The following is a 72,089-nucleotide window of genomic DNA, read 5'->3' as shown; positions in this document are numbered from 1 at the left end:
TACTCTGACTGACTCTCTGTAACCCCAGTTCTCTCAGCCCTTAAATACCCTATTACAATTACATCATTACAGCGTACTAAGTATGTGTGAACTAGAGAAACATTACATCACCATACTAAGTACTAAGTATATGTAAACTAGAGAACCATTATCTCATCAATTCCATTGAGTTAACACCTTGTTGTAAGTATCCTTGTTTTAAGTACACTTCTCCAGAGTTCTGGCCCTCTACATTTCCTGCTTTCTTTTGTTTTAGAACACAGGCTCTAAACCTCCCTTACTTCTCAGGAAAAAAGGTGAAAACACCAAAAAGGACCAAAAAGTCCTCCCTGACTTCATAGGGAGGTGAGAACACCAAACCAGATATTGTTAGCAGGGTTCCTCTGGACTGAAGGGTCTTAGTTGAAACAGGTATACATAAATCCATCAGCATGGGAGGTATTACATAAGCACATAGCAATATAACACAGGTTAGTAGTAATATAACAAACAATATGAATCAACATGAGTAATTATACACGTCCATAAGTCCTAGAAGGAGAGGTATATCAATAACAATCATATTTACACCTCCTTCAGCAGCCCAGAATAGTCCCAAACCAATCTATTGTCCATTATTTCACATGTCAGGGAATCCAATGATTTCTGCAAGTTTTCAAGTCTTGCATCAGTCTCATCATATGTCAGGGAATCCAATGATTCCTGCAGATTTTTAAGTCCTACAACAGTCTCATTGACAATTTTCGATGTTCTTGAGTCAATTTCCATAACTGCCATGCTCTTTCGGTGGTAGGCACAGTCAGCGATGGAACCACTCGATGTTTCTTGGGTCTTTTCTTTTGTTTCAAGGGTCTTCTCTGTCTCTTTCCAATGAATAAGGTGAATACGGTTTGATGGCACCCATCTGATTCCTTCTCCATCTGTAGAGATACAAGAAAACCCTCTCCCTCAAGCAGTTAACCTATCTGGTCTCTTTCATTCATCACTTTCTGGATCTCTCCATATCACCTAGCGATTATCTAAAGATAGTGGAGCTGCTTATGCTGGACACTGTCCATCTGGTGGGTTATAAAACCTGTCTGCTGGAGCCAGTTCATCTTTATCAAAAATCAAAAAATTAATAGTATAAAGAGCTAAATGTAAAAGTTCTCTAGGGTTACCTGTGACTCCCCCTTTCTTTTGTTTTTGGAAGAGCATCTTGATGTCTCTATTTCTCCTCTCTACTGTTGCCTGTCCTTGAGGATTAAAAGGTATGCCAGTGGTGTGTAAAATCGGATACTGTGCACAAAAGTGTGCAAAATGTTTAGCAGTATATGCAGGTCCATTATCTGTTTTTATTGCTTGTGGCACACCCATAGTTACAGAAGCTTGTATAAGGAATTCAGTGACCACTTGGGCTGTCTCTTTTGCTTCTGGTATTGCAAAAGTAAATCCTGGAAAAATGTCACATCCATTTGCCAAATTTCATTGGGTCTCAAACCATGAGGGTTTTTCCCTGGAGGCAGTGTAGGAGCGTGGAAAGGAAGGCAAGCTGTACAGGCTTTTACTATGCTCCTTGCTTCCTCTCTTGTTATTCCAAATTGTAAACGTAAAGCTCGAGCAGCCTGATGATATTTAGAATGAGATTCCTGGGCTCCTCAAAATAAAGGAGTATTGGCCCACATAGTTAGAAGGCTATCTACCTTTTCAATTACCATCAAAAATAGGATCTGGAAGTCCCCTATGAGAATGGACATGCAAAATATAAATCTTACCTGGATGCTTTCTCACCTTGCTCTTGAAGTTCTTTAAAGAGCTGATATATATTAAAGGCTACAAATTTTATGTGGGCTGTGGCAATTCTTTGTACCACACCTACTGAATAGGCCGAATCAGATATTATATTTACATTTCCTTCATAATAAGTAAGAGCTAGCATGACTGCATACATTCATTCTGCTAAGTGGACTGAAAAGGAATTCTGACTACTCTCTTTATAGGTAATTCATGAGAGTATACAGCATAAATGTTAGGTTTGGATGCATCTGTAAAGATAGTTGGTCCTTTAATAGGAACCTTAGGAACTTTTTCTTCAAAAATCCATCACGAATTATGTAATAGCCAGCAATGTAATATAATACAGCTCGATGGCACTCATCTGATTCCTTTTCCATCTGTAGAGATACAAAAATAACCTCTCCACCAAGCAGTTAGGCTATTTGGTTCCTTCCATTCATCACTTTCTGGATCTCTCCACATCACCTGGGGATGTAAAATTTGGAGCTATGGCCAATAAAATTTGCCATTCTGGGATGGTTTCACAGCATACATTAATTTATGCATTGGTATAAAAGGTATATATCTTGTCAGGTCTTATCCTAGATAATTGTACTACTCAATGGCTTTTAGTAAAATTCTAGCCACAAGCACTAGGTAAGGAGTAAGGTTTTAGTCTAGCTATGCTGGGAGGTTCACCCAATCTATCACACTTTGTCCTTGATAAAGGATTGCCTCTTTTGTAGCAAAAACTGATATTTCCAAGGGTTTTTGAGTGAATAAAGCCAATTCAACTTCTCTCAAAGCCTTTTGAGCTTCTTTTGTAAGTTGGTGTGTGAGTTTAAAGCATTGTCTCACCTTAAAGTGTCATATAATGGTTGTAATTAATAGGTAGTTAAGTCTAATACTGGATGCATCCATTGGATATTTCCTATAAGTTTCTGAAAGTCACTTAAGGTGTTCAACTTTTCTGTTCTTAAAGTTTTTGTATTGTAAACACCTTAGGATATACTTCATATCCTAAGTATTGAAAAGGAGCATGCCTTTGAATTTTTTCTGTAGCTATATGCAATTTGTAATTCCTTAGTGTTTCTATGGTCTTTTGTAGACATGCTTCTTACATTTGCCCCTCAGGTACACATCCCAATATATCATACATGTAATGTAAAAACATTACTTTTTGGAAATGCTTTTCTTACTGGCGTAAGAGCAGCAGCGATATACATTTGACACATAGTAGGGCTATTTTTCATTCCCTGTGGCAAAACTGTCCATTCATATCTTTTATAATATGTGTTTTTAAATTAAATTAAATATCTGTTTTCAGCTAAATTAATGCTGGGCACTGAAAAGGCAAATCTTTTCATATCCTTCTATCCAGAGGAATAGAATAAAAACAGTCCTTAATGTCTATAACCTAAAGAGGCCATTCTCTAGGCAACTGAGTAAAAGGTGGAAGTCCAGGCTGAAGAATTCCCATAGTTGCCACCTGTTTATTTACTTTTCTTAAATCAATCAACATCCTCCATTTTCCAGATTTTTTTTTTTTTAACAACAAATACAGGGGAATTCCAAGAACTTAGAGAAGGTTGTAAGTATCCTTGATCAAGTTGCTCTTATACTATATCTAACAAGGCCTGAATTTTATCACTAGCTAAGGGCTACTGTTCTATCCACACTGGTGTATCAGTTTTCCATTGAATAGGAACAGGTAAGAGTGTTGGCAGTCCTTCAACAGCAACCCTGCCTAAAAAACCAAAGTACTCATTTGTAATACTAACTGTTGTAAAATGTCTCTTCCCCACAGATTGATGGGGATTTTTTCAACTACAAAAGGAGCAAAAACTCCTGTTTCACCTCCAAATGTCCATCTCAAAGGGATAGCACTAACTTCAGCTGCTATTGATCCTCCTACACCAGACATGTAAGTTTCTGCCTTAACCTTTGGCCAGTGATTGGGCCAGTTGGCACCTCTAATGACTGTACAATCTGCACCAGTGTCTGCCAACCCTTTTCATGGTATGCCATTTACATAGTGAGCATAGGATTGTCAGATGTAACAGCTGCAGTCCAGAATATTCCTGGATTGTGTTGGTGGGAGTCAAAATCTGGGTTAATATCACCAAATTGCCTATAAGGTGTATGTATCAATAAACCTGATGCTACTACTTCTCCTGGGTGATAACTCACACATTATCTATATATCTAAAATATAGTGACTGGGATATTAGCTACATATTCTCCAGTTTCCCAAATCAGTGTATGGATAAACACTGTTTTGTAAGCACTCTCAGGAGGTGAAATAGTCAAGCCTACTGTGCCTGGAGGCAAAAAATCTATAGGCCAGATAGGGACAGATTTCACCTCTCCAGGGGATATCTCAGTAGTCCCAGCTGCATAAAACTCTATTCTCTCCAATTGTAATCTCTTTCTCCCAACAGGTTGCTTCTTGGCTGATTGATCATGTGGGAGTACTGAACTAAAGACTCTCTGGGTGTCAAAGAAAGAACACTGGGAAATGAATATAAACTGCTTGCATTTCTGTTTTTCTTCCCGGGTTATTTATACCTTTTGAATTCAATTCTCCCTGTGCAACAAGAAAACTGTTCGGTTCTGCACACATATATTGTATCTAGGATATACTGTAACCTATTCAATATGTAAAGGACTGCTTGCCATCTGGGGGAGGGAGCAGAGGGAGGGGAAAAATCAGAATAGAAGTGAATGCAAGGGATAATGCTGTAAAGAATTACCCTGGCATGGGTTCTATCAATAAAAAGTTATTAGAACTAGATTAAAAATAAAAAAGACTCTCTGGGTGTAACATAGGCTGCCATCATGCCCCAAGTATTTTTTGCCTGGGGCCCTGGAGCCGAGCCCTGCTTCCCATTTCTCTGAGTCAGTCCACATTCTGATGTCCAATGGAAGACTTTGTTGCATTTTGGACATGGGGTTCTGGATCTTGTTCTTCCACTCTGTTTTTTTATGCCTACATTGAACTTTCAGATGCCCTACTTTACTACATTGAAAGCATTGATGAGTCTCTCTGGAAATCCCTTGCCAAAAGGGACCCTGTCTTCCCCTGTTCAGATCTTGAAAAGTCTGCATCATAGGCTGGGTATAAAAGGTATTTGTGCTCACTGTGACACAGCATCTTGTGATCTTCTCTAAAGGAGCATCCTTGTGTTGTCCTAGTATAATGCTTCTACAAACCTTATTAGCATTTTCTTTAGAAAGTTGTCTTTCTGTTGTTCATTTTCACCGATAGTTCATATGACAGCTGTCTGCAGATGTCCCATGAAATCTGCAAAGGGTTCATTTGGATCTTGCACTATTTTCATGAAGGCTTCCCCTCTATCTTGTCTCCCTGGGAGAGTGTTCCATGCTTTGATAGCAGCAGAAGCAATTTTCTCATTTGCTGCTATAGTTTAATTAGTCCACTATCTGCATAAGGACCTAAACCTGCTAGTTGTTCAAAGGTGACTGGTATATTAACTCCAGGTTGCTTCAGGTTGCCTATTTCATTGGGCTTGCTCTACAGAGTTCACTATACTCAGAAAGCCAAATTTTGTCCAGATTTTAAATGTTTTTGCTATAGATTTCTAATCACTAGAGATTAAAATTTCATAAGCCAAATTTTCTAAAATCATTTTAACATAAGATGATGTAGACCCATAAAAAGTGCAAGTCTTTTTTCAGATCTTTGATAATTTCTAGATTAAAAGGAATGTATCTTCTTTTTCCTTGACTTGAAGAGTCAAATGCTTCAATCACAGGGTATGCTTCTATTCTCAAATCAGATGTATACTGTTCTTCCTCTTTAGCTTTAACTAATGCCTTTTGTAATCGTGTCATAGGGGATGAATAAAGCTGCTGCATGGGTGGTGCTGATGGTGTCACTGCCCCTCCCACTCCTCCTCCTCCCTCTGCCCAAGAAGGTGAAATTGAGAGGGGAAGGTCAGGAGATAGGGAATGCTCTAAAGGCGCCTGCTGAGAAGCACCACACTCTTTAGCTCATCAGGACTGTACTTAACTCCTTCTTTGCCCAACTCTGCATGCTTTTCAGCTGCTTTGTCAGTATCATCCCCCTCCTGCTCTTTTTCCTCACACTTCTTTGTTTGGGTGTTCTCATTAAAAATTTTCCTTTTTTTTTTTTTAAAGAACTTGTGGACTCCTTCAAAGCCAATTGTATAAAGTTGTATGTATAGAATGTTTCCTCAGGAATTGAATCAGAATCCTTAGCTTCATAATTTTCCATTAGTTGCTCTTCCACTAGTTCCCACATATCTGGTTCTAATTTTTCTTCCTTAGAGAACCAAGGAGATGTGCATTCTAATATATTTAAGAGTCCAATGATCTGCTTCTAAGTTACCAACAAATCTTGCTTCTTTATTAACCTAACAACGCATTCTACATACTTCCCTTGGGGTGGGGAAGGCTCTTTTCTTAGTATCTGCCCCATTTCAGCTGAAAAATGAAAGTGACTAGTTTACCCCTTACCAAAGTTTCCTGCTTGTCTATTTTTGTACTCATCCAATTTCTAGGTAACAGGTTCTTCTCCACCGAGTTTATGATCAGGTCAGTATTGAGTGTAGGTCTTTACATCAAGAGGCTCAAAATGTAGTGTGCTTTCAATGCCCCATATTCAGACATCAAAAAGTAATGTCCGGGCTAGCTTTCTGGAGGTCCTTCGGATAGACTTTGGTCTTGGCAGTACAGTCACCAAGAGGATGGTGAGGAATAGAGTCTAAAGTCTTTATTGTCTCCTTCACAGTCTGTCCATTCTGACTGACTCTCTGTGTCCCCAGTCCTCTCAACCCTTAAATACCCTATTACAATTATATCATTACAGCATACCAAATATGTGTGAATTAGAGAACCATTACATCACCATACTAAGTACTAAGTACATGTAAATTAGAGAACCATTCAATTCCCCTAAGTTAATACCTTGTTGTAAGTATCCTTGTTTCAAGTATACTTCTCCAGAGTTCTGGCCCTCTACACTTGTCCACGTACCATTGGCAAAGGGTGAGGCTGTTGGCTATATCTTGTGGTAATACTTTCCATTGCCACCTGGTGGCAGAAGCTTTTAAATTGATAGATGGAATGGAAAAGGCAAATTTCTCCCTATCAGTGGAGTGTAATAGAATAGAGTAAAAACAATCCTTTATATCAATTACCACCATATGGTATTCCTTAGGAACTATGTTGGGATGTGAAGCCTGCTTAGAAGCACCCATGGGTTGCATGATGGCATTCACAGCTTGCAAATCAATTAATATGTGCTATGCATTGTTCTTTTTTAGAATTACAAAAACGGGTGAGTTATAGGCACTAAAGTTCAATATGGTTCAATATGACCCAGTTTCTCTTGCTCATCAATAATGGATTGTAAAGCTTTTCATTTGGGAGGGGCTATGTAGGACTATCATGTTTCCACTTTAAGGGTGGCACTGCCAAGACCTTTTCAGTGACCCCCATTAGTTTTCCTCAATATGTAATGTAGTGATGACTAGAGATTTAAAAACACCCTTCTGGTTTTCAAATTTCCAATAAAGTTCCTTACTAGACTGGGAAGCATGCTGCATGCCATCCACCCCATTAACTGTTACTGCTTGGGTTTGCAGCAGCCGTTCAGGAGGCCAATCAAGTTTAGTTATAATAGATATATCAGCCCCTGTATCAATTATACCTCGAAATGGTCTGTCTTCTGTATAGATAGTACACATGGGTCTTTCTTGCTCAATCATCTGAGTAAAATTCACCTCTTCAAAAGGGTGTAATGGAAGTGTTTGGGCAATTGGATGCTCCTCTTTCAAAGTAATGGGATATGGGTGAGGACTGGTGACCAAGATAAATGGTTCCATATGTTTCAAATATCATAGTATGTTCAATCACAGGTAATCTGAAAGCCCAATCACTAATCTATTTCCATCTTTTGATTGGATCTCAACATGTGCAGTAGTCCATGGTTTGATATCAAAGCCCTCTACTGCATTCACCAATTGTTGTCCATATTTCTCATCAGGACTTGATAGTTCTCTTTGAACCATATTGTTTCTTTTTGGGTAGGTCCCTGATCTACCAGGTATGTGTTCAGGGCCCCTATTGGTCTCCTGCATCCATTCCCCTGTACCGCAGAATTGGTTCTTATCTTGAACCTGCAAAATTTTGCAACATGCCCTATTTTACCACAAGCAAAACATGGATTTTACGCCCCCTTGTGGCCGTGTGAGGCATTGAGCTTGGAAGTGTCCTTTCTTGCCACAACTGTGTTAACATTTCTTTCCATCATCCTTCCTGTTCATCCCCTGTGTAATTCCCTAGGATATAGCTGAGGCCATTGCATCTACATTGGCAGCCTCATAATCCACTTCAGTGCATTTGTCTATGATTTCATAGATAGGAGCTTCTTTGGGAAGTCCAGTCACTATATGGCTGCATGTTTTATTCATTCCTTCCTTTAAAAGTTGCCTGAAAAGAAGGTCAGAAGCACCACCTTTCCCTATAATTCTGTCAACTGCTGTTCTTAAGCAGAACACAATCTTGGATAGGTTCCCCAGGGGCCCTGTTTTATTGAAGTGAGATGTTGCTATACTAATCCCTCTTTGTTTATTCTTTCCCAAGCCTGTATAGCACACTGTGCAATAGAAGGGAATATAGTCACATCATTCAAAATCTGGGCCTGAGTAGTAGAATAAGCAGCCAGTGACAGTAATTAAAAACACAGACTCTTCTAGGTCCTGATGTTCACTGGTCACACCATATTTCTGAGCTGTTTTAGCAAATTCTAATAGCCATACTACTCATTGACCAGGGGTAAAACAGTTTGAAGGCACTGATTTCCAATCATTCGGAGTAAGGGCATATTTGCTAGATAGCAACTGTAACATCTGTATGGTATAGGGGGCATTTGGGCCATAATTAACACAAGCTTGTTTCACTTATTTTAGCATTTTAAATGGAATCAGGACTTATGTTTGACCTCCAGACCCATCATCCTCCACTGGGTAAGCCTGGAAGCCCCAATCAGAATCCCAGGGAATCACATTCTCCCCTTAATCAGCTGCCTTTATCACAGCTTCCTGCAAGACCAGCTCTTTCTCTGTTCTATGGGAAAAGCAACAGGTCCCTATAAAGTGGCTTTTTGTTTCTTCTCTGACTCAGCCTGTAGTCATTCTTTAAAATTTTGTTCTAACTGCTTAAGTGCCTTGCCCACAAAGACTGCTTTCACTATCCCAAAAAGGAGAAAATCCTGATCAGTCAAGAGCCCCGGAGTGGTGGTCTCACAGGACATCATTTGTCCTTCTACAATATTCCATCTGGTGTTTGCTATATATGTTCCTCAAAGGCACAGCAAACTTTTAAATGAATCTTTAACCCCTGCTTCTTAGCTAACTTATATACTTGAGCTGTGTGCACAACTTTGTCATCTGGCATGATCCAGGGTAAACTCATACCCTGGCCCATTATGCTTTCCTGCCTTCCCGTCTATTGATGAGGCTGTCAAATCGTCCCTTACAGAGCCTGCCAACCCTGAAAGCACTGCCCCATGTTGGGCACCACTTGTGACCACCAAGGTCACTGGTAGCCAGTCTTACCTTATCCCAGGTCTTCAGATGTCTCTAGTCACTGCCTTGTGGAGCAGTAGTTCTTTGTTCAACAGAGCACCCAGATACAGTGGCTTGCGAGCGCAAGTCACATCCTGTACTCTCACTATTTCTCCTGCACTTTCACTGTCTCTCCTACACTCTGCACTATCTCTCAGTCCTGCTGGATATATCAGGTCTATAAGGTCACACACACAGCCAATAAGAGAAAGAGATGCCTCCCTTTGATGATGCGTCCTCAATGCAGCCAGAGTTTCTACACTCCTGGCAGCACCTGCTAGCCACAATCACATCGGGTGCCTCAGGCTTTAAAACCTTTTCACTTCCTTGTTTCATTATGTGAGGAATATTCATATATTCCTCCCCTTACCCTTACCCAGTACAAATACGTATAAGCAAAGAAAAAAATAAGAAAGTAAAATTTTTTAAAAAGATGAACATTTGGCAAAATGTCAGAGTAAGCCTACTACCTCAACGAATAAATAAAACAGCTTCAAATAAAGTAAATAAGTAAAATAATGGGAAGGAAAGAAAAGAAGAGGAACAACTAAAGAACATCAAGAGGGAATATTTGTTTGGTAATGGAAAGAATAGGGCAAAGAAATAAGAAGACAGTAGGGGGAAAAACACTATGAGAAGGAGCAATAAAAATCAAATTAATGTCAACAACAGTTCAGGAAATGAAGATAGAAATAACACAAGGTACATCAAACTAAATGATAAACACTTTAAAGAAAATTAAATAGAATCTAATATTTTTAAAGATATGTTAATAATGAAATGTCAACAAGTTGGAGAAAACAATGAGGGAAAAAAAATCTTCTCAGGCTACAGAGATGATTGACAGAAGTGGCAGAAAATACAATAAAGAACAAAGGTCAGATAAACAGGGGAAAATGGTTGATAACATTACCAGCAAAGATAAAAAGCTAAAAGAGCCCTAGGAGATAAAATAAAAATCACTGGATTACCTGAAAAATGGGAAGAAACAAAGAATCCACCTACCATTTAAAAAAGATATATATTATTCCAGAGGAATCAAGAGACAAAATACAGATTTATGTATTTCATTCTCCCCACCCAGTTGCTCCTCCCCTTAAAGTGTAATATCAGATTCCACTCAACTATACATGCTTTTCATCAGGTTCAAATTTCACTGTTAGACAATCTCAAGTGTCTAAGAAAAAAGAAGTATTTATCAGAGTATTCTAATAAAAAGTATATAGCGTTTTCACCTGTTCTTTATTTCAAAAACACACTATATTTTCATCTATATCACAATAGTCAGTTGTCCTCTAAAATTTCCTCTATTGGCTACTCCCAGGGTTCAATGGCAGACAAAAAGTTAATCATTTATATTAATCCATAATTCATATGTCTCCATTGTAACTGTCAGAACAAACCAAAATAAAGTGCAAAACATTACAGCAAAGCAAATACTAAGGAATTGTCATGCATCTGGAGTCTGTGGTAAGTTCACTTTCTATATACCTTCCACACAAAAGAGAGACAGAAAAGCACTTTCTTTTTTATCAGTTTGCATTATATATATATATATATATATATATATATATATATATATATATATATATATATATATATTAATTTGAGCTTAATAAAACCTAATGAAATGAAACTTCCATATAAAATGGGAAACAGAAGAGGTCTCTACAGAAAACTGAATTTCTATTATGTAAAGTTAACTTATTTTCAGTATATGATAATTTAACATGCATTGTTAAAAATGAATCTTGTCTATGATTCTTTCTAGCCTTCTCTCCATTTACCCCCAATTTTGCCTCTTCCCCCCCCCCCACAAAAAAACGAAGAAATGAAAGACAAATAAGGCCTTGACATAAATGTGCAATTAAGCAAAACATTTCCATATTGGCCATAATTACGAATGCATGCATCATTCTCTGTCAAGGAGTGAGTAATATGGTTCATCATTGACCCTATGGAGTCATTGTTAGTCATCACATTGATTGAATTCTAAGTCTTTCAAAGTTGTTTTTTATTTAAAATATTATTGTATAAATTGTTCCCTGAATTCTATTCATTTCACTTTACATCAGTTCATACAGATCTTCCCAGCTTTCTTTGGACATATCTCTTTTTTTTTTTTTTCCTCATGACACAATAATATTCTATTTTGTTAGTATAACAATTTATTTAGTCATTTCCTAGTTAATAGGCACCCCCTTAATTTCCAGTTCTTTATAACTACAAAAAGAACTGCTATATTTTAAAATATATAGTTATTTTTCTCTTTCTCAGAGCTCTTTGGAGCACAGGCCTAGTAAATGTATATAATATTTGTATATAATATAATGTATATAATATTTGACTTGACTTTTTGGCCAAAATTAAATTGCTTTGCAGAATTATTGAACCAATTCACTACTCTACCAATAGTGTATTAATGCACCTGTTTTCTCACAGTCCCTCCACCATTTGCCATTTTCCTTCATTTTTGTCAATTTTGCCTATCTGTTGAATGAAAGGTAGAATCTTAGAAACCATTTGGGGCATATCTTGATATATGGCATGAGATGCTGATTTATAGCTAATTTTCTGCCATAATGCTTTTCAATTTTCATAGCAATTTTTGTCAAATATTAAGATCTCTACCTAGTATCTTAGATCTTTAGGATTATCAAGTAATAGGCTATCATGTTCATGTATTTCTGTATATTGTATATCTAATCTATTTCAATGTTTGGCCTATTTCTTAAACAGTACTGAATCATTTTGAGGATTACTGCTACTGCTTTTAATAGTTTGAAATCTGATATTGCTAAGTTCCTTTCTTTACCATTTCTCCGCCATTATTTCCTGTGAAATTCTTGACCTTTGATTCATCCAGATCTTTTTTCCTCCCTAGCTCCTTAAATTAATCCTTTAGCAGTGTAATTGAAATGGCACAGAATAAGCAGATTAATTTTGACATTTTTTATGGAAAAGGTACCGCCTACCCATGAGCAACTCAGATGTTTCCAATTATTTAGATCTATATTTGTATAGTGTTTTGTAGATCTGTTAATAAATGTTTTATAGGTCTCAGACACAATCTTAGATAGGTACTCTTAGGGAAATCTCAGCCAGTTTCTCCATCTGAAAATGGGATATTAATAACTGAAATATTTTAAAGGGTTGTTCAAGAGACCAAAGCATTTTGCAGATTCTAACTTGCTTAATAGTTAGGTTATCAAAAACCTTTATTAGAATGTGGGCTATGACAATCTAATTGCTAGAACCAGCTTCCTCTACTGGTTTACAAAAGCTGATTATTAAATTTCAGTGTGAGCCTCTAGGAAATACACTAATCGGGAATTGACTTATTGTTTGATGTTTCTCCAAATTTCAGCGATGGGAAAAATGTTAATGATGAGAACTAAATATAAATGAGTTGTATACTTTTTGTTGTTGTTAAAGAGAGACATTATTGAAGAAAACCATTATATAATGGTCTTGGCTTTGCCACTCATCACACAGTCCCTCAGGTCTCTATCCCTCTATATTTTTACCACGTAAAATAACGTAGCTGACCTAGCACTATATGAGTGTGCGAGATTATTAACGTAAACCTGAGCTACGGACCGGAAGAACTAGATGGACTGCAGTTCTCTGGCGTAACACAGCGCTAGGCGCTGCCACTTTTCACTCTGATCAGAGAGACGGGCAAGCATTAAGGGAACGGAGGAGGCGTGGCATGGGTGTGACTAGAACCTAGCTCCTTCCCCGACCCAGAACTGGGCTACGGAGCTAAGGCGGGATGGCGCTGGCAAGGTCCCCGGCTGAGATCTTATGGAAGAGCAGCAACTTCGTTATGGCCGTATTCTTTGCATTGGCGGCCTACGTGCAGGTCAGTTCAGGCCCAGCCCCAACAGACTAAGTTCCGGATGCAGCCGTAGGTTCCAACTTTAGCCTGCAGAGTGTCTGTTTGTGGTTGGTGGGACGGAGCGGAAGTGAAGGGGAATAGGGAGGGGGTGAGACTAGAAGAAAGATAAAATGGGAGAGAGGTTTGCCACAAAGTGAGAAGGGGATTCTAAAACGAATTATAGGCAGTGCTGATTTTTCTTAATACGCTATGCATGGTTGAGGAGCAGATAGAACAGGGGTGACAAGGTGTGTAAGTGAAGTTTGAATCTCGAGTCCAAAAGCCCCGGACATTGGTTGTGTGATCTTGGCTCAAGAGTCTATGCTTCAGTTCCTCTGTATGCGTCAGTTCTTCTTCTGTAAAATGGAGATGATAATAGCACCTGCCTTTCATGGTTGTTGCGAAGATTAAGATATTTGTACAATGCTTGAAGATTAAATGAGATATTTGCAAAATGCTTTGCAAATTTTAAAGCACTATATAGATGCCGTTTATTATTATTAAGAAGAAATCTATTCTCTAATGAAAGGAATTTCTACTCCAGCTCCATTGTTTTATACGCGGGAAATTGAATCAGAATAAATAGCAAGATTGGGGCTCAGATCCGGGTCTTTATTTCATATTCAGGATTTTACCTCAGCATTTCACTAGTCATGAATATACCTGGCACTTTCATCTTTGGGGGGTAATTTAACCTGTTTGGGGCTCCACAGTTTAAAATGAGATCATTTAGTTCTTGAAAATCCTTTTCATTTCAAAATCAATGATCATGTGATCTGCAGGCTGTTTGGGATCAGTAACTGAGTAACTTTGTTGAGTAAGAGAAACCCAGATAGATTCATCTGGTAGGGATGAGCCTGGCATTTGTTTGCTGATTGCAATTAATTGATTTTTAATTCAAATAACTGTGCCATACTTTCTGTGAACACCAAACAAGCACTTGCTGGAAACACAGTAGGACCTAAATGCGTGTTGAATGTCTACAATCCTTAAATGATGTGATCAGGATGGATGTGACAAATTCAAAATCGCCATTCTCTTTGGCAAAAGATAGATTTATTTAGGAGAAGAGGTTTACAGACAAAATGAATAGATACAATAGACATCAGGAATGGTAAATATGAAATAGAGTTGGAAGAGCATATATAATTAGCCAGAATAAGGAGAAAGATTCCATTAGAGGGAAGGTACTATGAGAAAGGAAATTGTGTAACCTCAGAGTGGGCTTAGTCCTGAAAAGGATTTAGCAAAGATCTTCATCATAAGCAGATTCTTTATAAGGGAAATAAATACAGCCTTGGGATTTCTTAGGCACAACTCAAAGTCATCCTTTGGTTTTAACTGGAATGAGAACTTCCTTTAATAAAATAACTTATTTGGACTAAATTTGGTATAGAAGTTCTTCTCCCTTATCTAATTTTCAGTGATTGTTTTGTTGTTACAGATAAATGACCCAGATGCAGAACTGTGGATGGTAAATATGAATTACATATAGTTTGGCACATTATATAGCCTTGTCTATATGGTTCTGTAAATCCTCTGAATTTACTTGCATATCAGAATCTTTTTAAACCTATCTGCTAAGAGGAAAAAATTAAAAAAAAATTGCAAGCCAGGCATATATCTTCTTGTATATAAATTCAGAATTTTCTGAAAACTTTCATACACTGGGGAAAGATTTAGTACTTAATTTATTGGGAAGGTTACAATATGCAGCATTAGCTGAATACTACATCTTTGAAAGCATAGGTCTTCCAAAATATAAAAATATGGAGACTTGAAGATCTCTTTTACTTTCATTAATTGTCTTTGTTGAACTGGCAGAAGTAGCAGACTTTTTTTTTTTAGGAATGCTAAGAGATTTCTAAATGAGTGTGGACCACAACATGGCATTTCCACTCCTTCTGTTATTGTCTGTTTGCATTTTTGTTTTCCTTCTCAGGTTATTTTCACCTTCTTTCTAAATCTGGTTTTTCTTGTGCAGCAAGATAACTGTATAAATATGTATACACATATTGTATTTAACATATACTTTATAACACATTTAACATGTATTGGACTACCTGCCATCTAGGGGAGGATGTGGGGAGAAGGAGGGGAAAAGTTGGAACAGAAGGTTTTGCAAGGGTCATTGTTGAATCTGAAAGCATTTTCCAAGTTTCAGTAAAGATTAGATTGACAGTTCAAAGGCTAACAAGACTTTTCATGTTTTGATTTTAATAAGCATCTAGATTGACTTTAATAAGTCCAGGTTACCATGAACTGTGTAAATAAAACCTATGGATAATTTCTAAGGTACCCATATCTCTAAAATACTGTGACTAGGGGGAGCAAGGTGGCATGGTGGATAGAGAATTGGCCCTGAAATCAATGAACCTAAGTTCAAATCCGGTCTCAGATACTTATTGTGTAACTCTAAGTCATTTAACCCTGATTGCCTTAAAGAATAAAATAAAATACAATGATTAAGAGAAAGAAATATCTTAAAGTGGAAAGTCAAGATTTCATAAAACAACAGTTTTTAGCAGTAAAACTTTCTAGCATCTACCTGTCTAGCCTAGATGTTTGTATTGCTATAAGTCTTGCTGTTAGAAATTTCTTAAAATATCAACTATGCTGCATGATAACTTTGTAAGCCTAAATCTACTGAGGACAAACTACATTTATGGTGATCCTTTTAACAGCACACAGTAGTTTCAAACTGAAAAGCTAGATCTTTATTATTATTATTATTATTATAGCTTTTTATTTACAAAACATATGCATGGGTAATTTTTCAACTCATTTCCCATAATTCTTTCACTGGGTGTAGCTGGTTCTCTTCATTACTGAACAATTGGAACTGATTTGGATCATCTCATTGTTGAAGAGAGCCACATCCATCAGAATTGATCATCATATAGCATTGTTGTAGAAGTATATAATGATCTGGTCCTGCTCATTTCACTTAGCATCAGTTCATGTAAGTCTCTCCAGGCTTCTCTGAAATCATCCTGCTGGTCATTTCTTACAGAACAATACTATTCCATAACATTCATATACCACAATTTCTTCAACCATTCTCCAATTGATGGATACCCATTCAATTTCCAGTTTCTAGTCACTACAAAAAGGGTTGCCACAAACATTTTTGTCCCTTTCCCTTCTTTAAGATCTTTGGGATATATGCCCAGTAGAAACCCTGCTGGATCAAAGGATATGCACAGTTTGATAACTTTTTAAACATAGTTCCAAATTGCTCCCCAGAATGGTTGGATTTGTTCGCAGTTCCACCAACAATGTATCAAAGTCCCACATCCCCTTCAACATTTGTCATTACCTTTTCCTGTCATCTTAGCCAATCTGAAAGGTATGTAGTGGTATCTCAATTGTCTTAATTTGCATTTCTCTGATCAATAATGATTTGGAGCATCTTTTCATATGACTAGAAATAGTTTCAATTTCTTCATCTGAAAATTGTCTGCTCATATCCTTTGACCATTCATCAATTGGAGAATGACTTGATTTCTTATAAATTAGAATCAATTCTCTATATGTTTTGGAAATGAGGTCTTTATCAGAACCTTTGACTGTAAAAATGTTTTCCCAGTTTATTGCTTCCCTTCTAATCTTGTCTGCATTACTTTTGTTTGTATAAAAACTTTTTAACTTGATATAATCAAAATTTTCTATTTTTTTTTTTTTTTGGACTTCATAAAATCTATCTATTTATTTATTTATTTTAATAGCCTTTTATTTACAGGTTATATGTATGGGTAATTTTACAGTATTGACAATTGCCAAACCTCTTGTTCCAATTTTTCCCCTCTTTTCCCCCAACCCTTTCCCCAGATGGCAGGATGACCAGTAGATGTTAAATATATTAAAATATAAATTAGATACACAATAAGTATACATGACCAAACCATTATTTTGCTATACAAAAAGAATCAGACTCTGAAATATTGTATAATCAGCCTGTGAAGGAAATCAAAAATGCAGGTGGGCAAAAATATAGGGATTGGGAATTCAATGTAATGGTTCTTAGTCATCTCCCAGAGTTCTTTCGCTGGGCGTAGCTGGTTCAGTTCATTACTGCTCCATTAGAACTGATTTGTTTCATCTCATTGCTGAGAATGGCTAGGTCCATCAGAATTGGTCATCATATAGTATTGTTGTTGAAGTATATAATGATCTCCTGGCCCTGCTTGTTTCACTCAGCATCAGTTCGTGTATGTGTCTCCAGGCCTTTCTGAAATCATCCTGTTGGTCATTTCTTACCAAACAATAATATTCCATACCACAATTTATTTAGCCATTTTCCAATTGATGGGCATCTATTCAGTTTCCAGTTTCTGGCCACTACAGAGAGGGCTACCACAAACATTCGTGCACATACAGATCCCTTTCCCTTCTTTATGGTCTCTTTGGGATATAAGCCCAGTACTAACACTGCTGGATCAAAGGGTATGCACAGTTTGATAACTTTTTGAGCATAGTTCCAAATTGCTCTCCAGAATGGTTGGATGTATTCACAATTCCACCAACAATGTATTAGTGCTCCTGTTTTCCCACATCCTCTCCAACATCCCTCATTATCTTTCCCTGTCATTCTAGCCAGTCTGACAGGTGTGTAGTGGTATCTCAGAATTGTCTTAATTTGCATTTCTCTGATTAATAATGACTTGGAGCCTCTTTTCATATGGCTAGAAATAGTTTCAATTTCTTCGTCTGAAAATTGTCTGTTCATATCCTTTGACCATTTATCAATTGGAGAATGGCTTGAAAATTTTCTATTTTATGATCAATAATGAGCTCTAGTTCTTGTTTGGTCACAAATTCCTTCCTTCTCCATAGGTCTGAGAGGTAAACTATCCTATGTCCTTTTAATTTATTTATAATCTCATTCTTTATGCCTAGATCATGAACCCATTTTGATCTTATCTTGGTGTGCAGTGTTAAGTATGGGTCAAGGCCTAGTTTCTACCATACTAATTTCCAATTATCCCAGCAGTTTTTATCAATTGTGAATTCTTATCCCCAAAGCTGGGGTCTTTGAGTTTGTCAAACACTAGATTGTTATAGTTATTGACTGTTTTGTATATGTGAACCTAACCTATTCCACTGATCAACTAGTCTTGAAAAACTGGATCTTAAGGGTTATTTATAAGAGGTAATAAGGTACTAGGGAAAAACACTGGATTTGAAGTCATCAAAGGACCAGGTTCTGCTATACTACCTTGTAATCATGGATAAAAATCCTGAACTTAATCAGACTCTCAAATTTCCTTGACTACATAATGAAGGATTTAGACTAAATGACTTCTAACTTCCCTTTGCACTCTATTATTGACCCCATGATATAGAAGTTCAGAAGAGTAACCCAGACTTAATTATGGACAGTGATGTAATTAGGACAATGAAATTTCTTATTTACTTCCTATGTCCTCTGAATGATTTGTACTTTGAGTCTATTCCCTCTGCTAAATAATTCTGCAATCATGTGATACTTGGGATATTCTGTTTTGCTCACAGGTTGTATATATGATACCTGCTATCCTTACTCTACTTGTGGGATTTAATCCTCTGATCACAGGTATGAAATTAAATTTTGAATTGAGCTAAAGCACTTTTATTATCTTCATTGGAAAAATGAGCATCAAGCTGTGTTTATTGTACTTTGTCTTACAAATTTCTTTCTCTCTGCTTCTTCATTCTTGAGTTCTCCTTATTCTCCTGGAACCATTCTTGTTCTTATTCCCCAGTTCTAGCCTTTTCTTTTTTCCAACTTCTCAAATGCTCTCAAATTTCACCTTCCCAGATTCATTCTCTAGTCCCTACAATTCTAAAGCCTTCAAAATTTCTGATTCTCCATTAACATTTTTCTTTCAATTTCTCCTGCAGGTCCTTTTCCCCAAAAATTACATACCATTAGCTATTATGTTCTTTGTTCGGTTTTTTAGGGGTTCTCTGGGAACAGCCTTCATTTAATCTCCAGAAGAGTAGCCAGGTGTTAAAGTCCAGATCCTTTATTATCTCTTTCAAAGTCTTGTCTCCTTTCCTGGGGCCCAGTTAGCTTTCTTAAAGGCCTTCTGAAGTCTTGGTTTCAGTGGAGAAACTAAGGAGAACGAGCCTGCCACCACAGTGCTGATGAAGATAGAAATGAATCTGGTTCTCCGTCCCTCAGGAGAGCCACCAGGAGCCTGACTGAAGATCGAATTGAATTTCTCTCCTTGGTTCTGAGAGATTGAACTCCTGCCCCCAGTCCTTTGTCTCTGACTCTGAATGGATCCAGCTGAGGCTCCTAGCTTATATGCTCTACACTGAGTATAAATCAATCATTACATCACTAGGAAACCATTATTTTTGATAGATTTGTATATTGTTGTAGAAATTTCTTCCAGTAATCCATGTCCTTGAGAGTGTTCGTCAAATGCTTCTCTCAAGCAAATTAGACATTTATTTAATGGGGCTCAGCCTGCCAAGAATTTTATTGAAAGGATGACAAACTAAATGATTATTTGGAGATATTCTAGTATCTTTAAAAAGTGTTTCATTAGTAGTTGGTTGTTCTGGTTTGTTTCCATATTGATCCCGAAAATTCATATCTTTTATTTCATTAGTCTAAGAAGAGGATATTAAGAGAGCATATTATCAAAGCCAATGAAATCATAAAGGGCATGAATAGCTAATGCTTATAAATAATAGACTAGAGTCAGAAGTTATTCTGTAAAATTTAATGAAAGAAGTTGTTTTAAGATATGAAAAAAGGATTTTATAGTCTATATAGCAAACTTGTTTATTGTAATTTTGAGAGATGCCAATTTAATTTAATTTTAAATTGATGCCAAAAGGGTTTAGGTTAAATACATGAAAAATTATATCCTTTATTTTTTGAGATGGTAACTGGATATTTCCCACATATTCATTGATGGCATTATCAGAGTCAGTGTATATGGTTTATCAACCTAATCCTGAATTGCGTAATCTCTCTAGGATTATCGAGCCAAATGCACCCTATTTCTTTAATTGAGTTTCCTTTTCATATTTTTCAATATGCAAAGTAGAATAGAAAAACAAGATGTTTATCTCAAACCTGTAAATACCTGTTAGGTAAACAAATAAGCTGAATATCTTTTAAACACAATAAATTGGACATGTAAATTTTAAAGTTGTTTTGCTAATTTAGTGCTTGGCACACTGCCTAGAATATAGTAAATGTGTGTGAATGCTTGGGAACTTATCTGCATTTCCTTCTGGCTTTCATTATGTTCCTTTCTGTGTAATATTTATTTATTTGAGGTTTTTAATTTTTAAAAATTTCTTAATTTTTTTTTTGCCTTAAAAAACTTTTTACTAATATCTTTTATTTCTTATACCCCCATAGTTTTCTCCAGTATCCCATATCCTCCCCCTTCCAGACAGCACTACTATATAACAAATACACTATTTTCTTTTTTAAAAAATAGCTTATTAATTTTGTTATTGTTATTTTTCCTTTTTAAAACTTATTTTTATTGAAAAAAGGAAAACAAAAGAAAATGAAATGAAACAAAATAGAATATTGCATGTGTCCAACAGAACATCAGAAAAGATTCAAAATATATTAACAGTAAATTACCAGTTCAAACAAGGATATATAATAATAAAAAAATTATATTCACGAGTCCCATTCTTTCTTTACTTTCTTGCAGGTGGTTCTTTTGTTTTCTGCTGCAGACATTTTTTACTTTATTCTTTTTTTCCCTTTCATCCTCCTCACCTACCCTAACTAAGCAGGCTATGTTAAGCAAAGATATATTTTATAGATAGATATAGATATGTACATACACACATATATACCCCTCTCCCTATACTTTCAGACACATATATTTCCTATCCCTGCTAACTTTTTGCTTTAATTCTGCTCCTTAACTTGCCTTGCTATTATTTAATCTCCCCTCCCCATTCATTTATTCCTCCTTTGTCTTCTTCCCCTACCCTTTGCTTCCCCCCCCATCCATTCCTCCCCCCTTATTTCTTTTTAAATTTTGGAGGGTGCCATGCCCTTTGTGGTATATATGTAGTGTTACCTATTTAACCCATTCCTGATGTGAATAGGATTTTAGAACTACCAGCCCTCCCCTCCCTTCTAACATTTCTGTGTCTATTCTTCTTCTGTACCTCATCACTATTTTTACCTTAAACTCTGCTTCAATCTTTCTTTTGAGCTCCCTATTGTTGATGTTAATCTTAAACGTATGTTATATCTTTTCATATTAAAAACATATATAATTTGCCCCTATGAAGTTACTTGAAATTGAACTTTGATTTTGGACTCTTATATGTTAAATTTTCTATTAAGTTTCAGTTTGGTTGAAAGTTCTGAAAATCTACAAGTTCATTGAATGTTCATTTTTTTCTCATTTACTGTTATGGATAATGTTGCTGTATATGATATTTTGGCTTTAGGTTTGGTTCTTTTGAATCTCGGTATGTGATTCTAGTACTGTTAAAGTCCTGTACAATTCTAATTTTAGCTCCAGGATATTTGATTTTTTTTTTTTTTTTTTTTTTTGCAGATTTTTTTCTTTGATCTGGGGGTTTTCAAATTTGGCAATAATATTCCTATATATTTTCCACAAAGGATTTCTTTGAGGTAGTGATCAGTGATGTAGTGATCAGTGGATTTTTTCTATTTCTATTTCCCTTCATGTTCTATCATTCCAAGACAATTATCTTGGATTATTTCTTGCATGATTGTGTCAGGGTTCTTTTTTTGGTCATAACTTTCAGGTAGTCCAGTTCTTATATTTTCTCTTCTTGATCTGTTCTCCAGATCTGTTATTTTTCTTGTAAGATGTTTCGCATTCTGTCTTATTTAAGTCTTCAACTTCTTTATTACCTTTTTGTTAGCTTTGTTTTAAGTCTCAGAGAGGGCTACACATTGACATTTACAAATGTTTTAGTTTTGCTAATTCTTTCAGTAAATCAATTAATTTTTCCTTTAAGTAACTAGATAGCATACTATTCAGTATACATCATTATATATCATGTTATATAATATTATATATACTATAATTATATATATATTATCATATAATTACATATAATATTAAAGTACTACATTATGATAAATTATAAAGTACAATATATTAACATAAATTATACAAATAATTAAATATTGATATTGTATATTGTGCCTTAAGAATAATGTGGTTAGCTTACATTTTTAAATTAAATTTTTATATTTATTTTAAACAAATATAGAATAAAGGGGGAAATGTCATGTATACAGAAAAACATAAAAGAGGACTGAATATAAAACAATAGATTTCTATTTCAAGAAAATATATAATAAATACATATTTTCAAAGCTACCCAGCTTTTCTTTGCTTTCTTGTTGTTTTTCTTTTGTTCTCTGCTGTGTAGTTATTACTTTATTTTTTTCTCTTCTCCCCATCCTGATCCATCCCTAAAGGAGGCTACAGTTAAGCACATATATATATACATACACACACACACACACACACACACACACACACATATACATATAAATATACAAGGATATCTATAAAATACATGTATATATGCATATACATTCATACACACATATATAAGACTGTACCATGCTTATTTCTACTTGTCACCTGTTTTTCTGAAGGTAGAGAACATCTTTCTTCATAAGTTCACATCTTTCTATGTTTTTTTCTAAATCAACCAGCTCATCAATTTCCTGTATTACAGGTATATTCCAACCCAATCACATTTCATTTGAGAGATTGTGAAAAATTTCCCCCAATTTTCTACATTCCTTCTATTCTTTGTTGCACAGGTTTTATTTATGCAAAAAAAAATTAATTTAATCAGAATTATCCATTTTATACTCAAAAATGTTCTCACCTTATAATTCAAAGTTTGAAACTACTGAATCTATTTCCTTTACAACTTTTTTCCGTGGTTTCATTGAAGTTCCTAACTTTTTGTTCTTTCAAATGAATTTTGTTATTAACTCAGTAAGGTCTTTTTTTGTAATTTAATTGGGATGGGATTAAATAAATAGATTAGTTAGGTAAAATTGCCTTTTTAAAAAAATCACATTAACTTTACCTTCCTATAAACAATAAATATTAATTACTTTGATTATTTAGATCTGATTTTATTTGTATAAAAAGTATTTTCTATTTATGTTCAAATAGTTTTTGTGTCTTTTTAGGCAGGTATACACTTAGGTATTTTATCCTATCTAGTTAGTATTGCTGTCACAATATAGTTTCTCTATTTTTCTCTTTTGATTAAACTTAAAATAACTTTAACTTTGAGAGCATGATTACCCTCTATGCTTTTTTTTACATAATAGATTCTGCTCAAGTTGCAGGATACAAAATAAATCCCCATAAATCCTCAGCATTTTTATACATCACCAACAAAATCCAACAGCAAGAGATACAAAGAGAAATTCCATTCAAAATAACTGTCAACAGCATAAAATATTTGGGAATCTATCTACCAAAGGAAAGTCAGGAATTATATGAGCAAAATTACAAAAAACTTTCCACACAAATAAAGTCAGATTTAAATAATTGGAAAAATATTAAGTGCTCTTGGATAGGCCGAGCGAATATAATAAAGATGACAATACTTCCTAAATTAATCTGTTTATTTAATGCTATGCCAATCAGACTTCCAAGAAAACATTTTATTGAACTAAAAAAAAAAAAAAACAACAAAATTCATATAGAAGAACAAAAGATAATCTCAAGGGAATTAATGAAAAATCAAATGAAGGCCTATCTGTACTTGATCTAAAACTATACTATAAGGCAGCAGTCACCAAAACCATTTGATATTGGCTAAGAAATAGATTAGTTGATCAGTGGACTAGGTTAAGTTCACAAGACAAAATAGTCTATAGCAATTTACTGTTTGACAAACCCAGAGATCCTAACTTTTGGGATAAAAATTCATTATTTGACAAAAACTGCTGGGATAACTGGAAATTAGTATGGCAGAAATTAGGCATGGATCCATACTTAACACCATATACCAAGATAAGATAAAATCAAAATGGGTCCATGATTTAGGCATAAAGAATGAGATTATAAATAAATTAGAGAAACATAGGATAGTTTATCTCTCAGATTTGTGGAGGAGGAAGAAATTTGTGACCAAAGATGAACTAGAGACCATTATTGATCACAAAATAGAAAATTTTGATTACATCAAATTAAAAAGCCTTTGTACAAACAAAACTAATGCAAACAAGTTTAGAAGGGAAACAACAAACTGGGAAAACATCTTCACAGTTAAAGGTTCTGATAAAGGCCTCATTTCCAAATTATATAGAGAATTGATTTTAATTTATAAGAAATCAAGCCATTCTCCAATTGATAAATGGTCAAAGGATATGAACAGACAATTTTCAGATGATGAAATTGACACTATTTCCACTCATATGAAAGTGTTCCAAATCACTATTGATCAGAGAAATGCAAATTAAGACAACTCTGAGATACCACTACACACCTGTCAGATTGGCTATGATGACAGGAAAAAATAATGATGAATGTTGGAGGGGATGCAGGCAAACTGGGACACTGATGCATTGTTTGTGGAGTTGTGAATGAATCCAACCATTCTGGAGAGCAATCTGGAATTATGCCCAAAAAGTTATCAAACTGTGCATACCCTGTCATCCAGCAGTGCTACTACTGGGCTTATACCCCAAAGAGATACTAAAGAAGGGAAACAGACCTGTGTGTGCCAAAATGTTTGTGGCAGCCCTATTTGTAGTGGCTAGAAACTGGAAAATGAATGGATGCCCATCAATTGGAGAATGGTTGGGTAAATTGTGGTATATGAATGTTATGAAATATTATTGTTCTGTAAGAAATGACCAGCAGGATGAATACAGAGAGGCTTGGAGAGACCTACATGGACTGATGCTAAGTGAGATGAGCAGAACCAGGAGATCATTATACACTTCAACAAAGATACTGTATGAGGATGTATTCTGATGGAAGTGGATTTCTTTGACAAAGAGAAGATCTAACTCAGTTTCAAATGATAAATTTTTCCCCTCCTCCCCACCCCCTCCCCCAGATGCCAGGTTGATCAATACATGTTAAATATGTTAAAATATAAATTAAATACAATGCAATATACATGTCCAAACAGTTATTTTGCTGTACAAAAAGAATCACTTTGAAATAGTGTACAATTAGCCTGTGAAGGAAATCAAAAATGCAGGCGGACAAAAATAGAGGGATTGGGAATAATTCTATGTAGTTGTTCATAGTCATCTCCCAGAGCTCTTTCGCTGGGTGTAGCTGGTTCAATTCATTACTGCTCTATTGGAACTGATTTGGTTCATCTCATTGCTGAAGATGGCCACATCCATCAGAACTGATCATCATATAGTATTGTTGTTGAAGTATATAATGATCTCCTGGTCCTGCTCATTTCACTCAGCATCAGTTCATGTAAGTCTCTCCAGGCCTTTCTGAAATCATCCTGTTGGTCATTTCTTACAGAACAATAATATTCCATAACATTCATATATCACAATTTATTCAGCCATTCTCCAATTGAATGGGCATCCACTCAGTTTCCAGTTTCTGTGTGAATCGTTTTAAAAGCTAAAAAGAGGCATTAAGAAACTGTTGTAGTTAGTTGAGTAAAGAAGTCACACATGTAGTTTGTAGAATGAACTGCAGTGGTAAAAGATTTGAGGCAGGGAATAAACCATTAGATTTATTCATCCTTCTAAAACTAGCTTCAGATCCCATCCTTCATAAATTCTTTCCAAGTTTTACTTCAACTTTAATAAGTATATCCTTATTGTGATACTTTCTAAAGCTTTTATAAATCTTTATCACACATTTTATTACTGCTTTTATTGTTTAGCTGTTTCATATGTATGTGTATTTTATTTCCCCAAGTATATTGTACGTAGGGATTATCTTTATTTATTTTTCATAATAAATACTTATGGAAATGATATATTCCCTTCTGGTAGAGAACAGTAATATCTTGCCATTTCTTCTCCATGCTGGCAGTCTCTTTTCATTGACTAACATGCTTCTTCTATAACACAAGGATTGCCAGAATGCAGTATACCCAACCAAGGATTTGCTTTCAATACTTGGAATTAGACTAATATTGTTAATAAGTTCTTAAATATATAAGGCAACTGACACAAAATCCATACCCTTTTATTCTTATGGAAAACCTTCCACTAAAACATGTGATAATGCCTTAGTATTGTTTGTTCTAGGTAATTTTATCTGGAAGAATCTTACCAAGCTGTACTTATGCCTTTGTACTTTGGGAGCTGTTAACTTGGGCTTCTACCTCTTCCATCATTCAGAAAAGAATATCTTACATGAGGAGGAAGGCAGGTGAGCAATGACTTTTGTTAGGTTTGTTTTACATAGGTAGAGAATTTAAATTTTTTTCATAGCTTAATAAAATACCTTATTTTTGTTTTTAAATCAGCTTTTTTTCAATGAACAAAAATACATTTTCTCTTCTACCTACCCTTTCATATGTATTAAACAAACAAACCTACTCCCCATGCACTAAACAAACAAATACATTGCAATCAGGCAAAGAAATTTCCATATTGATATATTCAGTATATCAACTCTCTGTTAAGAGTTAGGGAACATGTTTCATGTCTAGTCCTCAGAAATTATGGATGGTTATTATACTAATAAAAGTTCTTTGGTCTTTCAAGGGTTGTCTTTACGATTTGTTGTTACTGTTTACATTGTTCTAATTCTACTCACTTCATATAGCATCAGTTCATATAAGTCTTTGCAAGTTTATCTCTATTCTTTTATCATATCTTGCTTTTATTTTTTATTTTATATTATATATATAAAATACAATAGTATTCCAATGTATTCATATATCATAATTTATTTAGCCATTCTTCAATTATTAAATATCTTAATTCTTTATCCATAAAAAAGTTACTTTAAATATTTCTGTATATTATGTACATTCTTTTATCTCTTTGGGATGTAGGGTTTAAATATTGCTAAGTCAATAGGTACAATTAATTTAGTAATTTTTGGGGGACAGTTCTGAATTTCTTTCCAGAATGATGACCAAGTCACAGCTCTACCAACAATGCAATTATATAATGTCTTACCTTTGTATAGATTTTAATTTTGAAAGTATTTTCACATTATCACATGGGAACATGGATTAAGCATGACAAGTTGTATCCCTGTAATGAAACTGAACAGCTGATAAAGCTGGTAATTCAAATCCAGGTGTTCTAGTTCTAAGTCCAGAGGTCTTTTAACTGTATCATAATGCTTTTCCAGAGTAAACACTGAACATCATGGAACTGTAATCAAATCTCTTCAGTGACAAAGAAGAAAACTTACTACTCTACTAATATGCAATCCCATGAGTTCAGCAAACCCTTAAAATGACTCTGATGCAAAGTCCTAAATTACAGTATTTTGGTTCGTGTGTATATTATTTCAGTGTTTCTTTTTTTAAAGCATTATTTTATTTCTAGTTCAAGCTAGTCTCAAATGTTGTCTAAGTTTAATTGTCAAATGAGTAAAAACACTTAAGGCCTAATGCTAGTGAAATTTCCTTGATCTTATACCTATTCCCTATGCCCTTGGTAGTCTCCTCCCATCAGCTATTCCTGTTGTCTAATGTCCTTACTATACTAACTCACTGAACTCACCTTCCCTCAACTAATAAATAGTTGAGTTCCATCTTAAAGGAAAAGAGATTCTGAGGTCTAGTTAAGAACAAAGGGCATTCCAGGCATGAGTGAGGAACTCTAAGAAGATGAATTTGGCTATATCAAAGAATGTAGGAAAGGGAATAATGTGACTATGAGGGAGAAGATTGTGAATGGTTTTAAAATACTAAGTGGTTTTAAAAGCTAAACAGAGTGCAACAGGTCGCTGTTAGAGTTGGTTGAAGTAAGGAGTCATATGGTCAGATCTGCACTAAAGGAAAATTACTTTGGCAGCAGAATGTAGAATGGACTGGAGATATATATATATATTAAAATTCAGAGAATTTACAATTAAATTTGATCCTCTAGTTTCTATTTTTGCCTCCACATCAGTCCAGTACAGCCTAGGCCAGCCAAAAAGTTATTGCTTCACTGAAAGTAAGCTCTTTATGTAGTATACAAAATTTCTGAATGATACTAGGGAACAGAGTATTAAATCTGGGGTCATGAAAGGAAACTCAACAGGATGAGATGACCTCTAGCTTTGTCAAGCCTTGTTCCTATACTTGCTAAATTTGGCTTTGAATAGTCTACTTTCTACTTATGTTAAAGTTAAGAGACACATCGATGATAACTCACACTATATAACTCCATCTAAAAGAGTATATGCTCTTTAGCAAACACAAATTCTCTTCTCTAGGGGACACACCCTCTTTACTGACAAATAACTCAATCTCTAACATTAAATGTGCAATAAGCAATTCTTGAGATTTGATCTGACCTTATTACAATACTTTCTTTTTCTAGACCTATAAATTCACCTGTGTAGGGGACTTCCAGTGAAAAATGTCCTTTATCAATAATAATAATAATGATAGCTAACAAAAAACTGTAATGTTTGCAAAATACTTTACATAGATTATCTCATTTCATTCTTACAAAAATTCCATGAAATGTCCCATATATGTCTGTTGTCATCCCCACTACACAGGTGAGAAAACTAAGGCTGAGAAATTAATTTAATGACTTGCCCCAGTTCATACAGGTACTGAATGTTTAAGGTGGGATTTGAATTTAGTATTCCTGACTCCAATTCAACATCAAATTATCTCAGTACCAATGCAGTCTTAGAGAATTGTCTGGAGGTCGAGAAGTTAAGTGAATTGTCCAAGTTCATGTTGCTACTATGCAACAGAAGCATTTTTAAAAATCTATAATCTTGCATATCAAGAATGTAATCAGTTCATTAGCACTGGGTGCTAATAGTACCTCAGATATACTAGGTTCATAATACTGAATGATTGACAATCTTTTTTGCCTATGTTTATTATTTTTGTTTCTTTTTTCACAAATAATCTTTTGTTTCATATTGGATTTTGTAAGTTTTGAATGAAATGAAACGACTGATCATCATTAAAAGGAGAATCATCCTTAGGAATTTATACAGACAGAAATTAGTATTAGAGGAAAATTGGATTGAGTGACGAATTTGATATGCTTTTCATTTTTTGCCACCTAAAAGATAAAAATTTTGCCTTTTTTCTCTTAGAGAACTGTTTGGACTTGGAATCATTATAGTATGGCTGAGTCTTTGTCACATTTCAACAAAGTAAGTTTTCATCTCATTCATTTAAAACTAAGGAGTTTCTGGACTAGCAAACCAAGTACTATATAGATCAAGGCTTCTTAAACTTTTTCCACTAGTTACCTCTTTTCACTAAGAAATTTTTATGTGACCTCAGGTATTTAGGTATATAAAAGAGGTATACAAATCAAACATTTGCTGATAATAAATCATAATTCTGGAACTCCCATATTCAGTTATGAGACTTGATACAGAGTCATGAATCACAATTTAAGAAATCTTGCTATAGATGAAAATGCTGTGAGAGGACTTTTAAAAGTACCTACTTTCCCAGAGAAAGCTAATGCTCGTTGGTCTGTGATTTAAGACCACTAATACAGGCTGTCTTCTGTCCCAGTTGTATTATACAATAGTCGTTATTAGCACTTTTGATAGGATAATTTTTAATTAAAATAATAGTGATCTTTTATTTCTTTTTAGAAATCCAGTTGGTGGAAGAACTCAATTGATTGTTACTATTGCTATTTCTCTTTGCCCATTTATCACATGGTTCTACATATATGTAAACAAAGAGATGCATTCCACTTGGCCAATACATTGCAAGACAGCTATTTAAATGAATGTTATCATTCTTTTCATAAAAGTAATATTTTCACAATTCATATTTGTCACATTATATTTGATTACAAGCTAGTCAATTAAATACTTATTTCATGATTTAGGATATACTAGTAAAGGGTTTTGATCCAAGAGCTTTTTAAGAATGAATGACTATAATGTAGTCTAAGATTATATAGGAATAAGTCATTAGAAATCTTTTTTTTTAAAGAGAAAGTGCTATGGCATAGTGGAAAGAATACTAATCTGAGTCATGGGATTTGACTTTTACTCTGTCTGCACTATTATTCTTTACCTGTGAAACAAGTAATTTATCTTCTCTAGGACTATTTCTTCATTTTTAATACGGCAAAAATATTACTGCACTATTCACAAAGTTACAAAGTTGTGAAGAAAGCTGTGTTACTTGGCAGCTAGTCAACTTCTTGTTTATTTCCTCATCTAAAAATGGAAGTACTTCCCCTATCTACCTCATAAAATTATTTTGATGATTAAATAAGGTAATATGTGGGAATTCAAAAGTATAAAAGTATTACAAACCTGGGGTATTATTATTACTACTTGGGGGGGGGGGGTTGAAATTTAAAGAGCATGTTTAGTGCTTTAGTGAGAAGGCTAAAAGGAAGGGAAAATGGCTCAGATATATTTCCAAGACAAGAAACAGAAAGTCAAATTTATGAATAGTTCACCTTTGAACTAGTATAAAATAGAAGGAGCTCAGGTATTCATTATAATCTTTACAGGCAACAAAGAAATGTATATTCTGGAAAGGTAAGAAGAAAGGAAGTTTGATATGATGGGGAAATGTGGGGGCAGATCAGGAAATAGGAAAAGGATTATCCAGCACGTTAAAGGAGAAACAGACTGAAGTCTGGTCTTGAGTTTTTGTTTAGAAAAAAATTTAAATGAGATAAAGATGCAGTTTTTTAAGATTTTCCTAGGATACAGAGATTTAAAAAATTATATAGAATATAGTCCCTATATTCTCAAGGTATTTATAACATGATAAACAATATGATGTAGTGAAAAGAGCACTTAAATTGGAATCACGTCTTGGGTTCAAATCACTTAAGAAAACAGGTTATCTGCAGGATAGAAAAAGAGAATAGATTAAGAGCTGAAAAACATTAAGAGATCATCTAGTCTGATTTTATTTAGGAGCCTGAGCCCAGTGAAGTTAAGTGACTTGCTTAAACCCACAGAGGAAGTAGCAGAGACAAATTCCCCATATCCTCAGTTACCAATCCAGCATCTGTTCCACTATCCCAAGCCTTAGGTTTTATGGAAAGTGCTTTGTAAAATTTAAAGCTGAGTTTGGGAGCAGTAGTCAAAAAACAATCATTCATATATATATATATATGTATATATACACACACAAGATGAACCTTAAAATCTTATGCTTTGGTTAGTAAAGCGTTCTCTGCTTTTTTCAAAGTGGAAAATATTTTACTATTGTTTGTAACATCTTATAAAGACAAAATTTCAATCTTAATAGTTTTCCTTTCACCCTTGCAGTTACCTTCAATCTTTCCTGCTCTACTGGCTATTTCCCTACTGCCTATAAATATACCTCTATTTTCTTCATCCTTACTTGATTCATTTATTCCCATTAGCAATTTTTCCATATCCCTCCTGCCTTTTATAGTTAAACTGCTTGAGAAAGCCATCTAGAAAAGATGCCACTTCCTTTCTCTCACTTGCTTACCTTTATAGTCTGATTTCAACCTCTCACTCACTTTATTTTTTACTCTGCAATCTGGTTCCAACTTAATTGTTCAATCAAAATGTTCTCATCAAAGTTATTAATATCTTAATTGTCAAATCTAATGACCTTTATCAGTCCTCATATTGGAATATAGTAGATGTTTAAGAAATGTTTGACTGACTGGTTGGCAGATAAAGAATTATGTTTGACAATATCATAAATGATGTGTCATATTTTGAGAAACTTTGCACCAAAAAAAAACAAGCTTACTCTTCACAACAATGGTACCTTAATAAAATGTAATCTTGATAATGAGACTTTTATTTTGTCATTATTTTCTCAGTGTCTTGTACAGTGCTTAGACTATAGGCTCTTAATAGTTGCTGATTTATTATAGTAATAAGTATAAACATTGTCTTATCATCAAAAATCTGTATGTTAACACTATTTAAATACAAACTGAATATTATCTGTGTAACTTTGGACATCATAATTTTCTGGGGGCTCATTTTCCTTATTTGTAAAATGAAGGGGTTGGTTGGATTAATTGGCCATTTAGGCAGGTCTCTTGTGAAAGAGTGTTACAAAAGCTTTAAGAAATTCTTAATTTTATCTGAATGACATATGAGCTAAGAATTATTCTCATATCATTTTACAAACAATGAGACGCATGACACTGTTTTATAAGGGCAAGCATTACTACATGAAGTTTGGAAACTACTGCCTTAAAATAGAATATGAGTTATTAGTATCATTAATATTAAAGAGGACTATAAATACAAAAAGGTATGATAGAGGATTTTCTTGGTCTCAACTCTATGAATTCCTCGTTCTGGGGAATTTAAGAGTATGAAGATTCCTTCCACCAACAGAAACCAGCAACTCCTTTCTTTGCTTGAGATAATGAAAAGTTCAGTAACTTGCCCATGGTCACAGTGCAAATATGGGCCAGAGGCAGTATTCAAACACAGTTCTTGACTCTAAGTTCAACTCCTTGACACTAAACTGACTCTCACTTCCTAGGCCCCTGATAAAAAAAGTATCATTTGAGTTCAGTGCACCAGGTTGTTGCATTTTGTACTTGAGTCACAGTTATGGCTACAATGATATTTAAAATCTTGCAATACATTCACTATGAAATAAGTCCCCACTTTATTTAGCAGTGACCAAATTAAGCCGCTTTCAAAGCAAAGAACAATACAAGGATCTACTTCCAAGGATTGTTGTGAGGATAAAATAAGACAGAACATTTATAAAGCACTTTGAAAACCTTTAAGTCCCACCCATGTAAATGCTTTTATATTGTGGCTGTTGTTATTAGTTCCACAAGGGGTAATTAATTGGAAAATAATGGTTATTGTTCTAATCACAAAACTTTTTTTATCCAAAACAGAACTAAATATATATAATGAACATAAAAATGTGAAAAAATATAGTTTATTACATATATTAAACATTCCAAATAGGAACTAAGTAATTTATTAACTCCCTCCAAAATAATTTGTTTCTTAAAATAAAAAAGAAAAGCCATACAAGGAACAGAATTTCTCTTTTCAGTCTTTCTTGTAATACATAATCCTATCTGGAACTCTACCTCTCCCTTTCAACACCATTTTATCAGGATAAACATGCATTGTACCAAAAGCCTGGCTCTCTGGTGCTGTTTCAATAACTCCTTCTAGTGTGACATGGTGCACACCATGAGTATCTATACAGTACCCACCATCATGAGTGTGACCAGCAAGAAAACACACCACACATTTATGAGACCAAATGATTGAAAGAGCATCTCTGTAATTCCAGGCAAGGCAAACACTGTCAGATGAGTCTGGGTGAATAGGAACATGACCTGTAATTAAAAGAGAAAAAACAATATGAATTAGTTCAGAAATATTGGCACATTGTTCCATCAAAATTACTGGTTGCAGTAATGCCAACATCACCTTGATATTTAGACTGCTTAATTAGGACTTAAATTCAAATAGCAGAATGTTTCAAGATTATCCCCTTTTTAGCAAAATGGAGCAAGAACATTTATATAATGGTAGAAACATCTCCCTTTAGACTTTTAGCATGTGCATAATCTCAAGATAATAAGCACACTACATTGGTCTGAGAAAACAGAAAGGTGCTTCTTATGCAAGTTAGGATGAAAGGCAAATTTTTTTTAAAAGGCCTTTACATGTGTAGTTAGGTGAAATATGCTTGCATTTTCCCTTTAAATCTAAATAGTTTATTTACAAACATCAAAAAGATGGAATCCAAAGGGTGTGGGGTCATGAATGCAACATCTATCCTCTTAAAATCCTGTTTCTATTTTTTACCTGTTTTTTTCTCACAACATCTCTATGAGGTACTGTGTGCTTGTTTTACAGGTGAGAAAACCATTGGAAAATAGAAAATGTTTCCTCTATATCCCATCAGTACCAGAATCTAAATAGATCCAGGAAGATAATGAGCTCCTGAATCCCAGACAGCATCACATCACCTTGCTAATATCTAATTTATTGTTCAGCTAGAAGCTCTTCTACATGCTCTTCCACTGTTATCACATCATTATTTTCCTTTTACCTAATCCAATTATCATATTCCAAACTTAAGTTCTTCAATTCAAAAATCTTTTGCTTAGTAAGCAATCAGCACAGTAACAAATTTATAAAGCAATATTACAAGTTAGGTGTCCACTGTTTGTTAAAAAAAATTTAAAGAGAAAGAAAGATGAAACTTGAGAATAATTTATTTAGCTGAAATAGAAAAAGGCCTGAAAGTAGATTCAGGTTTTATAGGATAATCCAGTGAGTGTTTGGTGGTTCCTAAAACCTAATGAATGTGCTCATCTCTGTGTAGTTATTTCACCTCTCTAGAACTCAATTTCTTCATCTGCCAAACGATGAGGAAGAAAAATTTCTTATGGTTCCTTTCAGCCATAAAATCCTATTAATGTATGCATTCCAGATATCCTTTTTGCTCTTCCCAAAGAAGTCTGACAAGGAAGAAGGTAAAAGAACCAAGAAAGAGATGTGTTAGATCTTTGAAACAACAATAAAAACAACCCAAGGACAGAGTTTTACATAAAGACTTTCAGCTGCCTAAAAACTACGCTAGGTAAAAGGTAACTGATCAGTACTGAAGCAATACATCATTAGGTCCTGGCGAGAACTCCAGCATCCTGAGGGGTATATGCCCACAAAGCATAAGCTCTAACAAGTTCTACTCTGTAATGTTCTGGCTAGCTCTCTGGAGGTCCTCTGAATGGCTCTTGGTTTTAACACAATAATCACCACAAGAATAGTCAGGAATAAAGTCCAAAGTCTTTTTTATCTCCTTCACAGTCTGTCTTTTTCAACTGGGGCCAGACTAGCTTTCTGGGGGCCCTTCAGATGGGCCTTGGTGTTACAGAAGTGAAGGAGGACAGACCAGGAGCACCATGAAAGTCTTTGTCTTTGAGTCTGTTCGAGTCTTCTGACTAACCTCTTAAAACTGACTTATTACAATTAAATCCATTCATCATACTGAGTATAAGCCAATCATTATATCACTAGGGAACCATTATTTGTTGTAATCAATCATACTGAACTATACAACTATTAATCACCATGCTAAACTAGATAACAATTGTCTTATCAATTCCATTGAGTTAATACCTTGTTGTAAGAATCCTTGTTTCAAATACACTTCTCCAGAGTTCTGGCCCATTACACTACTCTATAAAGCTACACAGACTTTCAGCTAGAGACATCTGATTTATGATGTTCTTTCTACTTTGTCATCTGTTTTTCTATTTCAATTTATATAATTCATTAATGAATTATATTTAATATAAAATAAATGTATTAATGGTTCTTGATATTCTTTGTCATGATAGAGTAAACAAATAATGCAAAAGAGGATATACATAAAGTAAAAGGTTACCAGGAGGAGGAGGAAGAAGAGAAAAAAGAAAAAAAATTTACTTCTACATGACTAAAGCCAATAGTCACTAAAACACATTGTTCCTGGTAACTGTAAGACTATAAACTGGAGGATGCTATCAGCATATGCTAATTTTATAATATTGGGATGTCAAAATAGAGTAACTTTCTTTTATTCTTTGAAAAGCAAAAATTCTCCCATTTCCTAAAGCCTTCAAGTAATAAGTAATTCAGAAAGACACAAAGCTAAAACCTACCCACAACCACTACCTTTTCTTGGTTTGTATCGGAGAAAGTAAGAACTGCATTGAACCAGTCTAATTGGTCCTGACTGAATCCTCCATTATACTGGACAAACTGAGGTTCAGAAAGTCCTGTAACAAATAAAGCAGGTCAGATATATATGTTTTTGAGCATTTGAATATTGTTTTATATTAGAACTGGGAAAGGTATATTTATTTTGCTTAAATGGATGCAACATGAGAAATTCACTAGATTTTTTTTTCAGTTAAGTAACATAATAAATCATACTACATTATTATCTGTAGCAAACAAGCTATTTGGCATTTGTATTTTGTCACTGAATCCTGACCCTGAACAGTAACATTATAGTTTTACCTTAATTGTTCATCTTTCTACTGAATAAAATGTATCGGAAGAATTTTAAGAAAATGTATTAGAGATTCTCAGCTCAAAGGAATAATTCACCTTGAGGGCTATTCAGTTCCTTATTTGGATTCTTCTCCTTCAGCATCTTCATACAATCTTGATATTTTGGAGAAGATTGATCCATTCCAAGAACACTTAGATCATAAGCATCAAGTAAAATGAACCGAAATTTAGGGAAAGGTACAAAGTGGTAAGCATAATAGTTTTCTGAAGGTATGGTCTCAGGATAGTGTGCAATCTGGTCTCCTAAAAACTTTGTGTTGAGCTTAGAGTTTCTTAAATAGTGCCTGCTGAAGTTGTAGAATTCATGATTTCCCCATGTGTGATGAACAGGGGCTCTGAGTTTTTTAAATTCCTTCAGGACATTTTTTAGTGACTCTTCTGATGCTTTATACTGTGCATTAAACCCATCAATGATATCACCAAGTTGTAACACAAAAAAGAGGTGATTGCTTTCTTCATTCCACTCTTCGATAGCCCCTTGGAGATGACGAAGACTGTATCGGTAGTATCTCGTTTTGGTTCTTAGGAAATTATAGCCATCTTCTAAATCAGCATATTGAATATCTGATATAACTCCAAAACTGAAGCATGGTTCTGAGATTCCATCTACGGTTCCTGGGATGGATTTTGAGATCTCATCTATGGCTTCTGAATTGGGGTTTTTATCCATACCTTATAAACTGGTTTCCTGGAAACTAAATTGTATGAAAAAGACAATTTTAAAACAAAAATTCTCTAAGAACTGATAATTTATTAAGACTAGAAAAATTAATGAAATGACAACTTTGAAATGAATTCTAAATGATGCTGAATTGCAAATATTAAAAATTACTAATAAATTTAAAATCAATAAGTTAACCATGTTCAAAAATATATGCAAAAATGACTAGTCTCAGCATCAGAATCACCTAGAATAAAGTCCTGCATATGCACTTAAAAGTTGAGTGATCATGGTATATTCACTTAATCTTTCAGTGTCTAATTCTCTCAAATGCTAAGTTAAAAGTGAGTTGTTGATCTATAATGCAAGGAGTCTCCATAATGGGAATTCCCACAAATGAAATTATATATTTAGACTGAGATGTTAATTTTATAAGATAAATTTTTTGTTTCAATTTCTTATTAGGAAATGCAGGAATGTCATTATTATTTCTGCACAAGTCAAGAAATAACCTCTATAAAAATAACCTCTAAAAATGTTTTATAAACCTTAAAACTATATGTATAAGACACATTTATGTTTCTGAAAATTCACGATGTCATCAATGTAAGGATTTTCTTGTGAGGAAACTCCCTTCTACCAATGCCGGCTAGCAACTGTTCTACAATTTAAAGATTTATACAATTGCCAAAGGCAATATGTCCTGGTGACTTATCCAATGTTCTAGACATTGCTAGCTATAATAATTTTACAATTATATGTTGTGTCAACTGAAGTTTTTTGCCATTTTCTTTTCTAGCTATTTTAGAGATGAGGGAACTGAGGCACATAGAGTTGAATGATTTGCTTAAGATCAACCAACCTATCATCACTACCTTATAATTATGAACCTTCTCCCAATGCTATTTCATATTTACTCCAGTACTTGAAAGATAATTAGGAACTTACTGACCAAGGGAAGTGACATAGTTAGGCAGCTTTGTGTAGAATGGTGGTGGTGGCTATTTGTCCTTTGTTCTCAAAGACAAATATGCCACCAGGGAAGAGATGCTATGACATGCAAGTGAATTAGATCTGAATGAAGGAGGTCATCAACTTCACTTTCTCCTCCAGAACTACCTGGAATACAGTGGCCAGGAAACGTTAGCCTTTTTAAGTTTTTGTCTTTTATTGGTCTCTGTAGAATGGACTAAAGCTGGAAAGACCTGAGGTAGAGACCAAAATAGTAAACTAATCCAGTCATTCACATTAAGAGGTATTATGGGAATAAATTAGATCCCAAGAAGAGAATTAATATGAGATATGGTGAAGAAATAGGTTTTGACAAAGGATTAGTTGTTGCTATGGAAGATGGAAGGTATAAAGAAAAAGCTGTAGGTCAGAACATAGATTATTAGGACCATCAACAGAAATGATTAAGTATGGAAGGGAAGTGGATTTATGGAGAAGGATAAATTCAATTTTGGACATGCTGAGTGTAAAAGTGAACTTAAGTGTCCAAAAACACTTTGGGATTGTTAAAAAGTATTGTTTAAAGTCTATCTGACCAAAAACTGACAAACTGAACAATAAAATAATGCAAGGAAAAAGCAGCAATATAGATGATAATGTGTTGGAATCTTTACAAACTGCTAACTCATTAGAGTTGATAGATTATTGATCTGATCTTACAAGATGATGTTTTGGGGCAGAACCTGAAACAAGGTACTAAGCAGAATTAATTGATACAATGCTTGTGTTTGCACCTTTACTCATTGGAGTTCACACGTTTGGGAAATTTCAGGGTTTAGTATGAGATATCTGAATTCACATCTCCCTGGAAGCTCTTAGGGCCAGAGAACACTATGGGAGAAAACCCATAATCCCATTTTCTCAGAAGAGTCATATATAAGCCAGTGAAGAGTGATTCATTAGAATATTTTCCACTTGGCTGGCTGGTGGCAGAAGAAGAGTTTTGAGAGGAAGAAGCTACAAGTCGAGAGTTGAAGCGGGAGATTGAGAAGGCTCTCTGTGGTGGCTGGGCTCCTGCACTTCCCCCACTGAGACCAAGCTGGTCTGAAAGACTCGCCAGAAAGCTAGCTGAGCCCCAAGTGAAGGAGACAAGAGATTCATTCCATCTTTGTGCTGGCTGGAGGCTGAAGAAAGCAGAGGCAGAAGCTGAAAGACAAAAACTGCAAGAGCTCTTGGAACCAAGCAGAAAGATAGGCCTCTAAGAATCTAGCTATCCGGGCCCAAGGAAAGAGACAAGACTTGGAAGGAGAAATAAACATTTGTATTTTTACCTGCATTGGGGTAATTATTGATCTGAACTGATACTAAGACTGTCTCCAGAAAACTTCCCTGAGAAACCTACCCTCTCCCCCAGAGAGAACCATCTCATTCTATATTATTATAATATAGAAGAACAAGAACTCCACATTTTGGTGCAAAAAGAGGGACTGATAAAATCCTGATTCCAGTGGAAACTCTGATCCTGATTCAGTGGAAAAGTCTTCTTGACCCAGAAATTAGGGTGAGTGCAACAAAGACATTTTGTTAAAAGAGTTAAAGTAGAATTTCAGCTAAGATGGGACAGATGTTTAGAAAACAGCCTTCTGTTTATGTTCAAGGAAAATGTTTTAAAGAGCATTCAAGGAAATGTTCAGAGACCATTGCTAGACTTATAAAAAATCAAGGTTTAATTATAACCTTGGAGCATGTCGTTGATCTTTTAAAAACTGTACAGCACACATCTCCTTGGTTCTCTACAGAAAAAGATTTGAATCCAAATGAGTGGAAATTAGTGGGAGAACAGCTAGGTGAATTCTACAATTCTCATCCAAATTCAATTTCTAAAAATATACATACAATTTAATACAATCGCCTATAAGAAATTATTTAAGTGTTAGAATGAAGAAAAAGAAAGTGCAGGAGGGAGAGGTGCCAAATATACTAGGTGTAAAGGAGCAAGAATCATTTAAGAATGGAGTTAAGTACAATTCTGAGTGTGATACTTTACAGCAGGAGGAATTAGATCATTCCACATCTCATGACTCTTCCCCCCTCAATTAACCCTTCATGGGTAGAGGAAGAAGGGGGAGGAAGAGAGGCAGAAACTCAGTCAGCTTCTCCTGTAAAGCAGAATTTGACAAGATTAGAAAAAGCATTAATCAAGGCAAAAAATGAAGGAGAAGATATATCTGATTTTATAAATGCATATCCTGTTATTGAAAAGTTTGACTCTTTAGGTCAAAAAGAGAGAAAATACACTCCTTTTAATTTGGAAAAAATTAAAGATTTGAAAAAGGATTGCACTCTTTATGGGGCTACATCATCTTATGTGAAGATGTTACTAGATAATTTGTCTTATGAAATCCTAACCCCAAATGATTGGAAATCCATAGAGAGAACATGTCTATAAAAGGGAAAAAAAAAAAAAAAAGAAAGAGAACATGTCTAGAACCGGGACAAAATTTATTGTGGCTTTTGGAGTTTCATGAATTATATAGGATTCAAGCCCAATGCAATAGACAAAAAGGAATTATTGGACAAATCACTTTTGACCAACTAGCTGGTGAAGGTCAGTATAGAGAGAATACAGAACATATTTATTATCCCATAACAGTGTATGAGCAAATTTCTAAGGCTGCAATAAAAGCTTGGAATTCTCTCCCTGGACAGAAAGATGGAAATAATGCTTTCACAAAAATAGAGTAAAGTCCCACTGAACCTTTTGCAGACTTTGTGGGATGTTTGCAAACAGCTGTATTAAGAACCTCTGGAGATAATGCTGCCACAGAAATAATGACTAGACATTTGGCTAAGGAAAATGCCAATGAGATTTGCAAAAGAATTATATGGAGACTAGACAAAAATGCTCCTTTAGAGGAGATCATAAGACGCTGTGCCACAGTGGGCACAAATGCTTATTATGCCCAGACTATGATGAATATGGGAAGACAGGGTCCCTCTTGGCAAGGGACTTCTAGAGAAATTCGTCGATGTTTTCAGTGTGGAAAAGTTGGACATCTAAGAGCCCAATGTAGAAATGGAGATAGAGTGAGAAGACAGGGTGAGAGAATAAAACCCAAAACCCCATGTCCAAAATGTAATCAAGGCTTTCATGTAGAAATGGAGATAGAGTGAGAAGACAGGGTGAGAGAATAAAACCCAAAACCTCATGTCCAAAATGTAATCGAGGCTTTCATTGGCTTATATATGACTCTTCTGAGAGAATGGGATTATGGGTTTTCTCCCATAGTGCTCTCTGGCCCTAAGAGCTTCAAGGAGGTGTGAATTCAGATATCTTATACTAAACCCTGAAATTTCCCAAACGTGTGAACTCCAATGAGTAAAGGTGCAAACACAAGCATTGTATCAATTAATTCTACTTAGTACCTTGTTTCAGGTTCTGCCCCAAAACATCATCTTGTAAGATCAGATCAATAATCCATGAACTCTAATGAGTTAGCAGTTTGTAAAGATTCCAACAATAATGTATGTCAAGGACTAATGTCACAGAGGTAGGAATTATATGGAAGCATTTTAAACTACTTTTTTGGTTTCTGTAGAAACACTAAAAATATTTCTGTAGTTTAAAACTTTTTGTATTTAATTTAAAAACTAATGCAGACAAGATTAGAAGGGAAGCAACAAACTGGGAAAATATTTTTACAGTCAAAGGTTCTGATAAAGGCCTCATTTCCAAAATATACAGAGAATTGAGCCATTCTCCAATTGATAAATGGTCAAAGGATATGACAGACAATTTTCAGATGATGAAATTGAAACTATTTCCACTCATATGAAAGTGTTCCAAAACACTATTGATCAGAGAAATGCAAATTAAGACAACTCTGAGATACCACTACATACCTGTCAGATTGGCTAAGATGATAGGAAAAGATAATGCTGAATGTTGGAGGGGATGAGAGAAAACTGGGACACTGATGCATTTTTGGTGGACTTGTGAATGGAATCAACCATTCTGGAGAGCAATTTGGAACTATACTCAAAAAGTTATCAAACTGCACATACTTTTTGATCCAGTAGTGTTACTACTGGGCTCATATCCCAAAGAGATATTAAAGAAGGGAAAGGGACCTGTATGTGCAAAAATGTTTGTGGCAGCCCTTTTTGTAGTAGCTAGAAACTGGAAACTGAATGGATGTCCATCAATTGGAGAATGGTTGAGTAAATTGTGGTATATGAATGTTATGGAATATTACTGTTCTGTAAAAAATGACCAGCAGGATGAATAAAAGGAGGCTTGGAGAGACTTACATGATGCTAAGTGAAATGAGCAGAACCAGGAGATCATTATACACCTCAACAACAAATACTATATGAGGATCAATTCTGATGGAAGTGGCTATCTTCAGCAATGAGAGGATCCAAATCAGTTCCAACTGATCAGTGATGAACAAAACCAGCTACATCAAAGAAAGAACACTGGGAAATGAGTGTGGACCACAACATAGCATTTCCACTCTTTCTGTTGTTTGCTTACATTTTTGTTTTTCTTCCTAGGTTATTTTTACCTTTTTTATAAATCCGATTTTTCTTGTGCAACAAGATAACTGTATAAACATGTATATATATATATATATATATATATAGAGAGAGAGAGAGAGAGAGAGAGAAAATTTAATGTATACTTTAACATGTTTAACATGTATGGGAATGCCTGCCCTCTAGGGGAGAGGCTGGAAGGAAGGAGGAGAAAAGTTGGAACAGAAGTTTTTGCAAGGGTCAATGTTGAAAAATTACCCATACATATGATTTGTCAATAAAAAGTTATTAAAAAAAAAAAAAAAGACTGTCTGGTTTGCTGTGTAAAAATCTGGGCCACTATATCCAGATATGATATCTGGACTCAAAAACAAACAATGCTTCTTAGTCTCATAAGAAAAGTATCAAACTTCCAACCAATCAATACATTATTCCCTGTAGCTCGGCTCTATAATAAGTTATTTTGCCTTTAATTTCGTGATGTCATCTATCCTACTCTGTTCTTTGTTCCAAATTTCTTAAAACCTCATATAAGGGTAAGTGTCCTGCTGCTCAGGGTCTGGCATTAATGAAGGCAGGCCATGAACCCATTTGTTAATAATGGAGATCTATCTCAGTTTGCTTTTTGTTAAAATCTCAGTCACAACACCTTCCCCTATCTGAACTCTCTCTCAATGAACATAATAGTGGCACCTGAAAGAAGCTTTCCTTTCTATAAGGACATTGATATATACCACTAAAATGACAAAATAATATTGAACTGGTTAGATGAAGCCATGGTGCCTTGAGTGCCTTGGTTCCATATTTCTTAAAACCTCATATAAGGGTAAGTGTCCTGCTGCTCAGGGTCTGGCATTAATGAAGGCAAGCCATGAACCCATTTGTTAATAATGGAGATCTATCTCAGTTTGCTTTTTGTTAAAATCTCAGTCACAACACCTTCCCCTATCTGAACTCTCTCTCAATGAACATAATAGTGGCACCTGAAAGAAGCTTTCCTTTCTATAAAGACATTGATATATACCACTAAAATGACAAAATTATGTGATAGGAACAATGTTTATCAGGGCTCCCTATTCTTCTCACAACATGGATAAGGCTAGTTTTTCCTCTAAAAAGCAATAAAACTTGAAGCTGTAGCCCCTGCGTGCACTGGCATGGCTCTCTATTCTCTTAAGGGCCACCTATGTTGGGTCCTTTGGACTTGGAGGACATCACAAAATGATACAACTTACTATATTCTATCTGGTTAATAAACAGATGTATTTATTTATGGAGATATAAGTGTGGGGATGGTTGTCTATCTAAATTAAGTGTCCATATCTTTTCTGTTAATAAAGGTTTTAAATTGTTGAATCAACTAAGTACTTCATTTGACCTTTTGTAGCAAACTTGAAGATGTTATCCCATAAGCAGAGAGTACCAAACCCTATCTGAACTAATACCAAGCTTTTCTAAATATATTTCCCAACTTCCTTTTGTCTAAGAGTATCTCATTTAGTTCTAATTCTGAGACAGAACCAGCTTGAATCAGCTATCCCAGAAATGCATGTGGCAAATTCCCGCTACTGTGATCTAATCTTAGTGTTCTAATGGATGGTATGAAATATGTTCTAGAGGATCTGGGCACAGTTAAGGAAAAAAAAAAAAAGACCGACACTTGGAATTCTGCTAGCAAAGATTTCATTCTCTATCTTGGATCATTCTGTATAGTAAATATCTATGGCTTTTTAGTTATCCATCACTAAAAAGGCAAAAATAAATCCCATACTATGATGGTAGATCAAAAGTATTATTTTTGTATGCTATAGTCTAACAATCAATCAAGCTTTTATTAAGTTCCTATTGTACCAGGTGTTGAAGATGCAAAGAAAAAAAATTATTCCATTTACTTGGTCTTACATTATACAATGGGCGCAAAGCATGCCCTTATGTAGAAATATACAAACGACACAAATAATTTTTGGTGGGGAGAGGCCTTAATAGTTGAGAGGAATCAACAAAGACTTCATGTAAAAAGGGAAGCTTGAACTAAGTTTTTTGGGTCTTTTTGCTGAGGCAATTGGGGTTAAGTGACTTGCCCACGGTCACATAACCAGAAAGTGTTAAATGTCTTAAGTCAGATTTGAACTCAGGTCCTCCTGACTTCAGGGCTGGTGCTCTATCCACCGAACTACTCGGCTGCCCTCTGAGTTAAGTTGGGTTTTTTTGCCTTAAAAAAAAAAAAAAAAAAAAAAAAAAGTTATATTCAAAATTTTTTTTTTTTTTTGCCTTCTGGATTCTCTCTCTTATCCCCACTCACAATTAAGAAAGCACATGTGAAATTGTGCAAAACATTTCCATAAAAGTCTTGTGAAAGAAAACAGAGATCTCCCTCCCTAATAAAAAATAAAAACCTTCAAGAAAAATTTAAAAAAAAAACAAAAAGACAGACAGAGAGAGAGAGAGAGAGAATATACTTCAATCAGTACTCAGATATAATCAGTTCCTTCTCTGGGTATGGATAGGATTTTTCATCATAAGTCCTTCAGAGAAGTCAGCCCTATATCTACACAGTTCATTAAGGAAAGCAATCAAACTTATCAAACTTTTAAGTTATATAGCGCTTCCCAGTTCATAACACAGAATAATGTTATGTGTCTGCGCACAGTGGGAGTTTTAAATAAATAAATGAATCATCTTAGTCTAATTCCCTAACTTTACAGAGTTAAATGACGCCCAGAGAAGGTCAGAATAATCCTAACTGGAGACAACCTTAAAAATCTTCCAATCCCTTCATTTTACAAATAAGAAAAACAGAAGCCCCCAAAGGTTTAGAGACTTGAAATCACCTTTTCTGACTTCAAATTCGGTGTTCTTTCTACTACAGTCATCTACGATAACAGCTGAACGGCCTACTGGATTCAGTCCCTGAGGTTCCCAAGGAGCCGCCTCAACCTCCTCTTTCTCGCCCTTTCAAGCACCTATTCTTCCACTTTTCAGCGACTTTCTTGATTCATAGGCAGATCTGATAAAGGGAAAAGGAAGCAGCAAACAAACAACAAACATAAACCTACCTCCAGCTCAAGAATGACTAAACTCGCTAACTTATCGCTTATCACCGAGACCCGAGCTTCCCCTGACGACCCGGAAGACGAGCCTCACTTTTGCCGGAACCATAGAGTGTAACTCCAATCAGGCGAGAGTAACTCTTCAATGTCTTTCCTTTTCAGCCGGAAGTTGAAGTGGCCTAAAGTGCTTTCCTCCGGTGTCTGCCTTTCACCTAATGGCGAGCTCCCTGTTTGCACTGCGGTCCTCCAGGGATCTTGTGTCCCTTAGCGTACTTCCTGGGGGGCCTTCATTGCGAAAATTGTGGTGCCGAAGCCCGGCTCTGAAGATTAAGAGAGATCTTCTGAAACCGGTTAGTGCAAGAGAGCTCCCAACATTTGCCTGGGCGAAGGAGAAGCTGGCCTTACAGCCTTTGACTCTTCGGCTGTTCGCGCGTGTCACAAATGGAGTCTGCGGGAGCCGGTCCTTTTCCACTGCAGGACAGCTACCGCGAGGAACCAAGGGCCAAAATGGCCCCCGCGCAGCAGGGGTGAGTAAGTAGCACCTAGTCAGAGGTGCTATGAGAATTCTATCAAGCTCCTACGCTCTCCTTCCCTCTCCCATTCTCTTCCTTCTCCCTCCTATCATTTAACCAAGCCTAATCTGTCCAGAACCTTGACAATGCTTTGACATTCCCTTCCGTTCATATTGAAGGTGAAACAAAGTTAAGTGACTTGCCCAGGGTCACATAGCTAGTAAGTGTCTGAGATCAAATCTAAAGGGAAGATGTCTTCCTGACCCTGAATTTGGTTACCTGGCCACCCTGCAACTGCTTTTATTCCTTCCTAAATCATGAATTCCAAAGAGGAGGCTCTTCAGTTTATCAGTGGTTATTATTATCATTCTAATAATCCCTTCCAGGAGCAAAAAATAAAAATTCTCAAAGGCATTCAAAGCCTTTCCTAACCTCCTCCAATCTTCCTACAATTCCTTGCCCTTCCCTTAGTCCATTACACTGGACTTATGGCTGTCCCTTGACTAAGACACTTCCATCTCCTGATTGGGCATTTCCACTGACTGCCTTCCATGCCCGGAATTCTTTTGCTCCTCATCTTTGCCCCCTTGGCTTTCCTTGCTTTTTTCAAGCCCAAGCTAAAACCTCACTTTCAGCAAGCCTTAGTGCATTCTATCTATTGATTATTTCCAGTTTATCTTGTATGTGGCTTGTCTATGCATAGTTGTCTCCCCAGTTTGACTGTGAGTTTGAGAAGAGGGACTGTCTTGCTTTGATTCCAGTTCCAAGCTCTTAGAAAGGAATGTATCTGGGTTAATAAGTTTTTTTGGACTTGAGAACTTATTTTTTTTTATAATAACTTAAAGTTTACAGAGTTTATTCCATATAATTCTATGGTATAATACGCATAAATACTTCATACTTTTTTTTTCCTGTTATGTGGGGCCTGAGATTTCAGTGGTGTAGGAAACTCCCTCTGCAGATCAGTAGCTGTTCTGGGAAGTTGAGTGACTTGCTTAGTATTTCACAGTCTATATGTGTCAGTTAGCACTAGAATAAACCCTCTTCCTAACTTCAAGGCTGACCTACTCACTATTACATGCTACATCCAGTCTTAGACTAATAATTGGGTTTTGTTTTGTTTGAGGTATTTTATTCACAAAGTATATTATATGTTACTTATGACAACCTTTTGAGGTGGATAGTGCTGTCTCTATTTTATAGATAAGGAAAAGACTCAGAAGTTAAGAAACATTCTATAAAGACTGAAGATCTGTTTATCTGTATGACCCTGGGCAGGCCATTTAACCTCTCTGGGCCTTCATTTATTGTTCCTTAAAAATGAGGGTCTTAAGACTCGATCTTAAGGTCCTTTCCAATTCTAACATCCTGTGAACTGCAAGATAATACTTTGGGATTTGATTTGTCTGTTCCTGTTTCAACATATAGCATTTTCATACAGCAGTGTCTTCTGGGAAAGAATTATCTTCCAGGCCAAAACAGTGTTTTTTGTACCTAGGAGGAAATCATAACCTTTTTTTTTGGAAGAGACACTTGAAGACTGGTGATTTTTTTCCTACAATTTCTACTACTTTTAATCTTAAAGATTTTATTTTTTAATTAATTTAATATCTCAGATAACTTTAGGAGTGCTCAAGAGCAAGAACTATTTTTTTTGAATGAGTAATCAACATAATCACAATATTAAAAATTGCCATCACTCAAAATGAGAACAAGATTATAGCCCTTAGAGGTAGAGCTGCCTATCATTTTTACTACTTCAGTTTATTTTTGCTTGTGTGTCAATATACAGTATGTAATTCTGTATGAGTATTCCTTTGCATTTCAACATCAAAGAATAAATGGAAATTTGTATAAGTTCAAATATATTGTACCAAATAGGTTGGTTGGCTATTAGGGCTTATATATATTTTGATCAGCATAGGTTTTATTACATTTTTATGTAAATCAATAGGATTACATAATTGCATCCTATTATTATTTTTACTGTTGAAATTTCTGTCCTAGTAGCCTGTTTCCTGGAAGTCCCTGGCATTCACATTTGCTATTGGTGGAGCTTTATTGGCTGGCATGAAGTACTTCAAGAAAGAAAAGGAAGAAAGTATGTACATATGCCCTATCCCCGATGGCCTTTGACCAAAGCATTTTATAATTATATACTAGCATTAGAACTTGTTCTTAGGAGGTTTATAGTTCAGTACTTTAGATTCCTTTTTGTACCTATCTTATAGCATTTTAAGATGTTGCATAAATCTGTTTGGAAACTCATTCTAAGCTATTACAACTTAACAAAGTTTTTTAATTTGGAAATGAGAATATGTTCAAGCTCTTGGTTACATATACTCCTTACAGACTGTGCCAGACTTCTTTTCCATTCATGCCATCTATACCAATCTCTTCCCTCTCTTGCTCAGAAGAGTATGCTTCATCATGACCCTAGTTCAACTCTTGAAATCATCTTTCATTTTCTCATCTTTTGCTTCACCCTTTGAGAAAGAATCGTTCCTTCTTCAGGGTCAATCCCTTTATTTGTGCTTTTGTTCCAACTCCCCCTTTTCACTCTTGAGAGTTGATTCTTTCTAGTGTCCTCAGTTTCTTTATAATTTTTTTTTTTTTTGGTTCACTGGCTCCTGCTCTGTTCATTGAAAAAACTTGCCACATCCCTCACAAATTTTCACTTGCCCCTGCCATCCTATAAAGCTTTCATCTTACATTTCTTTTTCTCTTCACACAGTAATTTCATTCTTCTATCTAGCTTATTACTAAACCATTCAACTGAAATTGAAATTTTAAGGATACCAACAATATTTTAATTGCTAAATTCAACTTCCTTTTCCAATCATTGATTTCTGCAGTATTTTCTACTATTTACTGTCCTCTTCTGGATTCTTTCTTCTCTGTGGGTTTTTTGTGATATTGCTTTTTCCTGAATCTCCCATCCCCAATGTCATATTGTTTCATCTTAAACTGAACTCTGGGGCTCTGTCAGAAGTAGCCTCTTCTTCTTTGCTGATAACGTTTAAATCTATATGCCTCGCCCTTAATTCTCTTCATCTAGATGTCCCATAGCTACCTCAAATTTATCATGTCCGTAATGGAACTAATTTTCTTCTTTCTAAACTGACCCTTATTCCTGACATTCCTATTTCTGCTAAGGATACCAGCATCTTTGTAGATTCAGGTTTACTACCTTGAAATCATCTGCATCTTTTCATTCTCTCATATTCCACTGGCTGACAAGTTTTGTCAATTCTTTAATTCAGATTCTTATTACCTCTTGCCTGGAACATTGCAGTAGTCTCCTAATTGTTCTCCCTTTAATCCTTTCCTTTTTGAATCCATCTTCCAAAAGCAGTCAAATTGTTATTTTTACAGTAGAGGTTTTATTTGCCTGCTCAGGGATTTTCATTTTGGTTCCCTTTTTCTTCTAAATGTAAACTTCCATTTGGCATTTAATCTAGCTCGAACCTATATTTCTAGAATGATTTCACCTTCCTTTAGTCACAAAGTCTAAAGAAAGTTTGGCTAAAGAAAGCCAAACTGGCCTCCTTGCTTTTACCCATAATAGTCTATAAACTGCACTCATGCTTTTGAAAGACAGACTGTCCCTCTTGTCTAGAATGTTCTCCTTCTCCTCTCTACCTTCTGAAATTCCTAACTCCCTTTCAATTCTGAACTTGTGTTAACCTTCTTTATGTGAACTTTTTTTATTAATATGATACTTCATTATTTTTTTGATATATGTTTGGTACTTTATATGTGAGATATTTCTCCTCAACTGTCCTCTTAAGGACAGTATCTATTTCATTTTGTCTTTTAGTTAACAGTGTCATAAATGCTTGTTGAATTGAATGCAGTTTTTCAATTTTTAAATCAATTAAGTTATGAGTACATTAAATGATTTAGCATTCAATTTTTTTTCCTGTCACTTTGTTTCATGCGAATTATAGGTAGAAATTATGTCATATTATTTCTGTTTCCCTTACTAACTGTAAGCTGACAAAGTGATGAGCCAGTGAGTATCCTAGCTACTTATTGATTTTTAATATTTTATTTTAGAGTTAGAGAAGGAACGGAGGCGAACCATAGGAAAACCTTTACTTGGAGGACCTTTCTCACTCATGGATCACAATGGAGAACCCAAAACTGATAAGGACTACCTAGGACAATGGATACTAATTTATTTTGGTTTCACACATTGTCCTGATATTTGTCCAGAGGAACTGGAAAAAATGATAGCCGTAGTGGATGAAATTGGTAAGAGATACTGTTTTCTAATCAATATGTTCCCATATTGTATTTTTTACTGCTTCTTATAATATCTTATTGGAAATTTATGAGAGAGCGTTGTCAGTATCAAATTAGTTTTGGTGAATTTTCTAAGTTCATTTTCAACCTTGTAAAAGATTGATTTGTTGTTGTTATTCATTCACTTCAGTTATATCTGACTCTTTCTGACTTTTTTGGGGTTTTCTTGGCAAAAATACTTCAATGGTTTGCCATTTCCTTCTTCAGTTCATTTTTACAGGTAAGGAAACTGAGGCAAAGAGGATTAAGTGAATTTGGAACTACATTTGAATTCAGGTCTTCCTGACTCCAAGCCTGGTACTCTCTCCACTGAGCTATCCAGCTAACCCTAAACTAAAACCTGAAACTTTGACTTAACATTAGCAAAACCTATTTTTCAAACATCTCCTATACATAGTACTAATAGTAGTAGTAGATGAAGCTACTTGATTGTTTATCTATTTTTCTCATCAGCTTCTTTACATAGTTCAGTTTGGTGTTAACTTTTTTTTTTTTTTTAATTTTTATTTAATAATTACTTTATATTGACACTCGTTTCTGTTCCGATTTTTTTTTTCCCTCCCTCCCTCCACCCCCTCCCCTAGATGGCAAGCAGTCCTTTATATGTTGGATATGTTGCAGTATATCCTAGATACAATATATGTTTGCAGAACCGAACAGTTCTCTTGTTGCATAGGGAGAATTGGATTCAGAAGGTATAAATAACCCAGGAAGAAAAACAAAAATGCAGAGAGTTCACATTCGTTTCCCAGTGTTCTTTCTTTGGGTGTAGCTGCTTTTGTCCGTCATTTATCAATTGAAACTCAGGTCTCTTTGTCAAAGAAATCCACTTCCATCAAAATATGTCCTCATACAATATCGTTGTTGAAGTGTATAATGATCTCCTGGTTCTGAGATCATTTCACTTAGCATCAGTTCATGTAAGTCTCGCCAGTCCTCTCTGTATTCATCCTGCTGGTCATTTCTTACAGAACAATAATATTCCATAACATTCATATACCACAATTTACCCAGCCATTCTCCAATTGATGGGCATCCATTCATTTTCCAGTTTCTAGCCACTACAAACAGGGCTGCTACAAACATTTTGGCACATACAGGTCCCTTTCCCTTCTTTAGTATTTCTTTGGGATATAAGCCCAATAGAAACACTGCTGGATCAAAGGGTATGCACAATTTGATAATTTTTTGGGCATAATTCCAGATTGCTCTCCAGAATGGTTGGATTGGTGTTAACTTTCCTTGAATGTCATGATTTCTTACAATGGTCTAAGAACACTATTTTAGGAAATAACTTTCACATCAGTAAAAAGAAATTTTCTTTTAAAAATAAAACCAGTTTCTTTCTTTTTTTTTTTTTTTTAAGTATGATTTCACCATTTCTAGTGCCTATCAATTTCTCAAAGAAGGTAATCATGAAGTATAGACATGAAACTTCCATACTTTTTACAAGCCTTACAATCTTCTTTCTTGCTCCAGGACCATATTTTCCTAGTTTTTATCACTATTGTCCCAGTGCAGTGCAAAATAAAATTCTCATAAAATGATGATTGCTTTTATGGTTTCTTTTATAGCAAGAATGTCAAGATTTATATAATTTTCTTTCCTTAATGATGTATTACCAGATATTGTTTACTAGCCAAGAATCTTATATTTAAAATTACATGCATCTTAGCTCATTTTTATAGAAAATCTACACAGTCTGCTGTTAAGACCTTTTGTCTCTCTTTTTTTTTTTTGCTTCTTTTTTTTTTTTTTTTTTTTGCTTCTTTGCCACTGTCACTGTTGTAGCAGAAAGGGGATAAAACTAAACTATTTTGTATTTTCTTTGATTTATGGGTTGTTTTGGCTAAAATTATTATCAAATTGTTAGGCTTTCTTATTTCAGTCCTGTGATTTGACTGTGGTTTCATATAAGTAGATATTTTCTCCTTAGGTTCCTGTTCTTAACCCCAAAATGCTGTTGTTATTTCATTAGTTTTCTTGACATTTAAGCCTTTAGAAGTTATGATATTCCATAATTTACAGTTAGGCAGTATCACTACTTGATCAGTATTACAATTGGAATTACAATAGTTTTTAAAAACTTAAATAAGGTATTAAAAATGTATCTTAAATCTGGACTGCTCATAATAAATACTGGATATAAAAATGTGCCCGCATTAATTTTATCCTATTCTGGGGGTGGTTCTTTTAGGCTAAAGTGTTTTCTTCAACTGAGTTTGTTTTTAGGCCAGCTGAACAAAGTTAAAATTTAAAGTTTGTCTTCTTAAAGACCCAAATGAAAATCCTTGATATATATGGTATGTGTAACAAAAAATTATAAATTATTGAAAATCCTTTAAGTACAGTAGATTCACACTGTTAAATATTGAATAGACTGATTTATGAATTATTCCATCACTTTCAATAGCTTGTGAAAGTTTGTGAAGCAAATATTTTCAGACAATAAAAACTTTTCTTTGAAAATACCAAGGGAGTAAATTTCAAAAGTTTGAAGTTCTTAATGATGCACAAAAGATATATATATTCAGTCTGCATTTGTAGAGAATAGGACCAGAGGAAAATAATATAAAGAGGCATTCATGGATAAAGGATCAACTTTACACTAAGTAATAGTAATTTTGCTGTCTATTGGTTTGAAGGCATTTCCTTACTATGCTCTTTAGTAAAATCACAAGTAATGAAAGTAATTAAGGGATGAATGAAATAATAGAATCCCCAAAACTTACAGTATAATAAGCATTTGAAAAGGAAAAATGGTCGAGCACATAAACTATTTTTGGAAGAAATTATAATTATTGTTGGCAAAGAAAGTTATAGAAAGGGGTATGGCAGAATAAGTTCTGTTTTCTTGGCTCTTTGATCTTTTTCTGTTATTTACCTTAATTCCTTCCAATTCTTTTCTCTGATCTTTTTCTCTAGTTGGCTATAATGAGCCACAAAGGTTGGGTGCTTGGCTTTGGCTCAACTCTCCAATCCACTAAAAAGTACATGTACATGAACAGGTGTCATGTATTCATCACTATTTTCAGACACCAAGGCAGAGCTTAGGGAAATGCCTTTTTTTTTTCACTAGAGCATTGTCTATTATTAATTGCTACTTAACATAAATGAATATACCCCAGTTGTTATCTAAGGATAAGAAACAGTTTGTTTACAAAAGTTTGTATATACTAAATACATCCATTGTAGTGAATGTTTAATAAATGTTTTATAAAGCAGCATGATGAAATGTAAAATTTTTGTAGTAGAAATCAGAATATCCAAGTTGATATGCTTCTAAAACTGTAAGTCCTTCTGGGATGTGACCAGAAATAATATTTCATTATAGTGTTAAGTGCTTTCTTTTTGTAAAAAGAAGTTGAAGGATAAAAAGCCAAGTTAGAATGATCTTAAATCCTCAGTCTGTTATTTAAACTACTGAACTAATCTGTCCATTAAAATTAGGATGATGATAAATGGTATTAATCTTTACTAATAAAAACTGTCTTTCAGATAGTATTCCAACTCTGCCAAATTTAATACCACTTTTCATCACTATTGACCCTGAGAGAGATAACAGAGAAGCTATCGCAAGGTATGTGAAAGGTAAGATATGATAATTTTTATTTTTTATATTAAAAATATATGCATATATGCTATTTATTCTTGGCTTATTTGATGCTTTTCAAAATGCTTTCATATATATTATTTCATTTGAAATAGGTAGGAGGGAACTGTGTTATGAAGGATTTTGAATGCAAGAGCATTATTTATATCTATTTTTTAAAAAATATTTTTATATTATATATGTATATATATTGCATATATAAAATTATTTACTTATTTATTTATGGTGGAGCATTTGGGATTAAGTGATTTGCCACAGCTAGCAAGTGTTCAAGTGTCTGAGATCAAATTTGAACTCGGGTCCTCCTGACTTCAGAGCTGGTGCTCTATCCACTGCATCACTTAATCGTCCCCAGAGCATTTTATATTTGTTCCTGGTGGTAAACAAAAATCACTAGAGTTTATTAAGTAAGGGTAATGTGATCAGACCTGAGCTTAAGGGAAATCACTTTAATGACTTATTGGAGGAAGATTGGATTGCAGAGAGAAATGGAAGGGAGTGATAACTCCTAGATTGTTACTGTGACATTGGGAGGATGGTGCTGCTCTCTACAATAATAAGGAATTTAGGAGGTGGGAAATATTTAGGAGAAAAAGATATTAAGTTCCTTTTTGGACACATTGAGTATAAGATGTCTGCTAAATATCCAGTTTGAGATATCAGTAAGACAGTTGGAGATGAGAGCTTGGAAATAACAGTTTGGGATACGATAAGTAAATTTGGGAATCATTAGCATAGAGGTTGTAATTAAATCTATGGGAGCTGATGACATTACCAAGTAAAGTAATATAGAACGGAGGTGAGGACCAAAAATTATCAACTTAATAGAACTCAAGCAATGGGATGTTGTTATACTTAACTTTCAGCTCATCATCACCTGCAGTTGCTTTAAGCAAATGATTTTTTTGAACATGGGAAGGATGTTCTCCACCCTTAGTATAGAGATAGAAGAGAAGAGGATCCAAGACAAAAACATTAAGGACACGTGTGGTTAGAGGGATCCAGTAAAGGATATATAGAAAGAGTGATCAGAAAAAAAGGAAGAGAATCAGAAGACAGTGGTGTACTGAAAATATAAAGAGAAGAGAGCAACACCGTCACAGAATAAAGATTGAGAAAGGGGCCATTAGTAACTTTGGAAAGGAGAAGCTGTAGTGGAATGATAGGGTTAGAAACCAGATAATAATGGAATTAAGAAAAGAGTAAGAGGAGAAAAAGTAGAAGCTTTTAGTTGGCCTTTTCGAGGACTTTAAATTACAAAGGGCAGAAGAAATAGGATAATAATTAGCAGGGTTGGAAAGATTAAGTGAAGCATTTTTCAGAATAAGGGAGGCATGGGCATGTTTGTAATCAGTAGGAAATGAATGGATAGAGAGAAAGGTTGAAAATAAGTGAGAGTAAGTCGAACAAGTAGAAGGATTGGATTAGTAAAGAGTAAGGCCCTTGCATCATATGAGACAAGGGTAGAGGAGAAAATGGCAGAAGGCACCTGAGTGATACGAGATAAGAAATATGAAAGAAGAGGAAATTCATGGCCAATGGCCTCAATTTTTTCTGTCCTTATGAAGCAAGGTTCTCAGCTGAGAGGTTGGGGAAGGAGTAACCATGAAAGGTTTGAGGATAGATGGAAAGTAAGATGTTGATTTGATAAGGGAGGTATAGAGTAAGATTACTTAGCAACAGTGAGAAACCAGTTGAGGTTGTATAATATAATAGCTTGCAGTATTACTTTATAATAATGTATTTACTTTGTAATTTGAAAAGCCTTTATGTTGCACATCTATCTTATTTGATCTGGATTGAATAATGTAAAATTGGATTACAATGTGTTCTACTTCCAGTATTGGGTTAAGGCTCCCAATGTCTTGACCCTCAGTTTTCTTTAGCGGAAGTCCTCAATTACCATTGAGTTCCCTTGCAGTATTATGTCAGTTATCTGAAATCAGAACAGTTTTTCCCTTAAACAGTGTGCTGTGTGTATAGTGTCTAGTTCCAAAGCTAACTTAACAAAAGACTTTTTAGCCAATAGAATGAATTTAGAGTTGAAAGAAGTCTTAGAAATAAAAAATCAAGACATGATTCATCCCCAAACTATATTTTCCTTTTCCTAATCAATTGGTCCAAGTACTTGTCTCAACAACCTAATTGCCATCTTGAAATTAGTAATTCATTTTATTCCTTTACATTTTCACAAAATGGATGGTTCTTAAGAGTTCTTTCAACCCTGACTCCATTGAGACTATTCACTTCTTATTGATAGAGGTTATCATTTAAGGTAAAGCATTTTGATGTATATGTATGCTTGTTTCATTGCACTGATTGTTTTTGTTGTTACTAGACCAGTTCTGTCTTAATTAGACTAGAGCTAGGCCCTTGGATAAATCAAATAAATCACTTAAATATCTTGATAATGATGATCAAGCCACTTAACTATTTTGATCTTCAATTTCTTTATAAAATGAGGAGGTTTAGATAATCCCTAAGGTCACTGCTAGATTCTATCACTTCTAGATTCTAAATATTGTCACAATAACTTTCTTACTTAAAAGTAGAATTGGGTTTTGTTTTTATAACAAATACACTACACATTTTAGATTAGTTACTTATTTAGGAAAAGATGGTGGCTTGGGAAAGAGAGAAGGAATCTTGAAAACATATTACCTCTTTCTTCCCAACTCCTTCCTCTTTCAGGTAAACTCCAGTGTCTTCCTCCAAGATTAAATATAAAATCCTTTGATATTTAAAGCTTTTTACAACCTGTCTCTCTTTAGTCTTTTCAGTTTTCTTAGACTCTTGCATCCTTCTGCATACTCTAATCTTGCTATATTGTTGCTTTTGCTTTATCTTACAACATTTTTGCACTTTCTACTCCCCTTGTCTGTAATACTCTCCAATTCAGTCTCTGACTCTTAAAATCCTTGCATTGAACTCAACTTAGTCACCACCTGCAGAAGGGTTTTTCTAGTCCCCCCCAACTTGGTGAAACCATTCTCTCTATTTATATTGTATGTATCTTATAGATACTTTTTTTTTGGCATTTTGTCTGCCTCTGTACTTAGCTTGTATGTTCTAATTTATATGTATTGTTTCCCTCATAGGGTTGTAAGCTCTTTGAGGATATGGTTTGATTTAGTAGTTTTTTTGTATTATTTGTAGTTATTTGTATGTTGATGCTTAGCAGTGTGAGGAACATAGTAAATATTTAATAAATATTGATTGATTAATTGAATTATTTTTCCTAATAATTTCCTAATAAATTTTACAGTTACATTAGAAAACAAAATCATGATATGGCCATTTTATTTATGAAATCAAATGAAGCAATTGCTTCATGAAGGCTTTTGTAGCCGAATCATCCTCAGTTTAATCCAAATCATGGCTTCTGGGTTTTATCATGCTATTTAGGACAGCTACAACCATCATCAGAAGTAAGATATTTAATTTAACTGAAACATTTATCTTAAATATTACAACAATTTTTATTCAGTAGATAAATATTGTTTTAATAATAGATAAAATATAATTTACTTGTTTTTGAATATTAAATTTATCAATTATTTGAAATGAAGGGTTTTTATAATAGTAAAATTAATCTTGTTTCCACAGGTTAATAAGAAACTAAAATAATATGGATATATAGTTAATAGTCTTCACTTTCCTCTTTCTAAGTAGAATTTAAAAGAAAAATTAAATTGCCTTACTTTTTTGACTCCTGAACAGTTTTTTTCAATTTAAAATTAATTTAGTCCAAAAGAAGAAAATATGTTTTCTACACCTGTTGAAAGGCATTTTTGATAACATTTTGATAGCCAAAAAAAAGTAGCAAAATGAATTTAGGTGAAATGTTTTTCACCTTTTCACTAATTTGACTTTTTAAAACTTCACCAACATAGATTCTTAATTGGTTTATTCTTAGTCAAGAAATGTATTATAGATGATTTTATGGAAAGGTAGCCCAGCTATAGACAACTCTTCTTTATTAGTAGTTGAGCAGTGACATGTGTACTAAGCATTAAATGTCTTAACAAGAAAATTATCTCAAAATAGTGTATAACTTGCTATAAACTACTTAATTATGATATTTTCTTTATAAGGTTACACAATAAAATATCCCAATTTTTTTATCATTTTTTGAGCTTTACTAAATGAAAGCTTTACTTAGTTATTTACAAATTTTTGTTAACCCCCAAAAGTAATTTAAATAAAAGAAATGATTTAAAGAGATCTGAATTTGACTCCTGCCTCTACCCCTGACTCTATTTTTTCCCCTTATCTTTTTTGTTGTTACTCTTAGTAATTTTTTGGTAAAACATTTGGGGTTAAGTGACTTGACCAGGGTCACACAACTAGGTAGTGTTAAGTATCTGAGGTCAGATTTGAACCTAGGTCCTCCTGGCTTCATGGAGGGTACTCTGTCAATTGTGCCATCTAACTACCTTCTCTCCCCCTAACTTTTGAGCAAGTTAAATAATCTGTCTGGACTCAGTTTCACTGGTAAACTGAAGAGGTTGGATTAGATAATTTGTGGTGTCTTTTCCAATCTGTAAATCTTTTTAAAAATGTAGACTGGCTTTGAAGTGGTGGTTAACATTAAAGAGTTTGAACTGTTTTAAATTGTCTTTAGTCTCATGATCTTAACAGATGAAATTTCTAGCACCATAGCAGCTTAGAAATAGTTGGGATCAAGCAAAATCATGGAGTACATCCAAACAAACATTTCATTTAACGCTGGCAATTAATGTTGAGAGATCAAATAGAGAAGTATGTTTTACATATATTACGTCAACACCATGCTCATTTGTTGGTTTCCTTTTTAGAATTTTCTCCCAAGCTAGTTGGCTTGACAGGTGGTCCAAAAGAGATTGATCAAATTGCCAGAGCATACAGAGTTTATTATAGTCCAGGACCCAAGGATGAAGATGAAGACTATATAGTAAGTAAATGCTCAGTTCCAACCCAAGTTACTTATATTTCCATGTTAACTTCTGGAGAATATCATTGTATTTGAGGATGAAAAATAAAGAAATAAAAGAAAGAGAATTGCACCGATCACATGCAGTTCCTTAAGGACATGTTTTTGTTTTGAGATCAGAATGAATTAGGATCAAATTACCAAACTTCAAGATTATAATTTACTGCCAAGGTAGGTCTTTTGGTGTTTTTTCATAAAGAAAAGAAAGTTATCATTTGTTAATAAGATTTTCATTGTTTAAATTATTTGGTTTCCCCATTTGTAGTTTTATTTCTGTGGGAAAATATGCTTTGAATTGACATTGCTAACATTATTTTGGAATAAAACTCATTTGTAAGTTGGGTTCTGCTCATAAAAAGACCTTGAATCCATGTGAAGGTCTCTAGCCTTCACAATGCTAATAGGACACAGAATAATCTACTCCCAACCTTGCACATCCACTTCCCATAGGCTTCCAAGTTTGCAGCAACCAGACTTGCTACAAGTCTCTCCAAATATCTAACCCATCATTTCCAGAAGCCCCTAGGGTAATACTGCCTTTGGAAATCAATGAGGTAGAAGACAAGGGAAAGGCAAAATGGTATGGGAAAAAGCATTGTATCTGAAGCAGAAGACCTTGGTTCAGATTTTATACCTCTGCTAATTACCTGTGTGATTTCTCCCCCTTTTTGTGAGCCTTAATGTTCTCATTCGTGAAATGAGTTGAACTAACTGATCTCTAAGTGTCCTCTTAACTCTGATCTCTAGGAAATGTTTATTTTAGAGTTATTGTGTAAATTGACCAGTAGAGGGAGCCATGATTCTGGTCTTTAGATTTTTGTTGCTAGGGCACATAATTATTTTCCTTGAGTAGACATAAGACTTTACCAATGATCTAAAAGGCTACCAATGGTAGATTTTTTAGATCCATAGAGGGAAAGATTATAGGATAGTCATTTTAGAGTTAGGCCAGCCCTCAGGAGGCTTCTTAATCTGTCCTTCGTTTTGCAGATGAGTAAAATGAGGCCTATGAAGATTAAGTGACTTTAGGTTCCTCCACTAGTAAGATACAGAGGTAGTCTTTAATACCAGTAATTCCAAACTTATTGATCTTTCCTTTGTACCACAATGATTATGAAGGAAAGAGGGCCATGTAGGTCACCAAAAGAGAGGGGCAAATTGGCCAGAGTGGAAATAGAGCAGATTGAAAGTTCTATGCTAATCAGTAGAGGTATTGAACCCACAAGTAGCCATTGTACTTACAGCTTGGGTGAAATAAGATGATCAGTCTTTTTTTTTTTTTTTTTTTTTTTTTTTAATAAAAATAGTTATGGAATCAAGCCTTTTTAATCCCTGAAGAGAGAAAAGTAAATCAGGCATACAGCATTAAATGTTAAAGAACTTTATTGTCTAGAAAATTAATCAAGTACATTTAAGCCTTAAAAATCTCTATACCTAAAATCTTCGTGCTTCATAATTAGAGCAGAAAACATTTTCTGCAAATATTCCTTAGTGTTTAATTAGAAAAGTAAATAGTCTTAATTTCCCTTCTAGAAAAGACAATATGAGTTTCAGAGGATGTTACATATTCTAAAATCTGTTGTTCAGGTAAACAGCACATGTAACAAAGAGAACTTAATACTGAACCAACTTACTAAATTCTTTTTTTCCTTTATCATTATAAAAGTCTTTATCACTCTTTCTCTTTTTCCCTTCCTTTCTGCTTTTCTTTTACCTGTTCTGTTCCAATCTACTATGTCTTTCTTTGAATTAAGTTGGTAGAAATCCCTGACTGAGTTTAAAGATACCTGTCCACTTCATGCAGGTCTTCTAAAACCAGGAATGCTTCAGTCAAATTAGGATGGTTGACAGAATAGATAAGATCTGAATCTACAACTAGCTCTATACCTGAACATTTATGAGCTTGCTTCTTTGAGGCAGTATCAGTTTGCATTGTGATAATGTATATCAGCCTTATAATCATCCAGTCATAGAGGGTAAGTCAGTTTTTTTTACTAGAACATATATTAATCCTTTGTGGGCACTTAGTTATGTCCGCATGTTGTAGACTTCCAGTTCTCCCCACCCTATCCCTTTCTCCTCCCCATACAGCTGAAAGGGCTCACTAGATCCCAAGGAACGATGGTATGATCCATAAAACTCTTAGTGTGAAAGCGAATGTCTTCTATTTTATACTTTAAATGTAGCTTCTATTTGAATGACCCTTTTACATTTACAAAGAACATCAAGACAATTCAGGTAAATAGTACAAGTGTTATTATTCCCATGTTAAAGACTTGGAAACTGAGCCTCAGAGATAAGTGACTTGCTCTGTGAATGAATGTTAAAGCTATCCCTCAAACCCAAGTCTTCTGACTCCCAAGTCTAGGATATTTTTTTTAATATGATGTATATAATTTTGATTGTGACCAAGTTAATTCACAATGTCTTAAAATAAATTAAATTGTGATAGGAGTGGTAACTGCAGAGGGAGATGTTGAATGGATAGAACTTGTGGCCACTGATGATAAATGGTACATTTGCCAGGGCTGCTTTATTTAGATCCCATATACTTCAGACTGTTATCTGTTTTTGACTTGTAATCCAGAATTGTTTTGATTTTTGCATTTAACCCATGATCAGGCTAAAAGAAATCATTGAAAACTCTTAGTTATAAACTGCTATCAAAAATTTTCAGTTTTTATCAAAATAGAATATTTACAATTGTATTTTGTACAGTTGTACTTTGAAGGGGAAAGGAAAGGAATAAAATCTAATATAAATTTGAACTCAGTTCTTCCTAAATCCAGGTCTAGGGCTTTATCTCTTGCATCACTTCCTAGATACTTATTTTGATACTGATTTTGAGACATTAAATTCATATAGATATGAAGCCTAAGGGTAATACTGCCTTTGGAAATCAATGAGGTAGAAGACAAGGGAAAGGCAAAATGGTATGATATGGTAAGATATCTTTCTATATCTACATATATCTTTCTATATTTATCTACATACATACATATATATGCTGATTAGTACATATGTGCCAAGGGGTAGCCAGGTATTTCTTATGATATTTGCGCTCCTCCACTGAATTATTAGAGACAGAAGAAAACATTAGCTATTTTAATTCCCTCAGCATAAATTTCTTGCTTTAAATGAATAGACCTGTGTCACTTGACTCTCGTTTTACATGTGTGTAATTATAAGAAATAACTTTATACCATGTATGTTTGTATGTGTGGATGTGTGTCTCTACTTTAGTACTAAGTATGCAGTCTAATCCTTCTTGCCAAATAATAGCCAAACATACTATTAATTCTGAGGACTCTGTTACTAAGTATTATTATCATGCTCTTGATTGATTAATACAATATTTGAGCTATCCTTTTTTAAAATAGGACTTCCTGGAAACATTTAGTTAAGAAAACTTAATTAAACCTTACATTAGACAAAAGGAATTTTTTAATAGGACTTTCTGGAGACATTTAGCTAAGATTAGTTATAGCTAATCCAACCTTAAATTAGAGAAAAGTAAACCAGAGACAGTTTTAGGAACTCTACCAGAAAAGAAAAAAGGATAATGGATTTAAGATGACTTCAGAGGAATATCATTTATATGCCTTTTTAGGAATATGCACAGAGGAGTTTTGCTTCAGATAGGATCACATGATGCTGAAACTTATAAAAGAGAAAATAAAATAATCCCCTTTTGGCTTAAATCTCCACATTTGAAATTCTTGATATCCATACACAATTCATTGTAAATTTGTAAACCAGATTGCTGATTTGGTTCCTTTGGCTTCCTGGCTTCTGCAGGTTTGTGCAAGTATTAATAGCATGGATAATAAACAGTCTTCATCAAACAGACTTATTTCAATCAAAATAAAAGTTCCCATACTTGATTTAAACTTAACACAAAGAAGTGCCATTCTTATTGCAACCATTTATATTTTTATTTACTAGACTCTGTAAAGAAGATAGAATAAAGTTCAGGAACTGGATGGAATTTTTATTCATAAATTTGTATGTGTGTAAAACAGACGCATGTGTGTAACTTTTTAAAAATTTATTTTATTTATCTGAACAAAAAAGAAAGCATTTCCATGCATATAACAGAGCACAAAAAGAGGATCCTGTATGAAACTGAATTTCTGTTTCACACTGCTTGCTTTCTTTAAAAGTAGGTAATAAATTATACAAATTACTTTTAAAATTATCCTAGTTTTCTATATTTCTTTCTGGACTTCCTACTGCTCTCACTGTGCATTAAAAAAAAATTATAACGTCCCTCCTTTTTGCATCAGTATTATTATCCTCACCCTCTTCTCTCATATTATGTACATGTTCTTAGAAGCAGCTATCTAGTGCAGTAAATAGAGCACTGGCCCTGAAGTCAGGAAAACCTGAGTTAAATTCAGCCTCAGACACAATACTTCCTAGCTGTGTGACACTGGGCAAGTCACTTAACCCCAACTGCCTCCCCACCCCACCAAAAAAAAAAATCAACAACACAATCATGTACATAGTTTTAAATAGTATTTCCAAATAGTTGTATTGAATAGGTAAAACCTCTTTCACACTCACCACAAGGCAAGAAAACTTACTTAATGGAATAGTTGGTCATTTACATAATTTTTTTTTAGTGTGACTGATGATCTCTGAAGTAGGCTTTGGAGAATCTCACTGTACAATCACTCAAGTTGGGAAGAAAGAATCAAGAAACATACCCAACCTATCCTGGAACATGTATGAGTAGAAAGGGTGAAACTTGAAGTCAGTGATTTCTTTTTTTTTTTTTTTTTTTTTTTTTTTTGTCCACAGCTGTTGCTTATCTTATCAATTTATATTTTCCTCTTTTTATACAGGTGGATCATACAATAATAATGTACTTGATTGGCCCAGATGGTGAATTTCTGGATTATTTTGGCCAAAACAAGAAGAATTCAGAAATAGCTGGTTCAATTGCTGCACACATGAGAGATCACAAGAAGAAACACTAAAATAATGTTATTTATATTTCAGCGATATTTTCTTACTAGTAAGAGTGCTTTATCTCCCTTAGGAGATAGTATATATGATTTTCAGTTCCTCTGAATCCCTGTACCCTGAATACATTGGATGTTTGTCCTATCCAGAGCAGTAGAAGAAAAACGACGTTTGCTCAGTTCTTTGAATTGTAATGATTAAAGCAGGAAATCTCTCAAGAAGTACTTTTCATTATGCTGCTGAAGTATGGGGAGAGATTGAAGCAATAGTTAGTGATAGCATAAAAATCATAGATGTAATTTCTCGCCCTGTATTTCATCTTGCTGACCTGATCTCTTGGCTTCACAGACACTTCTGAATTGTGGCAGATTATTTCCAGAGAAAAGGAAGATTTTTGGTGGTTGCTGTTAAAAAGAAAAAAAAAAGTCTTACTGGGACCATGATTGAACAAAGATAATTTTTTTTATTAAAAAGCAGAAATACCACCCTTATTGCTTGCTTACTTAACCTGCATCAGTCCATCTGGGAGAGGGGGAACTGATAAGAGGTTTTGATTTTTTTTTTCTTTTTAAGTTAGGGATAATTGCCTTGGTTTCTTATGTGTTCTTTGTTCTGTGAAGGAATGTAAAATAAAAGTGTTCATTTCTTTTGCATTGTTTAGCTCAGAATGTTTTTATTTCGGTTTGTTTTTTAGTCTAATTAGATTCAAGATCTTAGTTGTTGTTTTCGATCCTATTGGCAAATCACTTTACTTCTCTGGGGTTTTGTGCAATATGAGGGGATTGGATTAAATGATCTGTAAGATCCCTTTTTGTCAAATATTCTACAATTGCCACCCATCAAATTTGATAGTATTTGAACCCAAAATGGAAAATACTGCTCTAGAGATAGGAGGTTGGGTTACTAAGATAAAGGGGATTTGAGGATTTTGCCAAATTTTAAATTTAATGGAATAAGTTCAGAGAAAACAACCTGAGTGTTGAATAAATATATTTGTCATATGAATGATTAAATTTTAGCCTGAACTTTTTTAGCATTTGCTTTTCCTGTGCTCCCAGACTTCATTATCAATTTTATTGTTAGTAGAGTAGATAGCACTTGATATTTGTGGAATATTGATTATATGTCCTGATGTAAAAAAGACATAGGCCTAACTTGATTATTTTGAAAATACCCTTTAAAGACAGTAACTCAACAGGAGTCAAATAATTATATTAGCTTCATGCCATCAGAGCCTTATCCAGTTGTAGAACATCAAGATACCAGGACCCAAGTTGCTATATTGTACCTCAAGGAATCTTCTAACTGTATCATCCTCTTAATACCTTGGGGTGATGTATTTATTACTCTAGTTGCCTTATCAGATCTCCTGAATAACTTGCTTTATTTTTCCATCATTATTTGATTTTCTATGGTTGGAGCGCTTATAAAATAATACTGCCTTCCTGTTCTAAGGTAGCAAACTCCCATTTTCTTTCCTAATCCTTTTCACTTAATGTACTCCAACATCCACAAAGGTATGTGTTATGGGGTGTCCTTTCATATCTCTTCATTTGATTTGCTTTTTCATTTGTACTGCTTTACAATTATGTTTACTTTTGATTCTTTTAGTGTGTATTTTCCATTTACATTGTTGTACTTAAAATGTGTATTTTTTGATTGCTTAACTTTACTCTGCATCAGTTTATGTAACTGTATCCATGCTTTGCTGTATTCACATATATCTTTTCTTTCAGCACAGTAATTTTCCATTACATTCACGCTTCAGAATTTGTTTATCCATTCCTTAATTAATAGATATCTACTTTGTTAAAAATTCTTAGTTATCACAAAAAATATTGCTATAAATATTTTGGAGAATATGGGGATTTTATAAAATCAGTGATTTCTTTGAATATATGCCCAGTAATGGAGTCAGTAATTCAAAAGTTATAGACATTTTAGTCACTTTACTTACATAATTTTCAAAAGAGGTATCATTTCACATATCCACTAGCAATATATTAGTGTGCCTGTTATTCCACAACTCCTCCAACATAGACTATTGCCATATTTTTTTCATTTTTGCCAATTTGCAGAGTAAAAAGTAAAATTCAAGGTTGATTTGATTTGCATTTCCTTTATTATTAGTGATTTAGAGTATTTGTGATTTTGAATATTTTGCAGTTCTTTTGAAAACTGTTTTGTTCATCTCCTTTGACCACATATCTGCTGGAGAATGTTGGATACACACACACATACATGCATGTATGTATGTATGTGTGTGTGTATACATATATGAGTATATCTCTCATTTATGTATCTATATCAGTCTTGGAGGCCAAACCTATCAGAGAAATTAGTTATATATATTTTTTCGCATACAGCTCACCTCTGGAGTGAAAAGTAAATGTTTCTTTTCTAATTTTCTATGATTTTTAATATTTATATTGTATATCTATTAGAATTATTGTAGAAATATTGAATAAAGTAGTGGTCTAAACCTAATTTCCGCTTTACATTGCTTTACATTATTTCCAGCAATTTCTAGGACTTTTTTCCAAGTTATTTATGTTTTTTACTTTACAAAACACTATAGATTATCAAATTCTGTTGTTTCTGATTCTCTCTTGTCCCACTGATCTATTTCTGTTTTTTTTTTTTCACTAATACTGGGTGAATGTCTAGAAGTGCTATTCCCTTTCATCCCTATTTCTTTTTTTTTATTTCCCTTGACATTCTAGATTTTTTTATTATTTCATTTTGTTATTTCATCAACTTCTATAAACCATCACCTTGTAACGTTAGTAGGTTGGTTGATATCCATTCTCAAAGAGGACCAAAGTGACATCACTATGTTAAAGTCAATTTACATGTCTGATTGGTTGCACAGACTTAAATAGTCTATGTGAACATTTGAGGTAAATCCTCTAACTTTGCACATTTGTGATCATTCTTCAATCTTCAGTTGGTTCTCTTAGTAAGTAGTTGTAGTACTTGGCTTATAAAAGACTATAAATTAAAAGGAGTAGTTGTCTCAGGGAACCTTCTCAAAAAGGTGAAGAATTTACTAAAAGAATATTTCCATGTAACCTGAGAGACATTAACTGAGTCTGAAATGTCAAGTAGATTAAAAAAGATTGCCTGTTTTAAGTCATCAAACATTTGCCTGGATCAATTTGCATTAATTATGTTGTATGGGCTGATTGAACAGTCATTCTCAGCTGTTGCAGGTTAGACATTGGGTAATCATCTTGAAAAGGAGGCAGCAGTTTTTGAAAAAAATATGTCTTCTGACTTAACTCTTTTTATTCCAATATCAAGTTTGAAGGGTGGCAATTGTGGAATGTTAGACCAAAAGGGATCTTACAGATCATTCAGTCCAATCCCCTCATATTGCACAAAAATCCCAGAGAAGTAAAGTGATTTGCCTATGATTGTGCAGCAAATTAGCATAAGTGACCAACATCATTTATCTTAATAAATAATGCAACCAAAATAACTATAGAACAAATAATATGAAAGTTGCTGAAATAGTCCTATTGTTATAATGTATTTCAATTATTTTATGTTGGAAAGATTTCACTATTGCACTATTTCAGCTACTTCTGTGGAAAACTAATAAAGGTTTAAAATTGATCAATTATGTCTCATCCAGTGAAACAATTTTTTTTAAATAACTTTTTATTGACAGAACCCATGCCAGGGTAATTATTTTACAACATTATCCCTTGCACTCATTTCTGTTCCAATTTTTCCCCTTCTCTCCATCCCCTCCCCTAGATGGCAAGTAGTCCTATAGATATTAAATAGGTTACAGTATATCCTAGATACAATATATGTGTGCAGAACCTAACAGTTCTCTTGTTGAACAGGGAGAATTGGATTCAGAAGGTATAAATAACCTGGGAAGAAAAACAAAAATGCAAACAGCTTATATTCATTTCCCAGTGTTCTTTCTTTGAGTGTCACTGCTTCTGTCCATCCTTGATCAGTTGAAACTGAGTTAAATCTCTTTGTCGAAGAAGTCCACTTCCATCAGAATACATCCTCATACAGTATCGTTGTTGAGGTATATAATGATCTTCTGGTTCTGCTCATTTCACTTAGCATCAGTTCATGTAAGCCTCCAGTGTAGCAATTTTGGCCATCTTCCAATAGAAGAACATGGTGGCTCCCTTTTTATGAGGAGCTTTTTCCTACCTATAGTGTAGACAGAAAAAGCCAACCAAATTTGTATGTTCAGTCATTCATGAGTTGGCTACCCCTATATACAAAAAGAATTATAATAATTTTGTTTCTTACTTCTTGGCAGAATATCCACTCTCCCAGCTGTGTTCATGCAACATGAGCCATCATCCAAAGAATCTATGTGTGCTTTCATACATTTTTGTATATGGAGAAAAGGCAATTTTTTGGTAATATTTTAGTTTTTCTAATTATTTGTAAAAAATAGTTTTCAGCATTCATTTCTTATAAGATTTTGAGTTTAAATTTTCTCCTCCCCTTGCTTCTCAAATTGTAAGCAATGTGATATATGTTGCATGTTGTGAAAGAATCAGAGGAAAAGCTCCCCTCCCCCCAAAAAGAGATGAAAATAATATGCTTCAAACTGCATTCAGATTCCGTAGTTCTCTAAATAGCATTTTCCATCACAAGTTATTTGGAATTGTATTGAATCATTGTATTGCTCAGAAGAGTTAAATCATCCATAATTGGTCATCACACAATGTTGTTGTTACTATGTACAATGTCCTGGTTCTGTTCATATTACTCAGCATTAGTTTATGTAAGTCTTTCAAGGCTTTTCTGAAATCAGCCTGCTCATTTCTTACAGCACAATAACATTCCATTACATTCATTTACCACAACTTGTTCAGTCATTCCCTCAATTTCCAATTCTTTGGCACCACAAAAAGAGTTGCTAAAAATATTTTTATACATATAAGCCCTTTTGCCTTTTTTTACGATCAGAAAGGAGGTAAATTAAAAAAAGGAAAATGGAGTTTGATCCCACATGGTAACTTCTTTAACTTGACAATCTTAGGAGTGAGTGTCTAATAAATCATCAACCCAATTACACCCTTGAAATTAGATAATTAATTCTTAGTTCATTTTGGTCTCGCAGAGTTTATACCTCCTTAGGGAACTGGCACCCCTGAGGTTTTCTCCCGTTCCGGAATCCATTGAAACACTTCCTAGGAAATTAATATGGAAATCTATGACAAAGCCTATGGCTGGGGACTGGGTATTTACTAAAGTGTCTTCATCCTTGGGCTCTGTAATATACCCTGTATGCTCTAGTCACCTGATCAGTTTCTTTTTAAAGTATCCATCAAATCAACCAGTTTGGGGAGAAAATTCTAAACAAATCCAATTCCTCTACCTTATTATTCCTCTTGTAAAAATTATCTTTGGTGAGCATTGGGTTTCAAATATTTAGAGAGCAGGCTTTGTTACAAAAAATAAATCTAAGTGTTTAGTTCTTTGGTCTTAATAAGAAGAGAGTAAGAAGATTCTATAGTCAATAACATAGCAGGATAAAGGACTATTAGAGATGCCTTGATGATCTCAGAGGCTCTTTGAACTTCTGGACTTCTCAAAGTTTGACTTCTCCAAAAAGGGCTTTGACTAAACTCTGCTCTTGATTGGCATATGTTCTATAAAAACATTCAGAGCTTTCTTTAGTTGCACTAAGCTTCACTGGTATTTTGATGAGGTTTGAAAAGAAAGTTGTGTCTTGTTGCAGTTGTATTTTTGGAACTGGAATTCTCAGCTTCTGTTCTTATACTCAAAGATGATTTCTGCATCTATGTCTGCTTTTCATTTTCTTCCTAAGACTGAACATATGGGGAATCAATCAACAAGTATTATTCAATACCTACCCAGTGCCAGGTATTTAGTTAAGTCTAATAGGAAAAGAATCAGGAGAAAGTAGTAGTGTCACCAAAACCCAGAGGAGAATAGAGAGTATTTAGGAAATGTAAATAAAATGTAGCAGATAAGGCAAGATGGATTAGAACTAAGAAAATACCATTTTGCTCATATCTTTCAGGAAAATTGGCACCACTAGAGACAAAAGGATGAAAATTATACTGGGTATGTGTCAAAATATTTTCAGTAGGTTGGGTCTGGTAACAAGGCCATAAAGAATTATACACCCCTTCCCTTCCACACCCACCCTTAAAAACACTAATCTCTGTCTAATCTCTGACAAAAATGTAGCCCTTCACCTTGCCCAGACCAATCCTTCTATAAAGATTTGATTTCATCCTCTTTGTTTTTTTTTTTTTCTAGCAATTTTAAATGTTTCTTTTTCTCCCCTCTCTCAAATAAACAAGTTTTCTTTTTTTACTGGTCTCTTCCCTTATTGCCTTTAAACATGCTCCTTCCTACCTTAGTCCTAAATTCATATTAAATTCATTTGTAGCCTTAAATTTGTTTCTAACCCTAAATTCTAACCCACATACCATTTTTAAATGGAAAAAAAAAAAACTTCCCTGGAAAGTTTAAATATTAAATTTCTTAAGCTATTGACATATCTCATCTCCCATTGTGACAATTTTAAAAATTGCAAGAGACATAGTTTCTGGGCAATTTAATCATTTTATTAATAATGCTGACAACTTAATAAAAAGATGGTAATTTGGGCATCTCTCTTGTCAAAGACCCCTAATGACTCTGAGATCACAGTTCATAAATTATTCAAAGAGATGTTCCTGAGAGATGGCAATCAATCTGTTAACACAGTGGTAAGTAGAAGATATTGAAATGAAGGTCTTGGAGTATAAGATTTAGATCACCCAAATCTTGGCTAAAGAGAATCAATTTCTGTATCACTTATTAAAGCAAAAGAGAGAATCAACACTTTCCCTTTTGAGTCTGAGCAAACACAATGAGTAGGAATACACACATTGGCCCAAACTTGGAACTTCTTTTACTGTCTGTTAAGATCTTGATCTGGTTAAATCTTTAAGAGTGATTTCCCACATTGTTGATTCCTGGATGAAGTAGAAAAGGGAAAATAAAAAACTTTTATCTTAATTTAATAATTAATTATTAAGTATTCAAGAGAAGTGATATATTTCTCACATCATTCTAAGTCAAACCCCTTAAAAAGTTATCTACCTTCACTGTCTCCATTTATTTTCCTCTTATTTACTTGCATACTCCTTGTATTTTGGCTTCTAATTTCATCATTCAATTGAAATTGCTCTTCTTAAAGTTATTTATAATTTTTTTATTAAAGGAAAATTTTAAATAGATTTGATTTATTTTATTTTTAGTTCTAAATACTGTTCCTCAACCCAACCCACTGAAGAGGCAAAAAATATGAAATCCATTATAAATATGAAAGTATGCAAAACCAATTTCTCTTTTAGTTATGTTCTCAGGGAGAAAAGAAAAAAAGGGGAAAATATTTTCAATCTTAATTCTAAGAGAAATTTTTTAAAAAAATAATTATAACTTTTATTGACAGAACCCATGCCAGGGTAATTTTTTACATTATCTCTTGCACTCACTTCTGTTCCGATTTTTCCCCTCCTTCCCTCCACCTCCTCTCCCAAATGGTAAGCAGTCCTATACATGTTGAATATATCACAGTATATCCTAGATACAATATATGTATGCAGAACCGAACAGTTCTCTTGTTGCACAGGAAGAGTTGGCTTCAGAAGGTAAAAATAACCCGAGAAGAAAAACAAAAATGCAAACAGTTCTTCATTCATTTCCCAGTGTTCTTTCTTTGGGTGTAGCTGCTTCTGTCCATCATTGAGCAATTGAAACTGAGTTAGATCTTACTCTTTGTCAAAGAAATCCACTTCCATCAGAATACATCCTCATGCAGTATCGTTGTTGAGGTATATTATGATCTCTTGGTTCTGCTCATTTCACTTAGCATCAGTTCATGTAAGTCTCTCCAAGCCTCTCTGTATTCATCCTGCTGGTCATTTCTTACAGAACAATAATATTCCATAACATTCATATACCACAATTTACCCAACCATTCTCCAACTGATGGGCATCCATTCAGAGAAATTATTTTCTATTATATAAATAACCTGTTTTTAATTACTGATGCTCAAGTGTCCATGAGTCATGATTCATAATTTGAAAGAGAAACC

At 34.4% G+C, this 72,089-nt stretch overlaps 3 protein-coding genes across 13 annotated transcripts; 2 read left to right on the top strand and 1 right to left on the bottom strand.

Moving 5' to 3' along the window:
* Positions 1-12,968: 12,968 nt before the first annotated feature.
* TMEM220 (transmembrane protein 220) lies at positions 12,969-35,674 on the top strand. Of its 4 annotated transcripts, none has more exons than XM_051995575.1 (6): positions 12,969-13,233; positions 14,693-14,722; positions 18,763-18,823; positions 26,483-26,606; positions 29,469-29,528; positions 34,203-35,674. In XM_051995575.1, the coding sequence occupies exons 1-6, from the start codon at positions 13,144-13,146 to the stop codon at positions 34,204-34,206; spliced, it is 369 nt and encodes a 122-aa protein (XP_051851535.1). In that variant the 5' UTR covers positions 12,969-13,143; the 3' UTR covers positions 34,207-35,674. The 4 variants fall into 4 exon arrangements, with proteins under 4 accessions (XP_051851535.1, XP_051851531.1, XP_051851533.1 ...); XM_051995571.1 differs by lacking the exon at positions 34,203-35,674 and adding an exon at positions 29,985-32,144; XM_051995573.1 differs by lacking the exons at positions 14,693-14,722; positions 34,203-35,674 and adding an exon at positions 29,985-32,144.
* On the bottom strand, positions 32,961-45,710 carry ADPRM (ADP-ribose/CDP-alcohol diphosphatase, manganese dependent). 8 transcript variants are annotated; one of them, XM_051995565.1, is made up of 5 exons: positions 45,618-45,698; positions 42,334-42,482; positions 36,447-37,105; positions 35,996-36,112; positions 32,961-33,676 (listed from the first exon to the last, which is right to left on the bottom strand). In XM_051995565.1, the coding sequence occupies exons 3-5, from the start codon at positions 37,078-37,080 to the stop codon at positions 33,381-33,383; spliced, it is 1,047 nt and encodes a 348-aa protein (XP_051851525.1). In that variant the 5' UTR covers positions 37,081-37,105; positions 42,334-42,482; positions 45,618-45,698; the 3' UTR covers positions 32,961-33,380. The 8 variants fall into 8 exon arrangements, with proteins under 8 accessions (XP_051851525.1, XP_051851523.1, XP_051851526.1 ...); XM_051995563.1 differs by lacking the exon at positions 45,618-45,698 and adding an exon at positions 45,393-45,611 and having other exon boundaries at positions 42,334-44,773; XM_051995566.1 differs by lacking the exon at positions 45,618-45,698 and adding an exon at positions 45,393-45,611.
* Positions 45,711-45,772: 62 nt separating this feature from the next.
* On the top strand, positions 45,773-64,637 carry LOC127560736 (protein SCO1 homolog, mitochondrial). The gene is made up of 6 exons (XM_051995570.1): positions 45,773-46,138; positions 48,134-48,224; positions 50,183-50,380; positions 53,930-54,022; positions 58,862-58,977; positions 63,864-64,637. The coding sequence occupies exons 1-6, from the start codon at positions 45,827-45,829 to the stop codon at positions 63,996-63,998; spliced, it is 945 nt and encodes a 314-aa protein (XP_051851530.1). The 5' UTR covers positions 45,773-45,826; the 3' UTR covers positions 63,999-64,637.
* Positions 64,638-72,089: the final 7,452 nt, after the last annotated feature.

The sequence above is a fragment of the Antechinus flavipes genome, chromosome 4 (genome assembly GCF_016432865.1).
Source record: "Antechinus flavipes isolate AdamAnt ecotype Samford, QLD, Australia chromosome 4, AdamAnt_v2, whole genome shotgun sequence".
NCBI classification, from domain to species: domain Eukaryota; kingdom Metazoa; phylum Chordata; class Mammalia; order Dasyuromorphia; family Dasyuridae; genus Antechinus; species Antechinus flavipes.
This window is presented reverse-complemented; position numbering and strand designations above follow the sequence as displayed.

Bases quoted from the DNA above. Each gene is read 5' to 3' on its own strand.
- TMEM220 (XM_051995571.1), top strand. From the start codon at position 13,144: ATGGCGCTGGCAAGGTCCCCGGCTGAGATCTTATGGAAGAGCAGCAAC. The intron at 18,824-26,482 runs GTATGAAATTAA...TGTTTGTTCTAG, and splicing joins ATTTAATCCTCTGATCACAG to GTAATTTTATCTGGAAGAAT. The intron at 29,529-29,984 runs GTAAGTTTTCAT...ATTTCTTTTTAG, and splicing joins CTTTGTCACATTTCAACAAA to AAATCCAGTTGGTGGAAGAA.
- ADPRM (XM_051995562.1), bottom strand. From the start codon at position 37,080: ATGGATAAAAACCCCAATTCAGAAGCCATAGATGAGATCTCAAAATCC. The intron at 36,113-36,446 runs GTGAATTATTCC...TATTTGTTACAG, and splicing joins GGAACTGAATAGCCCTCAAG to GACTTTCTGAACCTCAGTTT. The intron at 33,677-35,995 runs GTAGGTTTTAGC...TTTTAATTACAG, and splicing joins AGAAAAGGTAGTGGTTGTGG to GTCATGTTCCTATTCACCCA.
- LOC127560736 (XM_051995570.1), top strand. From the start codon at position 45,827: ATGGCGAGCTCCCTGTTTGCACTGCGGTCCTCCAGGGATCTTGTGTCC. The intron at 48,225-50,182 runs GTATGTACATAT...ATTTTATTTTAG, and splicing joins CAAGAAAGAAAAGGAAGAAA to AGTTAGAGAAGGAACGGAGG. The intron at 50,381-53,929 runs GTAAGAGATACT...ACTGTCTTTCAG, and splicing joins AGCCGTAGTGGATGAAATTG to ATAGTATTCCAACTCTGCCA.